The sequence below is a fragment of the Aulostomus chinensis genome, chromosome 24 (assembly GCF_037954235.1).
Source record: "Aulostomus chinensis isolate RoL2024-O1b breed Wild chromosome 24, RoL_Achi_v1.0, whole genome shotgun sequence".
In the NCBI taxonomy this organism is placed as follows: domain Eukaryota; kingdom Metazoa; phylum Chordata; class Actinopteri; order Syngnathiformes; family Aulostomidae; genus Aulostomus; species Aulostomus chinensis.
Genome location: NC_141343.1, coordinates 3453321 through 3514268, shown reverse-complemented (window position 1 = coordinate 3514268; position 60948 = coordinate 3453321). Strand labels below are relative to the sequence as shown.

The 60948-nt window shown below is 46.2% G+C and overlaps 6 protein-coding genes and 1 long non-coding RNA gene across 13 annotated transcripts in view; 4 read left to right on the top strand and 3 right to left on the bottom strand.

Annotated features, from left to right (window-relative positions):
• The first annotated feature begins 1040 nt into the window (after positions 1-1040).
• grpel1 (GrpE-like 1, mitochondrial) lies at positions 1041-4270 on the top strand. The gene is made up of 4 exons (XM_086197566.1): positions 1041-1195; positions 2424-2574; positions 2894-2975; positions 3429-4270. The coding sequence occupies exons 1-4, from the start codon at positions 1128-1130 to the stop codon at positions 3773-3775; spliced, it is 648 nt and encodes a 215-aa protein (XP_086053692.1). The 5' UTR covers positions 1041-1127; the 3' UTR covers positions 3776-4270.
• Positions 4271-4702: 432 nt separating this feature from the next.
• Positions 4703-8963, bottom strand: tada2b (transcriptional adaptor 2B). The gene is made up of 2 exons (XM_086197562.1): positions 8416-8963; positions 4703-7973 (listed from the first exon to the last, which is right to left on the bottom strand). The coding sequence occupies exons 1-2, from the start codon at positions 8683-8685 to the stop codon at positions 6759-6761; spliced, it is 1485 nt and encodes a 494-aa protein (XP_086053688.1). The 5' UTR covers positions 8686-8963; the 3' UTR covers positions 4703-6758.
• On the top strand, positions 8770-10853 carry cfap184 (cilia and flagella associated protein 184). Its single transcript, XM_086197565.1, has 3 exons — positions 8770-9490; positions 9714-10061; positions 10142-10853. The coding sequence occupies exons 1-3, from the start codon at positions 8924-8926 to the stop codon at positions 10433-10435; spliced, it is 1209 nt and encodes a 402-aa protein (XP_086053691.1). The 5' UTR covers positions 8770-8923; the 3' UTR covers positions 10436-10853.
• A 284-nt stretch (positions 10854-11137) lies between these two features.
• LOC147238405 (uncharacterized) lies at positions 11138-13062 on the top strand. Of its 2 annotated transcripts, none has more exons than XR_015111825.1 (3): positions 11138-11308; positions 12231-12333; positions 12546-13062. It is a non-coding gene; the product is annotated as an uncharacterized LOC147238405 (long non-coding RNA). The 2 variants fall into 2 exon arrangements; XR_015111824.1 differs by lacking the exon at positions 11138-11308 and adding an exon at positions 11362-11914.
• Positions 13063-16791: 3729 nt separating this feature from the next.
• Positions 16792-34439, bottom strand: tmem102 (transmembrane protein 102). Of its 4 annotated transcripts, none has more exons than XM_086197684.1 (6): positions 33925-34439; positions 32532-32743; positions 22101-22439; positions 20223-20416; positions 19834-20046; positions 16792-19662 (listed from the first exon to the last, which is right to left on the bottom strand). In XM_086197684.1, exons 2-6 carry the CDS (start codon positions 32731-32733, stop codon positions 19063-19065), a joined length of 1548 nt encoding a protein of 515 aa, XP_086053810.1. In that variant the 5' UTR covers positions 32734-32743; positions 33925-34439; the 3' UTR covers positions 16792-19062. The 4 variants fall into 4 exon arrangements, with proteins under 4 accessions (XP_086053810.1, XP_086053809.1, XP_086053811.1 ...); XM_086197683.1 differs by having other exon boundaries at positions 33982-34439; XM_086197685.1 differs by having other exon boundaries at positions 34000-34439.
• Positions 34440-43557: 9118 nt separating this feature from the next.
• Positions 43558-46193, bottom strand: tmem256 (transmembrane protein 256). The gene is made up of 4 exons (XM_086197259.1): positions 46003-46193; positions 45352-45389; positions 44852-44932; positions 43558-44254 (listed from the first exon to the last, which is right to left on the bottom strand). The coding sequence occupies exons 1-4, from the start codon at positions 46082-46084 to the stop codon at positions 44111-44113; spliced, it is 345 nt and encodes a 114-aa protein (XP_086053385.1). The 5' UTR covers positions 46085-46193; the 3' UTR covers positions 43558-44110.
• A 12383-nt stretch (positions 46194-58576) lies between these two features.
• The window catches only part of nlgn2a (neuroligin 2a), a 182304-nt gene continuing 179932 nt past the window's right edge, over positions 58577-60948 (top strand). For 2 of the 3 annotated variants that reach the window (XM_086196887.1, XM_086196885.1), the window contains exon 1: positions 58577-59487. The gene's annotated coding sequence lies outside the window, so the exon portion shown is untranslated. The remainder of the gene's footprint in view (positions 59488-60948) is intronic. The other variant, XM_086196886.1, reaches the window with a different exon arrangement.

Here is a 60948-nt window from a genome sequence, read left to right as displayed (position 1 = left end):
TTTCCTTAATTATTTCTATATCTCTTTTTATGCCAAGAACCATATATATATATATATATATATATATACCAAAGGGAGTTGCACGCAAATTTCGTTGTATGCTAAACAATGACAAAGGCTTTTGATTCGATAAACGTCCCATGATCCCTTGCAGCAGCAACTTTAAAAGTGATTCACCACTCAGCTATTCACCAGAATAAAATCACCTTCGGTTGCATCAGGGAAGGAGAATCACTCATATTTGACCCTCCATCCTCCATCTGTGAAAACAGAAATTCACGTTCTGTTCTTGTATTTAAAAATCGATGACTGAAATAGTAATTAAACAACAACAAAAAAGGTCAGTCTAAAACATATTTCAAAAGATAAAAGCTGAACTGTTTCCTCTGGAGAGTTTCATCACTACAGATTGCAGTTTCTCCTGAAGGGACACATTGATAGGGACGTTACCAGCCTCTCTGGGACTAAACATTGACTGTATGAACACTAATTAAACACACATTTAATAAACCAGTTGGAAAGGAGGATGGCTGCTTCGCTCCAGCACGCTGACGGATTACATCATCGCTGAGGCCTGAGGTGTAAATGTTCAAGGTGGTGAAATTTCCTCAAACTTCCAAAATCTCCTAAATACAAAAAGCACTTTAAAATCCCTAAAAGGATTAATAAAATAATCAAACATTAATTTATTAAAAATCAATTCATGATAGATTTAAAATTGATGTGGCTAATTGTCACTTTATTTCTTCTTTTATTTGGTCATTAGTGAGAGCGTCGATATCTTATTTATAGACGAGTTGTGGACATTAATATTCTATAAATTTGATTGTTTTTTTCTTACCCGTCCTCCTGACTCCTCCCATCCATGACGTCTCCCGTTGGGGTCAAGTGAAAGTGAACCGGAAGTAGGAGGCGCTCATCGAACGCACCTTTCAACTTCAACCTTTACTCATTCAAACTATGGCGTGACGTCACACCACTTCCTAAATCTGATTCGCCGAAAGGAAGCGCGGGGCTCCTCCTCCTGACTCCTGATTGGCTGGCTGTGCCTGTGCCGCCATCATGCTTGTCTGTCCCGTCAGCGTGAGCTACAAGGAGGGTTTTAACTGCTCAGTTTACCGTAAAAAATGGCGACTTGGTGCGTCCGAGGCGTGAGGCAGAGCTACTCCATCATCGCTCTAACAGCGTTAAAAAGGTACCAGCTTATTTTTATAAGTTGTATACATTTGAATGTGTGTGCCAGAGACGGTCAGGCTCATGTAGATGTACCTGCTAGCATGTTCGTGCTAGAAAGTACTCGCATGATGACATAACGTGACATGCTGGGTGACTCTGGTAATATTTTTATTTATTTCAATTCATTTGACTTGCCTTCAGTGGACTCCCTTTGTCGTTTCTTAATGTTGAATCATTAATTTCCTGCGGTTGCACTGTAACGTAGGTATGGCACAAAATTGTAGGACTTTCTTCAGGGTTTCCTTGGAGGACGGGAGGCAAAGCATGATGGGTATTCTTACACCTTCCTCCTGATATCCATCTCTGGAATCTCTTGTAGTTATTTAAAAAAAAAAAAAAGTGCTAGCTTGCTTGCCTCGTAGGGAGTCTCAGCGCCCCCTCCTTTCACGAAAGACGCGATTCTTCAATTCGAAATTTTCCCCCGACATTTACTCTTCACCCTTGCCGGTGTTTTCTTCAATGACGGTCATTTTTATTGTGCTTGCGCCCCGTAATTTCTCATCAACCAACTACAGTTATTCAATTACGGGTTTTTAATTGCTCCTCAGCGCCCCTCTGGCTCGGAGTATGTACTGCAGCCTTATGACGTTTGTTACAGTTACGTATCCGTCCAAATCACGAAAACGTCATCATTGAGATGAGGTACTTTTAGATTTTTCTTTTTTCAGTTTATGTTTCTGTTTTCAAAGAAGCTGTTTGACCAGGTAACATAGCCATGCATTACACCCTCCAAACCAGAGGGGTGGCGCTGTGGAGCAACCGGAAATTGAACAGAGGAAACTGGTTAAGTATAAAGTTCACAAGCTAGTTTAAGACAGAAACTAGAGGCACAGGCGAGATTAAACCCCCTCTTTATTGAAAAAAAAAAAACAGTATTCAAAGAAACAGAGATGGTAGGCGCTAATATAAACCCGGTTATTATGAGATTGGTACGTGTGTGCTGCTGTTAGCAGTCACACATTACTGGCCTGCTATGAGGACACCATGCATGACCAGGACTGGAAAGCGACACAAAATATGCTGTTGTAAGTCAATAAAACGTAGTAACTAGAACTCAGAGAGGTTAGGCTCTGGCCACTGTGACTGGATTCACATCGTCTTTATTCCTATTTAAATGCATCAGTCAAGCGAGTAGAGTGCCACCATCGCTTGACAACTTACCTGACTGATATGCCTTCGCCGCCCAGGACATCCCCGCGACTGTTGTGTACAGCCACCCAGCAGAAGAAGAATGGAGACCGGTCGGAGGAAGAGGCTGAGAAACCAGAGCAGGGTGCAGCAGAGGAGAAGAGCCCGAATGAGAAAAGTCAACTGGAGGAGCAGCTGAAGGACATGACGGTGACACACGCGCGCGCCTCCAGCCACTTACGCCTGCAACACGATACCAACTTTTTTTATATACATTTGTGATTCTGATGTCACCTGAAACATTTTAGACATCATCTCCTATCTTTAAAAAGTTGTCTTGGTAAACGGGAGTTCTGTCGGTTCTACTGATGCTCTTAGATCCTTGTGACTAAGTTCTACACTAGTACTGATAATTCAAACTCATGGTTGGCAGAAACCACCTGGAACAGACTTTGGAACTGGTTCTAGACATTGGAACTGGTTCTCATTGGCTTCACTGGATAACTTTTTTTGATATTGTTGTGTTCAGGAAAAGTACAAGCGGGCCCTGGCAGACACGGAGAACCTGAGGCGGAGGAGTCAGAGGATGATTGAGGATGCTAAAACATACGGTAGGGATGTTTCCATCTCTTCTCTCAAGGTACAAACTGCCTGTTCCACTGAAGAAGCAGCAGGCTGCTAACATGGATGCTAGTACTGATTTAAAAACAGGAATCCAGGACAAACATTGCTGCAGTTACATTTTTGACCTGAAGAGGTCACAGCGAGGCGGCGTGAGTTCGTACGACCATTTTTAAACAGTTTTGCTGTTGGTTTGTGGGTGTTATTTGTATTTTCACAGATTGAATACACGGCAAAGATTTTTTGAGACTACATTGTGTTGCTAGGCAGTTGATTTTAATGTTTTATCCCAACATTTATCACTTTCATTATAGTTTAAATTTAAAAAGCCTTCTTACTTTGTGTGCCTGGACTCACAAATGTCCAGCTCGCAGGAGGTAGAGACGACTGGGACGGTGAATACTGGCTCATGCTTCTATTATCTGTTGTGCTGGCGTGACCAGGGATCCAGGGCTTCTGTAAGGACCTGCTGGAGGTGGCGGACATCTTGGAGAAGGCTACAGAGAGCGTACCGAAGGAGGAAGTGACAAGTCAGAACCCTCACCTGAAGAACCTGTACGACGGCCTGGTGATGACCGAGGTCCAGATCCAGAAGGTCTTTACCAAGCACGGTCTCGTTAAGCTCAACCCGGACGGTCAGAAATTTGACCCCTACGAGCACGAGGCCCTCTTTCACGCCCCTGTGGAGGGCAAGGAGCCTGGGACTGTTGCCGTAGTAACTAAAGTGGGCTACAAGCTTCATGGTCGCACCCTCAGGCCGGCGTTGGTGGGTGTGGCTAAAGCGCCTTAGAAATGTTGCAAGCGGGATGTGTGTACTTGGCGAGGTGCGATGGATGACCTCAGGGACAGCAGACTGGCGGAGGCACCAGCGCGCACGAGGTGCCTGACAGAGACCAGAGACTCATTCATGTACCTGGACACCACAGCCGCAGTTTGTCTGGCACAAGTAGAAATTCCATCTTTCATCTGTCGTTCGCGTCCGGTCAGAATTAGTTGTGTTTGATAATCCCTTCATGCTCCTCAGAGTCATTCATCCTCCCTGGAAAATGGCGTTTTGATGACTCGGAGGTCAGCGAGCGACCAGGGACCCCCATCAGCAGACGTCCCTCGAGGCATTCGCAGCATTCCAGAATTTTAAAGCCCTGATAATGTTCAGGTCACTAAATCACGATGTGTTTGGCTGTAGAGTCATGTGATCTCATATGTGACATTCTCTGTAAACCAGTAGAGCGACTGTACGTGGTTATTTATCCAGACAGCATCAGAATAAACTGCTCCACTTTGACCTTCGGCTCGTCTTTTAAAGGGATACTCTGACGCCCTCTAGAGGTGCCGTTCAGTTCAGGCGGTTCTGTTTGGTTCACCACCACAACTTTAGCCAGGGCAGGAGAAATGGCAGAAGCTCCACTGTTCTGTCCTGGTTCCTCAGAAGCTCCACTGTTCTGTCCCGGTTCCTCAGAAGCTCCACTGTTCTGTCCTGGTTCCTCAGAAGCTCCACTGTTCTGTCCTGGTTCCTCAGAAGCTCCACTGTTCTGTCCTGGTTCCTCAGAAGCTCCACTGTTCTGTCCTGGTTCCTCAGAAGCTCCTCATGAAGAACTTCCAAAAAGAGTTCTCCAACTTGAGGTTATGAGCTGGAAGTTCACTTGAAGTCCACATGAAGAGACAAATTCATTGTAACTCCACGATATATTCAGTAATTTGTGACCTCACACATCAAAGTATTCAGTCCAACTCCCAACAGAATCAAGACGAGGTACTTCAACGTTTACTGCAAACTGCACTCCTGCAGCACTGCTGTACAGGTAAGCGGAGGTAGAAATGAAGTATATAATCTATGAATATGGAGCAGAGGCAAGAATGGAGTAACGGCTACTTGTACTGCAGTTGGTGTCCTGTAATACCATCATGAAACAAATTACACTGAGATTTTACATCGCGTTGCTGTTTTTATCTTAAACACATTCGTCCTGTCCTCTTGAATCAAATGTTTTTCTGCTTAAAACCTCTCGGCGGAGCGTGAGACGAAGAGCCATGAAGAAAGCTCAAAATCGAAGTTGACTCTTCCACAACAGCAGTAACTTTACTTGAAGCCAAAAAAATATTTTTAAAAAAACCTGCCCTGTAGACTTTAGAGTACTCTGTTATGAAGTATTCTCACAACAGCAGGACGGTCGTGTGTCCTCAACAATACTCACAACTTCAGAAAACACTTCTGTGCAAAACAAATATTTTTATTACAAAAGTTATAAAGTTTTCATGACACAAAATACTGTACACTTCAGACGCGGACTCGCCTGACAAAACGTATTTACACAAGGTGACAAAGTAAGAAAAATACTCTTAGAAAATCTTTCATCTCACAGGGGAAGAAAACAGAGCCCAGGACCATAAGAGCTTCGAGCAGGTGAAGCCTGAGCGACGCAGGCGGGGCAGCTCGGGTCTGACCGGTGGTTTGATGATGTCAGGTACTGGTTGGTACTGGTATCAGGGTTCCATTTTGAAACATCAATATTGGATAGAATATTAAAGCTAGCAGGGATGAAAACCTACGCGGTTTGACGCAACAGAAATATGGATTTTTCTCAGTCCGTCTGCATCCATTCCCAAACTTTCTGGACTCGATTTTTTTCAAATTTTCCAGGTGTAGCTGTCTCATACCGACTCTTGACATGTATGTAAAGAGATACCTCAGTAAAGGTCAAAGGTCACGCTGATTCGGGAAAGGAGGCTTGCCATGTGAGTCAGAAATCACCTTGAGACGAAAAGGTCTTTTTAGGAAGCAGCCGAAGAGAGAGAATCTCTCAGGAATCTCCTTATTTGGTAAAGACAACGCTGGAACTGGGTTTTAGCGTCCGCGTGTTTACGGCTCCTTCCCTTAAAATGCACTTCCTGTAACGCGTTTTAAAGCTTATTCTGGGTTTTTTTTTTTTTGGTCAAAAACTAAAAGAAAATTCGAGCGACGCCGCTTTCACGTACAATACTGATCGATGGATATTTTAGAGTTACAAAAAATGTTGGTAATTTCTTTTTTTAACCAAAATTCACTGAATATTTTATGATCATTTAAATTTGGCCAGAGATGTTTTACAATTTAGGAAAAAAAAAAAAACCAAACGTTCAAATGTGTGATAACTGGTTGAAGTTGACAATAATCCCGCCTACTGAGCAGCACTGTTGCTTCATCTGCTGAAACGTTTCAAGCCCATGAGTCTCGCTCATCGGAGCCCAACTATTTCACCGTCACGTATGAACTCACGCGCTCCAGAACCGAAACAATAAAGCAATCGAAAACCGATGGTTTGCAGCTCAAGCTGGTTGTCCAGGAAACCTTTGCGACTTTCCACCGTGGTTTGCTGCGGAAACATGAGGACCTGAAGTGAAGCAGCTCCTTCTCCCTGGAAAGCTGCAGTCAGCCAGGACACCAACGCCCAAAAGCTTCAGGAAAACGAGTTCTGCTGGGGTTCTAATTTGGCATGAAAATGGCTTCTGTTGTGTTTGGATCTTCAGTATTACTTCAGTGAGTCTGTTACACCACCGCTCTGGAACTGCAGTACTTGCTAGTATTGCAGTATCACTGTAGTATTTTCACCTCTGTTCATTTCCAAATGAGAAAAATAGTTCTGTTCTTCGCCCTGGTATGAAAAATATAGTTTAATCCAGTGGGGCATCATTTTCTGTTTTTCTTTTTTGCAATCTACATATTCACATGGTCTCTTTTTAAAAAAATGGCGTTGAGTCTGATGCAGAGGGCTGAGTGACCTCAAGGTCTTCAGCTACGCCGCATCTCTGGATATCCATCCGCTCTCTGTGAGGAAGGTGAGGATGCGCTTCTTCAGCACCTTGTCCAGGTAGCTGGGCAGGCGGCTCTTGGCGGGGATGCCCTGCCTCTTCTGCAGGTGATCTTTGATGATGATGGTTTTGACCGTCAGGTAGCGAGCCGGGCTGAGGTTCAGGGAGTTGCACAGCACCTTCTCCCTGTCCGACAGCAGCTCAAAGCCCGTCAGGTTCTCGATGGCGGCAAATTCACCTTCTTTCCCCTCTTCCTTGATCACGCATCCCACCCCCAACCCTCCCGCCATGCTCCCCCCTCCGCCGCCTCCTCCTCCCACGCCAATCCCGGAGCCGAGCCCGCCTCCTCCTCCACTGCCTCGTTTAGAAATCACCATGTTTTTGTTCTCCTTGCGTTTCTCGCGTTTGTGGCGTGCGGCTTCATACTCGGCGGACTCGTCCAGCCGGGTGATGCCGTTGCGGCGGTACCGCTGCAGCTCCCGTACTTTGGCCCTCAGCACGCGCTCTTTATGCATGTTCTCAAAGAAGTCCTCGAACTCTCGATGGGCCATGAACTGGCAGAGCCCCCGCAGCCGCACTCGCTGCTCCTTCTCTTCCTTGGTGATCTTTCTTTTGGGTGTACTGGTGACAGGACCCGACCCGGCTGCTGTCGTGGAACCAGATCCGATCACGCCGACACTGGCTCCTGTCCCACCCGCCCCGGCGGCGGCACCCCCCACTCCCAGCGCTTTCTCCTTCTCCTTGTCTCTGGTCTCTTTCTTGTCCCGGCCCAGGAACACAGGAACCAGATTGTAGTCTCGGGCGATGTTCTTCCGTCGCTGGCGTTCTCGCAGCTTGCGCACGTACATGTCCACGTGGGTGCGTTTCATCTCAATCTCAACGTCCTCGTCGTCGTAGTTGACCGACAGCCCGCTGATGAGCTTCTCCGCGTCCTGATCATATTCTATCTCGTAGTCGTCACGCAGAGGCATGTAGCCCAGCTGCTGCTGCTCCGCCAGGCTGATGTCCAGGGGGGGGAGCGGCGTGGTGAGGCTGGGCGACAGGGGGCCCCCGTTCGGGCAGGTGTGGTCAGTCACGCGGTTTGGGATGCTGTCAGGGATGCAGGCCTTCCCCAGGTTGCCATGGATATACATGGTGACGTAGTGTTCCATGACTTCCTGAGGAGTTCGGGATGCTCCGACGTGAGCTGCCATGTCCTCCTGACAGACAGCAACCAGAGAAAGTTGTTACTACGGCAACAGGGATCAACTTCGACATATACGGATCAGAACAATGACAACATTTATCAACGAACCGCATGTACGAACACACAGGCAAACGAGTACTCTGGTACTTCTACATCAAGTTTACTTCATCTGAAGTAATAAGACCTCAAAACACAAATACTCAAGTCAAGTACAGATACACACCACTACACCTGAGTAGTACTGAAATACACAGAAGAGCTCATTGATTAGACCTGATCGATGTTAATGCCTGAATGTTTAAGTAGCAAACATTACCGCCAGTGACGCCACAGTAACGTCAATGCTACCTCGTGGACAAACTTTCACAGTTTATAGGCACTTGAAGTAGTAGAAGTACTCGTGTATCATGTACCAGAGAGGGGAGTTGACTTTAGGAACTTATAAAGTGATCTACCCAGTTTCCAAATCCATACTGTTCGATGGCATCGAGCAACGATTGCTCTTCCCTGCTGGTCCATCCTCCGTCTGCTTCAGGACCCCAGAGGGAGAACCGACCGCCGTCGACCTGCTGGTAACCGTGCCATCTCCGGTGATTACCGATCTCCGCCCCCGCCGAGAAGCACTCGGGACACAGCTCGATATCCGGGCAGTCGGTGCAGCGGAGCCTCAGGTTGGTGACGTCTGCTAGACAGTTAACGCAGTACTTCTTCCCCAGGTCGGCCATGTTGCTGCGCTCTCGCTCCTTGTTGTGGAGGGGGAGGGAGCCCGCGCATGCGCACTAGCAGATCCGCGGCGCGAGCCTGGAGCGTTCTGCTCGTTAATATTAATGAGGAGAGGTTGGGACACCCGCGATTGGCTCCTGGGTTCTGTTTCCAGGGCAACCGAGACAAAACGAACACATTCATTACCGGGGAAGCGCAGGACGCGGTCCTCTATCGGCTAGTTTCAAACTCCACGTTAACATGGATGCAGAGGGTTTGGAGGATGAGGTGGAGAATGACACCGAGAGGGGGGCGTTAGCTGGGCCCCCTGGAGAGGAGGACCCAGCTGCTCCGGCTGCTGCAACTACAGAAGAAGAAGGTGGAGAAAGTGTGAGGAAGACCTCCGAGGAAGAGGTAGCAGGAGACAGCGGTGAGCCCCCTGGTGTCCACACCTCCGCTAGTGACCCAGGATTGAGTCAACAACCAAAGTCAGAGGAGGGAACCAGTGATGGTGACGGACCTCCCACACTGGAGAGCACCAGGACCTCAGTGGAGGCCCCCGACCAGCCTCTGCACCTCCTCCACAGCCTACACCAGCAGAGGGATGGAGCCAGCCGGCGCAGCAGCCTGCTGCAGGCCGCGCTGGCCGACTACTTCAGTAGGAGAGCCAGAGATGACGCCCAGGTGGACGGGGAGGTGACGCCCGGCGTGTATGAAGAGCAGCTGAGGAGCCTCGCCGCGGTGAAGGAGCAGCAGACCAGAGACTGGGAGAGAGTCCAGCAGCAGGTGGAGCAGCTGAGGCTGCGGCACCAGGAGAAGCTGGACCTGGTTGGTTTGCGGCCGAGAGCTTTGATCAGGAGTCTGTCATCGCTCTTCATACCGGACTGAGCGGCTGACCGATGTATCGGCCCTGATCAGATTGATCACATCCGTGTACACATGTCTCTTTATGTGCATTACTAGTAATTTTGCAGGAATGCACTTTACTCTGAATGAAAAGTTCTCGTGTTTATTTTACATTTTACTCAAAGTTTCTTCCCTCCTTCATCAGGTGGAACGGGAATGGCGTGCGTTCGTGGATCTGAAGCGGGACACGGCTACGTCCGTGCTCAGCCGCCACCTGGGGAAACAAGCAGCGCAGGCCAGAGTGGAATCAACCCTGGCGTCAGAGCAACTTCAGCACGACCAGCTGATAAGGCTTCGCCTCCAGCACATCAGGCTGAGGACGAGGATTGACAGGTTGGAGGCGGAGCTCCGCGATGTGGAGGAGAGAACCAGGGACCCACTAAAGCTCCAGTTTGAGCAGCTGTGGGCCGAGAAGCTCGAGCAGAAGAAACTCGCCCAAAAGCAAAGCGAGGAGTCGTTAAAACTGGAGAAGAAGATCAGCAGCAGCTTGGAGGCAGGTTCACACACACACACACACACACACACACACACAGGCATGCTGTGTTCAACTGACAAACTGGATTGTGTTGCCAGATCCTGTCAAACACAAAGGAGAAGCTTCACTGGACCCAAAAGGAGGTCCAGACCAAGCGAGAGCAACTGGCGGTGCTGGAGGCCGCGGCGGCCCAGAGGAGGGACCTCCTGACCGGGACTAAGCAGGCCTGCACCCTTCTGCACAGGGACAACCTGAGGCTGAAGGAGCGCAGTGGACTGCTGGGGAACAGGGTTCTGCTGCGGGACTTTGAGAACACTGTGGATGCCTCTCAACAACTGGAAGAGCAACTGGAGAACCTTAAAAGCAGGAGGAGAGAAATCGCCTTGAATTAAGCTGGAACGTCATCAGACGGCATCTGTGCTTTGACTCTCCCATCACGTGGCCCCGCAGTGCCACCTGCTGGACTTAGACATGAACTACACCTTGATTTAATCCCTTTCCGTCACTGGAGCTCCAACTTTTACTATCGTATCGTATTTCCACCCTCATATTTCGTCTTCTTGTTTCTTTTCTTCCACATGTCTTCCTTCCAGCTGGCTGCAGATGTTTGCCAGCTGATCTAAAGCCAGTAGTTTTATCACTCTCCCTCCATTTTAAAAAAAAAAAACTATCTAAATCATGCGTGCAGGAAAACGCTGATCACGCAGTGGATGAGCAATCTGCCGTCCACACGACCAAAATAATACTGAGGATATCCTGATGAGATGTTGATGAATAAAACCTGATGACTTTTTTGTATCAAAATAAAGAGAGAGCAGTGAAATGAAACACTGGTGATTGTTCATTGTCACATTTTTTATCACCCCTATACAATCGTGAAGGTGTCGCGTCCGGCTTGGAGCGTCTTGTCTGTGCCGAAGCAGGACGAGCCACAGGACTTTCCACCGAGTTCCACAAACTTCCCTGAGAACCGACCGCCAGGAGCTGGAAAGAGGACATTTCAAATACTCACTTTAGAACATGTGACAAGAGAGTTGTAGACGATTGGCTGCTTTGTCGTCACGCCACTCTCACGTCTGTCTTTACCATCTGGAGCTAGCAGCTAGCTTAGCTTAGCATATAAAGAACAGGAGCGCAGGACTTGATCTCTCTGCTACTGCTGTTTGAATGGACTTCACCGTGTACTTCTGCAGTTTTACTCACTGATGTTTGGTCACCAGTTCTTTTGTGTGTGTGTGTGTTTTCTTAAAGACTTGAAAAAAAAGGTGATTATTTAAAGAAGGCATACCGAAACATCTCAGAATATACGAGGCACAACCAGAGAATTTTTTTTTTTGAAATGAAATGAAATTCAGCATCGTCATTGACGCTGGCATTTAAATCAAACCAACAGTTCAAGTGCCGCTTTCACCCCAAGTTTCATCACAACGATCATTAAGAGAACCTGAACGGGCGGCACTGAGCTGGTCTGCTACAATTATTTCTAAAATCGTTGAAAGGGAAGGCAAATTTGAAACGGGTCTGTGGTGGTTCGGGGGTCCAGGTTTGTTTACCAGTTACAGATTCAGACTGAAACATTTGTGATCTCTCATCGGAACCAGAAGCGTCCACGTTCAGACCGAGAGTGACAACTGAGTCCAGTGTCACCCTTCCAGTGTGTGGAGCCCCCGACATGTTGGGAGAAATTAAAGGATTCAGTGGCAAGTAAAAGCACATCTTGATAAAAGAAGGTCAGCATCACTAAGTTCTCCCAAAAGTGTGATGTCAGTCGAAAAAATACTGAAGTGATAGCTCAGAGGTCTAGATCCATCCGCGAGGGCCTCGGCCGGGAGGCACAGGTGATGAAGGAGCGGAGGAAGCGGCGGCGGCAGGTAGGAAAGAGAGCCGACTGATAACTGGCGTGACCGCCGTCTGGCCGAGCTCGGATGAGCCGTTTTAGGACTGCGAAAAGACGGAACCGTTCACCTCCGTCACTGGGGGCTCGTACACAGGGATAAGGCATCATTTGGATATTTAAGCTGCTTTAATGTGCTACTTCACCCAAAAAGTACTTGCCATCGCCGCTCAGGGCTCTCAGAGACGCCTTGAACCGCCTCCATCACGTCTTAATGCCGGAGGAGCCAGCAGCAAATATTCGACCTGTTTCATTGACCTCCGTAAATTCTGTCCGTCTCTTTTTCTCTCCAGGTTCCGTTTCCTGGAGGGTCTCGACTGACATGAAAGAGGAAGTCCACCTTCGATGGGACAGGTTCTGACTCCAGATGCTCTGTGGACCCAGAAGAGGGACCTGGTAACGCCTGAAAACTGGTGCAATGTCTTTTTCCTGCTCGGTCTGTCCACCGCGGGTCAAACTGCTGTCCTGTCAGTCAGAGATGATTCATGTTGTCTTGTAGTGTGGATGTGGACCCATGGCAGTCTCATTTCTATCAGGATTCAACATCCACGTCTGTCACCACGTTCAGGTTTCTTGTCCATGATCTCTTCTATTTCCTCTCTTGTCAGGAAGCTACCTGGAGGATGAACTGGGGTTTTTAATGGCGCGCCTGCAGGAGGTCTCAGGGCAGCTCAGTTCTGCCCTACGTCACACCCCCACACACTGGCCCCCACCTCTGTCATCACCCTAGCAACTGGGATGGAGCCGATGGCCTCCAGCACCTGGAGAACCTTCTTCCCGTACAAACCGTTCAGTCCTGCTGGCTACCATCACCTGCAGTGAAACGTACGGACGGCGGTGCCTGGTACCAGCTAACGCGAGCGAGGGCCGTCATCGCAACAGTGCCAACGCTGCATGAGTGAGAAGGAGAGAGGGGTTGATGCGGGCGCTGGGAGACGATGGGCAGGGAATGGTCATCACTGGAAACCCACCAGCTCAAGGACGCAAGGGGTCAGGGGTGACTCCAAACGCCCCATGAATGTTGGACGCCACCTGATGTCACCACACAGCACTGATGCACCGAATCAGGTGGAACACAACTTTGTATAGGTTAGGATTTTGTTGTGAAGGCAATTTGTAAGTTTTGGTGAGAGGCAATTTAAATAAACTTTGATTAGAATCGAAACGTGTTTTTATATGATCCTCAAATACATTGTTGTTGTTGCTTCGTTGCGCTAGCCTAAGTGTGATCATCCCTGCCAATTCCTTATCTTCTTGACTAATTACCTGTCAAACTAACTACCTAATTGCATTTTTTGGCCAAAGTTTAAAAGACCAAACCAAGTGGGCGTCATAGATCATTGGAAAACTTTCTGGTCTGATTGGGAGGGACGGCATTCATCCCACGCTGGACGGAGCTGCTCTCATTTCTAGAAAAGGGCCCAGTTTATTATAGAACCAGAACCCTGACAACCCTGAGTTCAGACCTGGAGGCGGAGCTGCTGTCTGACGCGCTTCTCTGCGCGTCCACTAGGGGGCAGTTACCCACCCACAACCCCATAGAGACCGTGTCTGACCACGTCAGTTTATTCACTCCAATTCTATTAGAAGAGGAGTGAGTCAGAAAAACCTGATCAAAGTTAACTCAACCACTAAATTAACTCAACAGAATATCAGAGTTAGATGAGGACGATTGAATATCAGACCTCTGAGGCTGAAAACTGAACCGGTGAATGAAGTGATACCCGACAGCTGTGTTGCCCTGCTGAGTCTCACTGAAGCCTGGCTGGTGACGATGAGGATGCTCGTCTGAATGAATCCACTCCTCCAGTCACAGGAGCGCTCGCATTCCTCCAGGCTCTGGCCCAGGAGGTGGCGCTGCTGCCATTGTTGACACCAGTTTAGTAATAAATCCCAAACCAGAAGAAGTTTCCATTCCTCTGAGAGCCTGATTTCAGATTCAGATTCAGATTCAGATGACTTTATTTAGCCCCGAGGGGCAATTAAAGTACGGTACAACTGAGCAGCATGACATTAAAAAACAATAGAAAAAAAAGGGACATGACAGTGGGAATAAATAAGAGAATAAAACTAAGATTAAAGATAAAATACAATAAATATACTACATACAGTATGTACACAATGTAGAATGAAGAGTAAGGTGACTGGAGTGAGTGACTAAAGTGCAGACAATGTAAACAGTGTAACACAGTGTAACAGTTTGATTCTCAGTATGTCTCCTCTGATTAATGATTGAGGACCGTCCTCCTGGTCCTGACTCTGGATTCTGATCTGACTCCTCAGAGTTTCTATCAGTTTAGTTCTAAATCAGATCAAGTCATGATTGGAGGAGACTTCAGTATTCATGAGGATGTTGATAACCACAGTCTGGTGCTGCATTTCTCTCTCTCTTCTAGACTCAACTGGTGTCCATCAGTCTGTCCATGAACCCCCTCACTGTCACAACCACACCCTCCACCTCCTCCTAACATGTGGAACTGAAGCTCAACATCTGGTTGTGTTTCCACAGAAGGTGCTTCTGTCTGACCATCACTTGCGACCAATTACCAAATCTTCCTTTTCTCTCCAACATTCTGGAGAAAGCAGTTGCTAAACGGCTCTTGGCAACTTGGCAAAGGCTTCAGGACACTCCTCGTCGAAGTAACTTCTCCAGCTCCAAGTACAACGTTTACAGTACAAGGAGTAGTCGAACTACAAGGAGGAAAGGTAGTTTTTAAAATATTTTCCCTCAATATTTCTCCCATCATTTGGCGCTGCAGTGCCCTCTGCTGGACTAGACATGAGCTACACCTTGATTCATTCCCTTTTGGAGGGCCACCATTTACAACAACAAAAAAAGGGAATTGACGGTTTCAAAAAAGAAATCCTTACCTTAAACATCGTAACATCTGATGAAACACGAACACACTCAAAGATTTGAAATGTGATTTATTCCATGCTAAAGCTTTACATTTGATCGATATAAACCCCCAAAACAACAGTAATAAATACAGCAAATCAGAGAAAATAATTAGCACTTTGAGTGAAGTAACAAAAGACAAGTTCAGTTATTCATACTAAGGAGTTCCACGTCTGCTCTCTTCTTTTTTCTTTTTTACAGTGAGACTGTAGGGAACTGATTGATACAGTCATTGTGTTTCAGCGAATACGACCAAAACGGGAAAAAAAAAAAAAAAATCATCACAACCAAATAAGTCAGTTAGCGTGGGCTGATGTTAGCGTTAGCTGTCAGTGTGCTCTGTGCTTTGCGTCGTCATCTCTGGGCAGCAGATGGTGATCACCTCCTCACAACGCCAAAGATGTTCAAGAGTGACAGATGATACGAACGTGCGTGTGTGCATGCGCGTGGGGGGGGGGGGTGCGATTGCATCACCTGGCGCTCTCATTTATTTGGCTACTGCAGAAGCCGAGGTTTGAGGGCGGGGCCAAAGGGTTGTGGGACAACACAGCGAGACGCACGTGCAGCTTTTCCCCCGTCCTTGGTTTCACCATCTTTTGTGGGGGGGTTTTGTGCACGCGTCCAGCTCACAAACTCAAGATGGCTCAGTCCTCATCCTCCTATGTGACATCATCAGAGATTAAAGTCACCAGATAAAAGTAAGACCACTCAGAGGTTCTGTTCGGTCACATGACCCGGGATGTTATCGATACGTCATACTCGCCACGTTTTAAAAAATACATTAGTATTCGTTTATACATTTCCACTCATTGTTGTTTATGATAAAGTGACAATGAAAAAAAATGCAACTTCCATATTCACTGTTTTTTCAGTACCAACAAAACGAAAATATCATATAAACTCGTTTCCACTCAGATAAAAACCAGCGTTAGTTGTGAACTAGTGACAAAAACAAATTAACAAACAAACAAATATTGTGCATCCTTACACACGACCCTTGACCCTCAGACGACAGGCACAACGCTACCAGCACAGTAAAGAGAGACGATCGCCATGTGCGGTCAGAGAGAAAAACCAGTGATTGCTTCCAGTGTCAGGTAATCTCAGACTCGGCCCGTTAAGGTACAAAGTGAGACATTTTCATACACACCCTGCTTCCTCTGCGCAGGAGTCAACATTCTGGGTGCCAGCTCAAAAAAACAAACAAAAAACAACACACACACACACACATGCAAACTTTGGTTTTCCTCAGATTTCAGTTCATACAATCTCTCTTTCTCTCTCTCTCTCACTCACACACACACACACAAGCAGTACAGACAGACGCTATAAAAACCACTCAGTAGTAAGCACGTGAAGTTCAATCAATATGCAGAAATATTGTGTAACATGAGACTTTAGTGTTCGTGCACCTGATAAAAGACCAGCAGGACCGACAACAATCACCGCGCTCTGCGTTTGTAAACGTGACCGTAACCAATCGTGTGCTTGTAAGCGTTTTGTACCCTGCAGCAGCGTCCTGACACTTGGTGAACCACATCTAACCGGCGGACCAGCGATTTACCGATTCAGCCTCTGAAGATCGTTGGCGAAAGGACACGCAAGCCTCGCTGAACTGAGCTGGAGGAGTGAATGAACGCTTGCGTGTGCGAGACTCGCCGCTGTCTGACTAGTAATCAGATGGAGTGGCGTTGAGTTTGCTAACAGGTACGATGAGGGGAGAGTACCACAAGTTGAAGGTTTTAAGAGCTAAAGATGCTGCCGCTGTGCTTGGGTAGTGAGTTAGAAGAAAAAGAATATCAAAGTGAAATGAGAGAGAAAGAAGAGAGAAAGAAGGCGGCAGCAACAGTCCCAGAGAGAGGAAGCTGCCCAGGCCCTGCAAGGCGCATCTTCCCATTTTAACTCACTTCAAACGACCAAAGGAGACCCCCCATCCCCCTCCCCTCCTCGCTCCATCCCTTCATCCCCCTGTGGATAACTTGTCTGGTGAGAGACGATAGAGCCCGGCGGCTGTCACCCCCCCCCTCTGAGGGGGTAATTCAATGGGCCAGCATCTGGGTGTGTGTCTGCATGTTACACACACACTCTCACACAGAGCTCGTTAAAAGACGACCAACGAAGCAGGCGAGATAGAGGACGATCGTCAGGACCGGTCTGCAAAGGTGCGACCGCGGTACCGGTTCCTGCAGGGACACTTTCAGAGTAAAGTACCTCGATGATGTCGACGACAGTCCATAAAGCTGCACTGCGTGACTCCGATCGATCACTGACGTTCTTGATTCCTCGTTAAGATTTTACAAAAACAAACCAAACAAACTCCAGAGAACCTAAGTTCTTGCTCTGGTTGGAGAAAAACAAGTTTTGAGAAGTTCATAGATGTTGGAAGTAAACTTACATCATTGTTCACTTCCAGTAAACAACTGAATTCTCTTCAAGTAGAACAAAACCTCCACCGGCTCGTTTTATAAGTCCTCCCACATCTGTGAGGAGGAGGAGGGGCAAAAACTCCCTGGAACTTGGAGGAGGAGGAGCTCGTTCTGTGTTAGAGCTGCTTTTTGTTCTACGATGGTCTGGAAAGAGTGCCCCCTATGTCTAAATTTAATTCCTCATTTTCAGAACGCTTGGTGAGACAGTCTGGCTCTTAAAACGCTCTTTTTTTAGGAACTATTACTAGATTTTTAAACTAAGACTTAAGGGTATTGATGTAAAATGTCCATTGTTGTGTTCCATCCAACCAGCACTCCAGCCAACAGAGATATTGAATCTTCAATCTCAAATCTTGCGCCGCTATTTGAGGGGGTGGAGCCAGATTATATTTGGCGCCCTGGTAACAGGGGGGAAAAAAAGCGACATCAGCAGTTTAGAACATGTGCCCTCAGATCTGCAACCTATCAGACATTATAGTAGTTTGTTAGGAAGCCAGTTCATTTTTCTCAGTACAACACGAACCACTTAAGACAACTATATTAGTACCAGGTCCTTGTTGTAAATCGACGACAAGAATGTGCACGCAACAACAGTTTGGGTTTTTTTTTGAGTTGCAGGTTGATCATAGCTGCTGTTAGCTGCTATACAGTATGCGCGCTAGCCAGTCACAGTAGCTCACAAGCCTCGGTGGACTTGATCGGTGCAGCAGCGGCTAGTTTGTTTCTTAATTCAACCGCTAATGCCAAGCTAGCGACCTTCCTGAAAGTTTCGTGCAGATTCTTCTTCTCTGGCTCGTGACTCCTATCTCATTCCTGCCGGCAAACCTTCTTTTCTGGAGCCACGTGTAGAAAACAGGATAGCACAGCTCGTAATAGCGTCTGAACTGTGGTAGCTGTTTGATGCACGATGGCACATTCCACTTTGAGAACTATCAGATCAGGATAGCGTGTTTCAACTAAGGGTTGCTCTTTGGTACATTCCATGACCCCACATAAACGCCGCAGATAGAAGCTTAAATACCTTCATAGGGACTCATTTCTATGTCTAAGTACTATGAATACCTGAGAACGATTAAAAACAAAGAGAAAAAATGCCATGAAATGATATGCGGAATTGAAAAAAAACAACAACAAAAAAGCAGTTGAAAGAGAAACTGTTAAAGACTGTGCAGCTCTCCTCACGTTACATTCAGTTTCATCAGCCACACCTTTGTTTTTCCTCTAATTCCAACCACTCTGATCAGGGCCAAACATTTTTGGACAAAGGAGAGAAGTGCAGCAATCAAGGAGCTTTTCTCCATCTGTCTGAAGAAGAAAATGTATGAAAAGGCTCATCGACACACACGTGTACACACACACACACACACACACACACACACACACACTCTGTGTTCACATCTTCACTTGTTCAACATTACCACAGCAATCCCTCGTCTTTGTAGCACCAGCTGATAAGTCTGGTTCCGACCAGCTCGTTAGGAGCTGACCTTCTCTGTGGTGACAGCTTGGTGGCGTCTCGTCCGTCACGCGACACCCGTCAGTGCAGATGTCGCTGGTCAGTAGTAGCACGTGTTTTTTGGTTTGAACAGTCAATCAAGCAGCAAAGCTCTGTTGCATTGTTAGCGTCCGGGCTTCGGATGGTGAACACGGATGTTCAGTTTCACGCCTGCAGGGTTTTCAAGAGAAACATCTGCCTGGTTTCAGTCTGTAAATCCTCTGAGGTCACAGCTCAGAGAGCTTCCAGCGTTGTTTATTCGATGATCCAAACACACATCCCCAAACTTCCTGCGCATGTGTGCATCAGTAGAATTTGTCATCGATGCGGAAGTGTGGCCGGGTGACGTCGTCTGGGTTGAGGAAGACTGATATTGATTTCCCAGGGTTCTCGGTGACCAGCTGCTGCAGCCGCTGCGCCAGCTTGTCTTCTGAAGGCGAGATGATGCCGTTGGCTGGGTGGTGCCCAGGGGAGCTGTGGCCATTGGTGCTAGTTGCTAGCTCTTTCTTCAGCTGCCCCGCCTGCTGGGCCTGGTCCAGAGCTGCCCGAAGGTGCTCGCTGGGATCTGAACGAACGTGGGCAAGTTTTCTAGCAACAAGAAGGGCCTGGCTGTCAGTCAGGTGCTCTAACATGTTGCACTGGGGCAGGAAGTAGTTTGGGCAGTTTTTACCCAAGATGCAATGAGCCAGGTCATCCAGTAGACCTAAGAGGAGGCGGCCAGGGGTGTCGGTATCAGGGCAAGACAAGTAGACGGCTGGAAGTCGGTCACAGGCCCAGAAGAGCAGAGTACGCAGGTGGTAGAGGCTGATGCCGGCACGAGGACGTGCCAGGATTCGTGACAGCACAGCCTTGGCTGCTTGGAAGGCCTGGGCCATGGGGAACGGGATGCACTTTTTCAATTGAACCTGATAAGAGAGGGACAATTGATAAAACTGGAAGAGGATTTAAGAGATGCAGGAAACCTGAGCAGAAATCATTTATAGTGAGATATACGGGGCATGTGGAAAAAAAGAGAAAAAAGGGCAAAGAATCTCAAGTCAGACGCTCAATACTGGCAACGATGGGCAGCTCCTCACCTCACTGCGGGAGAAGGCCAGCCTCCACTCCCGGTCCGGCCGGCCCACTAGAGGGGAGCAGCAGGGTAGCAGGTAGAAGCCAGATATGGCCTCCTCTTCAGTGATTTTACCGTCCCAGAAGTGGTTTGCAGTCAGCCAGCCCTGAGCGACAGCAGGCCAGCCCCGGAAGGACACCACAGGCAGCAGGTCGTACAGCACCCGGCTGGAGCCCGCCTGCAGGGACCCCAGCAGGACAGCAGAGGAACGTCACCGTCTCAATCCTGAACATTCTTCTACAAAATACGGCTGCAGGGGACTTCTTTCATCTTAACATTTAATTACATTTGCTGTGAAATAACCACACTCAAATGTTGTGAAGAACTTTCTGGGGTTACTGGCTAAATCTGTACCTGGAGAATGATGGTTGTGAGCGGCCCGTTCCTCTCCAGCCGCTCAGGGGTGGGGATGCCTCTCTGGGGGCTTCTCCTCAGCTCCTCCACAGCCTCGCTCACCACCCCCCAGAACCACTCTGTCACTAGGCTGGGAGAGAAGTAGCATCCATCTAAAGACTGAGGAGAGCCCAGGGACGGGACGGAGCCTCTAGCTGGTCAGGAAAGGACGAGAGGAGGAGGCTGAATGCTGGTTCACATGGTGCAGGTTACACAGACCCTAAATATTCTGACAAGCAGGGCCAACATCCGGTTCTTGCTCAGACGGCCAGGTCCAGTCTTGAATATTTACCTCAGTTACAGCTGCTTAACTCTGCTGGGTGCAGTAATGTATGTTTGTAGACTGTGTATTTATACACACTTGAATAACCCAAAAATCTAGGTACTATCAATTCATTGTCCCAAAGTTCAAACATTCCAAATAAAACCTATTCACCAGTTGTCAAATTTGTACTTTTTGGCTGGACTTGGAGGGCGGCGGCCCTGGAATCCTTACTGACAGACTTCCATCGATGTGAGCTGAAGGAGGCGCTAATGAGCTGGGAGCAGACATCGCTGACATCCTGTTGAGTCAGAGGATGGGGGGCGAGCTGATCGTTGCTCTTCCTGGCATTTGTGCACCACAGCTGATGTGTTTAACCACTGCACACATTTCAGGATGATGTGGCGACGTGGATAATTTCTTGGCGGTCTTGCCTGATGCTGTCGTTGAGGGGGACGTGACCACCGACCACCAGAACTTGCCCGGCAACAGGAGATGTTGTCTGAGACATGAGCTCCAACGCACTCTCGTCAGCCATGGTGACAGATACTGATGAACCATTTTGCATATGCATCACAGCCCTCAGGTTGCCAGCTGAAGATGATGTGACAGAAGTGAGTCGGCTGGCGTGGCGTAGCTGCAGCCTTCAGGAATCACCCCAGTCAGCTTATTCCCACTCATCTGAACTTCCCTTTTTAGAAGGAAATGCTTCCTAAAATCAGTATAAAACGCTTCTCGACTGACTTTACTAAACTTCATGTTCATCTGACGAAGGTCAAATTTTGAGATCAGTAACTGAATATGGTAGCAGCCGTAGATCGGGCGCTGCTCTTCTTCTAGGCCTTGAACTTCTGGGCTTGTCCTTCTGTAAACACCATCACTAGAAGACTGATCCATCAAGCAATCGTCTGGAGCTTCGGTACTCCTGCAGTTTGATTTGGGGCAGAGGGAGAGTTGAACTTTGGTGCTTGTGGTAAGCAGGTACAGGAACTGGGTGACCAAAACGACGACTTAAAAAGAAAGAATTTAAATCTGATTTGAATGCATGATACCTAATCCTCCTTTTTAACCTTTTAGCAACTTGTGGTGGGATACACTGACATCAACACGAATTCAGCAGCATAAAATCCTGTGGGAAATGCTACGTTACATTCAGATAATGTGAAAAGGTGTTTCCTGCGTTGCAGAAAATTAAAAAAGATTCATATCAATAAATGTCATTACTTTTCTTATCTCGCAAGTTTCACAGTTGCGAGCATGAGCCAGATTCAACTTCAGATTGTGAAGTTCTACCCAGAAATGTTTGGCGTTTATGTGTGTATGGATACATAAAGTATGACTGAATAAATCTTTCGGTCTTCATTTCCAGGCACAGGGTTCCTCATTGCACCAGTCTGAGGTGTTAAAGAAACAATAACTGCAGCTCACGGGGAAAATTGCGTCGATTATCTGCTAATCAGCAAAGATTTCCTCCTCCTGTATGTCTATCACTCCTACTCTCTCTTTCTACACCATTACTGTATTGTGAGTCCCTCTTTATTCTGAACATCAATTTTCTCCTCATCATTCTTAATTACCCATTTCTTCCTCCTCCTCCTCCTCTTCCTCAGGAGGAAGTCCGTTCTCCTCCTGGCAGCAGATGTTCCAGCGGGAAAGGATGCTGGAGTCACAGAGGCGAAGGCTGAGCCATGAGTGGCATGGCGGGGAGTGTCTCATATCCAGGGTGACAGGTTGGTTGCGGTCATGGAGTTTCAGGGCTGGCACCAACAGGGTGAAGTCCAGGTCAAAGTCAGCCCCTTTGGCGTAGTCGCCTAGTTCCTCGGGGTTAAGGTCCAACACACCTTCACGGGCACCACCTGACAGCAACAGGTATTCGTTTGCCACTGGGAGGCGCTGGTCCACCTTCTGGACAAGGCCTGGAGGTTTGCGTGGAAAACAATAAACACTCAACAAAATTCATATTTGTACATAGAGAGCAGCACTGTTAGGAGCAGCAATGAGCCGAAACAAGTGCCTTTCGTATTTGGATGCACCTCGGTCCACGCACAAACACTCTGGAGAGGAGCAGCAGGTCTGTGGAGCACTACAAAGTTGTTTTTAAAGGTATGACATATATTTCTGAGTCTGGGCTGAAGTTTTACACACACAAGAACAAACACACTGAATTAACAGATCCCTCAGTGACCACTGAGCCAGACAAATCACCACAGTGGCCTCGGCCAAGCCGAGCGCCCGACACGCTTCCTGCAGACAATCACGGCATGATTGGCAGAGAGGAAGCTGCATTTATGAATCAACAGCTGGACGAAATAATGCTGGCTTATTAGAACTTGTGTGGAAGTTCTGTAATTGGATTGGTTGACGAGTTAATTCACAGACCCAAGGATACAGTTATACCGCTTGAAGTATTAATGTTGAGGCACAAAATTATGTGTAGTCGCTTAATCATCCTATAATTATCATATTCTTATTATATTTTAGACAAGGGTGCACTATAATTTTCCTCAGTCCTAAAAAGAGGCCTCATCATTCGACTGTTTTATGAGAAAAGCTGGAACCTTCAAATCCCTTTATGGCTACTTAGCAGTCTTGTAAACTACCCAGGCACTGCGCCCATGGGATCCACAGTGCTGGAGTCAAGTAAATTATGTTTTGCCAGCTTTAAAAGAGCCATGGAGAAATGCTTGATCCGACAGCCAAACATCTGCCGGTCCGGAGCTAATTGCTAGCTACGAAAGGTCAAAGGTAAAACTCTGACACTTAAAACTTTTCACGCCCTCGCAGCGAAGGGATTGTGTGAGCATGACTGTTTTTTGTTTTTTTTTCTTCTACGGTGCAGTTAAGTGGCAGCAGAAAACTGAAGCCGAGGCGCCAGACCAAGCCAGCAGGTCACGGTCGGGGAACCAAAGCTCCCAGTACGAATCCTAACTTACAATTACATGGGTATACAACCTTGGTGGCAGGCTGCCATGTGATACTCTCATGTAGCCAGGATTCGATTTGGGCCGGAACAAGCAGGAAAGCGCTCTGACACGTCCAGAGACTTAAGCAAATATTGCACTTGGCCGTTTGTGAATTTGATGAAATTACAAAATACCACATTATTGTCAAGGGCACTGGGAATTTTCAGATGCATTCCAGGACCTTTTCTCTAACCGGCTAGAGCAGCTTCTTCTCTAGATGCGTGCACACAAATTAATAAGTAGAGGAGCCAAAAGCAAAACGACATCTAAAAGGGAAACACCTTTGAAGCCGCTTGTCCTTAAATGACACGTCACTTGGTTTTGGAAGTTTAATGAAAGAAATTCAAGGTGGTTTGATCTTCACCCATCAGTTCGGAGTCCTTATCAAGTAAATCAGATAATCCATACGTGGTAGAAAATACACTGAAAACATCCTGAGGTCTAAAATGAGAGTGAGCTCAACAACAGAGGGAGTTCACAGTCAAATGTGTTAGCGAATCTCTGGTGCTTTGCTTTGAAGGGGAGCAAATGAAAGTGCCTGATCTGATGCATGGGGGAGGGGAGGGGGGGGGGGGGCACTTGAAAAGAGGAAGAAAAAAGTATGCAACAGCTACTACTTGATTTTTATTCTGCAGCAGAATCAGCTCATCTTCAAGCTCCACTCATCAACTGACAAGACGAGATCAACTCAGTTTGTGGGTGAGGCTCAGATCTGTGGAACCCCCCTGTGGCATCGCAGGACGTCTCCGGCAGCACATTCTGAAATCTTCTGTTCGCTAATATACGATGAGTGAGTCAGTATATATCCAAAAAGAAGGGGAAAAAAAAACAAAAAAACGTATCGCTGACTAACCTGTTTGTGACGGTCAGGTCACATAAGAAGATCCTAACTGATGATTTTCCAGGTAAAAACGTCTACAGCTCAAATCACTGCAGCACTCCAGATGCTGCGCGTATCACACAGAGGTCTGAACTTGACACAGAAAGCCCTGATGCTCAATGATTCGCAACAGTTTGAACTTTATGGACATTTTGGATTGTTGGGCTGTTGATGTTCCACTGCATCGTCACCGTATTTGCAAATGTGCCTGCTGAGAAAATGCATGAAACATCAACGCAGATGTTTAGGTCACTTGTTCCCCTTGAAACAAATTTACAAATTTGAGTCATCACATCAAAATCTTTACGACCTAGAACAATATAACCTTAACTATCAGAGTACTAGGTGAGGAGAAACAAAGAAAAGTAGTCAATTCACATATTGCAGTACTTTTTGGGGGTGATACTTTAAATCGCTGTGCTGATTCCTGAATAAATATTTAATTCATTTGCTAAGCGACAGACACTGTCAGCAGAGGTGGCAGCAGTTACTGACTTTATCCAGCAGATGGCGAAATGCAGTTGTGTAATCCATGTTCCCCGCCATGACTCCAGCTATGAAGCTGCTGGGGGGGGGGGGGGGGGGGTGTTATTGACGTGTGTCATCCTAAGGAAACTACCATGTTCTGCATGTGGACGAGAGAACGCGCCTCCTCAATACATCACCTTGGTTACGGCAAAAATATGACCTCATGAACATGAAATAAGAGCTGTCAGTCATAGACGTGTCATGAAATGATCATCCACCTGGGAATGCTTGCTCCTCCTCCTGTCAATCACATTCATCACACCTCGTCATTGTAAGAACTGATGGAGTTACTTACACCTGACGGGTATGCTAGTCCACAGACACAGTGACATCGTATCAGCGTTTTTTCCAGTTTCAACATCTGCTGGCTGCAGCGGCGCCAACGTCTCTGATCATTTTACAGCAGGTTATAGAATAGGAGATGAACAAATAAATGACAGACAGGAACAATAAAAGCGTCCCCATTGTCAATAATTACACACGAGGCTTCACTGATGATTTAAACCTCCCACACGCTGCAGCGGGAGGCTGCTGAGGTCTTTGCAAATGTGTTCAAACATGCAGAAACGTCCCTGCGGGAGCAAATTTTGTTGGACTTTAAGAGCAAAACTAAAAAATGTCCTTTTAAATTCTTCAAAAGGAAATAACAGTCCAGGCTTACCCAGTTTGTTTGAGACTGAAGTGTTGTGTTCTGGTTTTGGTTTGATTCCTAAAGGAATCCCCCATTCGAAAGAAAGAAAAAATCGTGGATTTGCAATTGTGAATACACAAGAAAGATGTAAAACCCAAACAATGCTTGTTGGCACTGTGTAGTCAAACTAGCCAAACAAAGCTTCAGACGCAGGCTGACATACCTGAAGTGCTGAGAAGATTGTTGAGGTGAACAGCTGAGGGGCGCAACACTTTTTTGGCGTGGTACTGTTGCTTTCCCATGCTAAAGGAGCTAACATGGCTAAGCGTTTCTGAGAATTCCAAAAGATCTTTTCATCGGGGCCATGGAAGTGAAACGGACTCTTCCAAAGCACCTTCTGTGGGCGCTGAGCTAAAGGGCTAGAAGATAAAGGTCACTCCGTCGCTCCCACTCTCACCGACAGTCATGACCCAAAGAACAAGATCGGTCATCCGTGTGGGACTCGCAGGGAGCCGCTGCTCCTTCGTGTAAAAGGGAGATAAATGAGGTGGTTTGGCTATCTAGTTAGTATTGAGAGAGAGAGAGAGAGAGAGAGAGAGAGAGAGAGAGAGAGAGAGAGATCAAAGAGAAGAAGAGAGGGGAAAAGACAGTGCAGTTATAAACTGATCAGGCGCCAGCCAAAGGGGAACAAGTTTAGAGCTGTATGACTGTTTTTCTTTTTTGCTTTTGTGATAAAATGGGTCAAATAAGCATGGAGGAGGAATAGAGCAAAGGAAAAGAGAAGCAGCAGCATTTTATCTCTCGCGCAAAGCCCTCAATTAGACAGAGAGAGAGACAGACAGAGAGAGAGAGAGAGAGAGAGAGAGCAAGCAGTGGAAAAACTGTATCAATTAGCGAGCCTTCTCCAATCTCCACATTGTGTTCCAGTGAGGATCCTCAAATTTTCCACAGTCAATCTACTTTTTAATCCAAAGTGTCAAATTGACCTTCAAATGCTGCTTTGCTGGGCCTCCGCCAGCAAGTTCTCTCTCACACTCAGACACTCACATGCGCGCGCGCGCACACACACACGCACGCACACACACACACACACACACACACAGTGAGAGAATAGAGCTGGAATGGAGGTCTAGGCTGGTTTCACGGCCACAGATTAAACCTAATCCTATAAGAAATGTCTTTGAATGTAGATTTCCATTAGAGGGAAGTTTTTCACTGAGAAATATTTTCAGACTAGAGCCAATTCCATGTCGCTGAAATGATTGCTTGATGGCCATACGCTGCTCCGTCAGCCTCAGCCTCAGCTCACCCAGGAACCTGCACAACACGCCAACCACTTCCTTGCTTGATATTAACCAGAACACCCAGCACGAGCTGCAGCTCTGGAGATGTCCTGACCCAGTCGTCCAGCCACAATCTCACTTTGGTCCAAGTCGCTCGGCCTTCCAACACATCAGCTTTAAGAACAAAATGTCCTCTTGCTGCCTGATGCATCTCGCCTGCTGACTGCTGCCTTTGTACTGAGGTAATCAACGTTCTTCACCCACCTGTCAGTGGCTATGATGTTATGGCTCACCTGGGCTCAGTGTACTTTCCTGAAAATGAAGCCGTTGTACTGAATAAACACCTACAGAAAATGCAAATGTGTTCTCCTCCAGGGTCGATTCAGCTACGCAAGCTCAAAAAAAAAAAAAGAAGAAAATTAGAAGGTAAAGTCACACTTCTCAGAAATCCCCCCACCAGCGGAACAGCGGCATCATGGGAAAGAGGTATTCTCTCAACACAGCCGAAGCGAAAATATTCTACCACACACACCTCTTTCTCCCCCCCATAAACTCCGACGATAGCTCTGTCAATCCCTCTGGAAAATGAGGTTCCTCTAGATCAGAAGCCACAAGGCCTAAATATAGTTATGATCATAAATAAAACATCTGGGACGTAACTGAGGTTTAGGCTGTTTCATAGAGCCAATAGAGCGTGTACTTGGAGGTAAAACAATAAATATTTCACAGGTGGGATTAATTACAGGTGACGACAAGGAGCACAACAGGTGAGCACCTCCAGGCATAGAATTACATACATCCTTATGAGCCACAATATAAAAATTCTATGAGGTAGAATGTAACTTAATCCCACACGCACCCTCCGGAGCGAGGGCGTCAACAACATGTTCTCATTTCTTTCTTGTTTCACTTCAGCGTTTTCAAAAAGCAAAATACAGATTTGATTATCTGACAAATTCAATAAGATGATCAAATCAAATTGTTGGCAGCGGTTAGCAGCAGCAACAGCGCCTCTTTGCTCCACTATTCTGTACATTTTATTACACACAAAAAACCCTTTGCTTTATTCTAAACTTAAAATCTGCTTTGTCCCCTCTTCCTAGTCACCACCAGTGGGCGCTATGTGTTTATGCTACGCAAAAACAAAAGCTGTACAGTGGATGAGCTGTAAGTTCACTCTGGACAGCGGCACGGCCTCCTCTAGACGACAGCGTGAACTCGGGTGATTTGACGTAAAGTCAACTGCGGTTTGCGTTCATGGTGCTGATGCACCAGCGTTCAGGAACGAAAGCTGGCGTGTGCCAGAAAGGTGCCAAAGAAAATGAACGGCCATCATTTATGGAGTCCAAAGACACTGCTTGGCACTGGTGTGTCTGCGCTGATGGAAACAGAATACAAACAAAGCCTGAATATTCAAATACAAATATTTCACTCATCTACTGTTCGCCATGGATCGAGCCTGGCTGCCAGATGGACACAAGCTCTTTAATCAAAAATGGCAGGAACAGAAATCGCCTCAGCCAGAGCAGCCATGTAGGCCTCTAAATCCAAGCCAGCACCAACAACTACAACTCAGAGAACAGGAGTGGGATTAGCATCCAGCTATGTCCCTGTTAATGAGCTGGGGTGGACTGGAGAGACGCAGTGGCAGTCCAGCAGGCCAGCCTCTGGGCGCGAGCTTGGCAACGAGAGCTGCATCCCCAAGCAGGACGAAGTCACCGCTTTCATGGTTAAAATATGAATCAAGATCCCCCGAAATAAAATATGCATCTCAATTACATGATGATAAATGCTCCCAATAGTTCCGCCTGGTGCAGTTTACAGAGGAAAACTTTTTAGATTTAATCTCAAGTCTTATTTTGATCTCTTCAGCTTCAGCTAATCTATGTGGGAGTCACAGCATCAAATGCCTTGACTTTATACTTTTACAACACTTTACATACTGGACACTGTTTACAGCTCATTGCTGGATACACTGCAAAGCTCAGATCATTCAAATATTACCTTTTTAATGCCTTAAAGTATATTAACATTTGATGTCTTTGTGTATTTTTTTTTACATCTTGGCAGGGTTTTATTTTTATTCTTTAACTTAATGAGTCTGTTGTGCAACTCAACATGGTTCAAATATACCATTCAAATATTCATTGTTTGACTTTGACACTGCCCAACGCATTAACGACTGATTTCAAAACTGAGAGGAAGGAGCGTTCAGATATCTGACGGCTGGTCAGAGTCCTCTAGAAATGCTAGTTTGAATATTTCCTCTTTGGAAAGTGTGATGCTGCTGAGGGTGACTGAACAAAGCCTGTTTGTCGTGTGTGTGGGGGGGGGGGGGGGGGGTTTGTAAGGCAGAAAAACTGATAGTGTGCGTCTTGGTTTTTGCAGGAGGGGAACTGTAATGAAAAGGAGGGAAAGAGGGGGCGCCCTTCTGTGCTAAGTTCATCCACCAGGCTGCACAAGCACAAAACTGATGAAGGAATTCAGCTCCTGCTTGCACGTTTAGATGTATTTTTATGACCTGGTATTCCTGCAGACCTTTAACTCATTTTTACGTCGCAAAAATTGTAAGACGAGTTATCACAACAGGTTATTTTTGCTGCCTTAAAAAAAAAAAAAGATATCAAAATCTAAGCTGCGGTGACTTTTTAAACTTATCTCAAAAGTATCTACATCCACTGTTACCGCTGAAAACATGAACTCTGAACTGAACTCTCCAAAACTGGAGGACGGATTTTTAAGATCTGAAACGTTACATTTGGGGATACGGCGAAGCTACAGCGCAAGATCATCTGCTTCACCAGCACTGTGCAGCTATTTCTGCCTTCATCAGACTTTTGTTAAATAAAATAAAATACAGTAACCCCCACCACACTCGTCTGAAGGCAAACTCTTGTTTACTCAAACGCAGGGTAAATAAGAACCTCTACTGGGATCTGTCAGGCGGTGGAGAAATTCACTGGGTGCACTTAGCGTGTGAGCCTGTGTGTGTGTGTGTGTGTGTGTGTGTGTGTGTCTTTAATCTCTTTTCTCTTTCCTTTTCCTCCCTGACAGTGCGCAGGGCCCAGTGGGGATCCCACTGCAGATAAAACTTTAAAAAAAAAACCCTGGCAAAATCCAGCCACAGCCACCAAGTATGGAGCCTCAGCATCCACGCACCAACACACACGCCAGCGCAGACATGCCTCCAACATGCTTTAACAAGGCCCCTCCATCGAAGGGCTGCCTCCTCTTTTCCAGCACCGGCTTTCATCCTCAGCAGAGGCTGGTGAGGCATGGAGCTGTTAATGCAGCTAACGCCGTGTTCTTATCTTTATACTCCTCGAATCCAACATTCCACCATTTTTTTTTTATTTTGGTGTCTCTTCCTGTTTCACAGAGCCAGAGCTGTCACAGCAGGTGGTGAGGCACGGCGTATGAAAATACCGGCAAGGCGTTGGTGATTATGCCAAGGAAAGCAGCCTCAAAGCTCAAAAAGTTTACCAGGAGATTCTCAACCGAGAGGATAGCAGGAGAGAACAACGTGGAGGTATGAAGACTGAATGGAGGGAGAAAAAAAAGCATATACACAAAAAGGAAAAAATACCCAAAAACTAGTTTTACAGTTCATGCAGACGGTGAGTTGAAATATGTGACTTCTCCCTGGGTGAGGTGGCCTTTTTGATGAAGATATTTTGAAGTCGATGTGAGTTGTCAACTAACCCAATATTACACTGTTGATAATCTGGGACACACAGAGCTGAACCGAAACTTCACACCTCCCCTAATAAACAGGCGCGACACAGAGGGTGAAGGGGGGGGGGGGGCGCACACAAGAAACAAAGAGAGATGAACACCACACTGGAAAAACACGCTTGTTCATCCGTCTATCGTTGCAGTTACAAGTGACAGAAGGATAATGGCGGTGGGAGCGGGGGTGCCACCGACCAGCAACCAAAAATGTCACTTCGACATCCCAAACTGCCAGTAAGAGTTGCTTCGTGCTAATGTTAGCATGTCCTGCAGTAATGCAGCTTATGCAAGACAGAAACAGACTACTAACACATGAATCATAGCCTGAATGTGCTCATGTCATTTAGAATCTGATTTGCATTTGAAAGCCTCCCAAAGGTTTAAATTGTCACCTATTACAAGCATCTCATTTTGGCTCCTAAAGAGGATGGAATAGGAGATCATAGTATCTGACACATCGCTGGGATGCAGACGGAGGCTAACTGAGTGTCTCACACAAGCTGTGACAGAACCCGAGTCATGAAGCGAGTCTGTTACGAGGGAGACACGTCACATCCAATTTCAAAGATATTTTCTGGCCATTTTCTTTTTTGCCATTTCTGAAATTCAGTTCGTGGAGTGCAGACGGAGAAATAAAGGAACAAATGTCTAATTCATGTTGCTTTGAGTTGTTTGTGCAGCGTCTCAGTCTGACTGAAAAAAGAATCGCTGAGGGATTTTATATCAAATAAAAACTATGACAGAGTGAGATAAAAAGCTCGGTGCTTCCAGAGACAGCAGGGCTGGACAGTGTCTAAATTTTCCAGCAAGTACATCTGCCATGTGTAAATTACTGCTGCGCCAACATGAAGGGAATCAAATTTTGTTGTGTTTGTTTACTAGCAAGTGCCTGTGTTTTACGAGGGCAATGGCAGGACGGGAGGCCGGCAGCGTACAGTAACAGCGACAAACTCCATCCAACTACAACCTGAGCTCAATCCAAACTCTCCGAGAGGCAGAATTATTTCAAATCTTTACGTCAGCTTTGGAGGAAATGAAGGGCAGATAACGGGAGGGTGGCGCTTGTGTGTGTTTGAGTGGGAGCAGCCGAGCGAGGCGCAGAAAACAGGACATCAGCAGTTTGTTTAATACAAAAATTAAACAAATGTACGTCACACTGAGATCTAGCGATACAGAATGTGACCTCAGCTCCTCCTTGGCCTCCATGGCTGCCGCTGGATCTTGAAAATTACTCTGATTCGCTGGTGAATCTTTACAACCTTAGAGAATAAACGGTATGAAGAGGAACTTCTCTGACTTTTAGGAGTCTATGCACAATTATTGAACATCTTTTATCAGGATTCGTCAATCTTAATCTGAACGGCTCCAACCATTGTTGACACAGCCTCAAGGTCAGAAGTCGTGGTGGGGGACAAAGTTTGGTTACTAATTTGTACCTTTTGGTAACCAAACTTTGTCCCCCACCACGACTTCTTACTTTGTACCTTTTGGTAACAAATTTGTACGTTTACAAGAGCAGCAATGCTTAAGTGATCCCTAATGCCTCACTGAAAGATGTATAAATACATATACACGCACAGGTAAGTGTATACACACACTGTAAAATTATATAAATACAAAATTCAAGATTTTTTTTTAATTTTGTTGACAAGTGCAGTCGTGTTTCTAGGGAACTTCCTGTTTCTCTTTATAAATCTGAAGACACCTTCCAGTTGAACAGTCACAGAAACCATCTTCTCCATGTTTGTAGGAACTGAATCGTCATTAATGAGGCAGGGAATCACACACTTCCGTGTATTGAACGCCTAGTTGTACTTCTGAAGTTATTTTAGTGAAAGTACTGCAAAAGAATCAGCAACTTATGAATACACACAGACAATAACAGTACCTTAACATCTAATATATTACATTTTGGAGGTAACTTGGCTAAGACTGCTCAGGACATTAAACTGCATATCATCTTGAGTTTGATTGCGTTATATCAGACATACCTAGCATGTTGAAGATGAAATCCTTGGCGGTGTGGACCTCTAAGGCCGTTTGGTCTCCGAACTCTCCCTGCTCCAGTATTACCAGCTCAGATACTTGTGCTGACAGCTGCTCCAAGGTGGCTCCAGACCGGAAGTCCACCTCAGACAGCTTCTTAGTGGGGGCTGGGGAGCGCGGCGCCACCGCACTCATCAGGGTCTCCATCTCAACAAGCCTGTGGGGAACAAGCAATGACAAAAAAATAAAAGGGTCAGGTGACTGATATGGTCAAGACTTTAGTTTCAATGCCAGCGATGCAGCTAAAACAGGTCCCTTAAAAACTGCAATATGTTAACGTTAGTCTGCAGCAGCAAGGAGCCAAAGGGGGTGGGGGGGTGGTTTTGATCTGTTTTAGGAACGTCTTACAGTGAGTATTTATGAGTGTATAATGCGGGCCTTGTTCTCAAACGCCTTGTGCAATCACGAGACGGTGGGAGGCTTCCGGGTGAAACTAGCACATCAGGGAACAACGCAAGTTCAGCAGCAGCAGAGGAAGAAAACTGTAAACCCAATTCCTTGTGCTGACTGCACATTTAAAGAGCAAAAGTGCTCTTACTTTTTGGTAAATTGACCAGAGAAGTTTTTCCAATAGTAGCACATATTTGCATCATTGCTTTTGGCTACATTAGAGTCAATTTGCTATACTTAGTCTAAATGGTCATTATTCATCAGGAGCTGAGTTTATGAGGCTTGTCATTCTAGAATGGGCAAAATATACTACTTGAACCCTTATCTAGCATAGCAGCAAGCTAAAGGAGTCAAAGACACTTGAGTTACTGTTGTATCAGTGAATGGGTTAAACTCTATACCTTGTAAATAGGAGATCCATTCGTTGACATGTAATTATATATCACACAGTTCCTTCAAAAGTAACAGGCCAAAAGTTGCAAACAAAACCTCCTGCGCGTGGAATGACAACATGTCCAAAGTAGGTCAATTAGCGAGCGAGCGCTCTAATTCTAGCGGCTAAGCTAATAGCAGAGCAAATTAGCCAACTTGCTCTCTGCTACTTTATTTAAGTTAGCTAATTAAATAATTAGTAAAAAGGTACAAATAAGCCTGCCCGAGACTGAAACGGCTCCAACGTTTGTACAGCACACACAGACTAATTTGACTCCCAGTGTTTAAAGGTCGGTGCCTCGCCCGGCCAGCTAATTTCTTTTATTAGCCAATATAATCCAACTAGCTTTATCAAATTAGCATGCTAGCTGGTTTGACAAGTGGGGACAGCGAAGACAAGTCCTGCACACACGTCTGCGCAGACACACACACACATTCCCAGTATACAAAACAAACAAATACACACACAAACACACCCATCCATGCAAGCACATAGCTCAGGTGCCGTTAGCTTACGGATCAGATCATTAGCTATGTGGCTAAAGCTGTCAAACACCGCTGCCAGCAACACACCCTTCAACACGGTGCTACCGGGGAGTTTCTCCGCTATCTTGAACGTTCACTGCTATTTTGATTCTTGTGCTTCAATCCGCCGTCTTCAGCTGTCATTTCCAACAGGTCCCAGGCGCCACCTTCCCCCTGGCAACACCGTCCCACAAATCACGGTCCTACTAAGAGAATCCGGGGATTAGTAGTAAGTGTAGCACGCACGCCCCACGTTGCAGAAACACTGAGGGATTTGTGCGACCAGGTTTGTGATTAAAATTGTGTCCTTGCAGAGGAGATGAGGCTGGTGTGAGGCGTGATATTAGCGAGGCAGAGCCATTCCTCTGCACAGCTCGTGTTCCTGGTGCATGGAAGCAGAGTAGCGGGGGTCTACCCTGGAGGGAGTGGTTGTAGTGGTCCTGCTGGGACTGTTGGTCCCTGTGTGGCTGACACGCACAGGTTTCACACCTCGACCACTTCTCCGGAGCTCTTCCTCCATCACAAAACTCTCTTCACAAAAACACTGGCAACAATTCCCACCCAGGAAACGTCACTCAGTACACAATGACCCCCCCCCCCCCACTAACAATAGGATTATATAAATGATAAATAAATAACTTATTCTGATTTTTTTTTTTTAGATAAACCCACATTTCTCAACAGAACAATTTTTTTCTCATTTCGGTGGCTGCAACAATGCAGCAATGTTTTCGGCTCTGAAAATAATTGACGGTAGTTTAATTTAGAGAATACAAGATTATGTCATGTAGAAGAAGACATTTAGATCAGGAACCTCATAAATCACCTCGGAGTGATGCTCATATGTAAGGACGTGCATGCTCTTACTAGTGTTTTTGGAAAGAAGTCGTGTCTTTAGAGAAGCAGCATCTGCTAATCCTTCGTCCCTGTTCATTACTATATTTGGTATATTATTTCATATTAGTAGCATATTGTGTGGTGAACAGACACACAATATCAGGTTTTTTTCTGATATCTCAAATTCTTTTACAACGGATTTAGCTGATTGCCGATACTCACAGATGCCAATACTATCCGTATTAAAGAAAAGTTTCCATTCTAGAAAACACGTGAACAATGTGAAGGTTAAAAATAGTTTTCATTTATTTCCAAAACTTTTGAAAGGATTCATTATGGACACTGTTTCCTCACAGACAGAAGACAAGCAGAGACACGAGAGCAAAACCAACATCAACGTCAACCATATCCGACCGATGCCGGTGTTTCAAAAATGACCAGTATTTGCAGATACCGACGATGCGCTGATGTTATCATGTATCCATAGCGTGGTGGTGTACTTTCCTCCCAATAAACGTATTTTAATAAACAGGAAGAACACTAAATTGCCTCCAAAATATTTTTAAACAAAGTTTTGTTTAGTTTTTTTTTTTTTAAATCATATTCTTTCCGAACTAAGATTTAATTTTCTATAGCGAGAGTTTATTTTGGAATTTTGGAAGAAAAAAAAAATCTAGCTGGAAGTAAACCTATTGATATGTCTATGTTTAGTCCACAGTCGATGCTCAATAGAAATGCTAATGTGAATCCCTTTGATACGGTGGGATGTGTGAGAAAACCCCATTAATTATAATAAGTAATTCATTTTCTGCATCCCTGCTAAACATCCAAGAATCAATATTTTCTGGACGAATCTTTCAGAAGTATGTATCTCGCCCTACAGTTTCAGATTTAATTTATGCTACAGAACAGATGATCCATCTGATTAAAATTGAACATTTATCAAGATAATGAGGGCCCAAACAGCAATTAATGAGCAGGTTGAAGGAGTCACAGCGCCCGTCTGCCAAATGGGAGATAACTTTGGCATTCAGCGCAGAAAATGAGACACATAAAACCAGAGTCCTTGCTGCTCTCAGCGCTTCGCCACTTTCATTTCTGACCACACAGGAAATCCTCACCAGGTGTCCTGACACGCCTTCAGGTGTCATCCTTACCCGACAACTGACGACATCATAAAACTAGTTCCCTCTGTGACTCCGATCACGCAGCAATTACCAGCATGTGCTGATGGTGTGTTGGATCAAGTGATGTGTTTGCAGGGGTAGGAAACGTTCACGGATGCCCAGAGGGTGTCTGATTGATTGATCTTGATATTTGCTGAGAAAAGTCCACAAATTAATCTGTGTTTACTCTAAATGTGACAGTGGGGCTGGAAATAGACTTCAATTCAAGCTCTCTTTAAGGGTCTTCACTGGCTGTGAGGAGACCTGCATGAGTCTCACATGGTTTGCTTCAGGGCTGCAACTTTTGGAAACATCCACCCATTTTCTTCCGTTTATCCTGTTAAGAGTTGTGTGTGTGTGTGTGTGGGGGGGGGGGGGGTGGAGTCTATCCCAGCAGCCTTCAGGTGAGAGGCAGGGTTCCCCCTGGACAGGTCACCAGTCCATGGCAGGGCCAACACATATAGACAGACAACCATTGGCTCTCACAGCCACACCTACGGTCAATTTAGAGTCTGGATTAACCTGGTCCCTCTTGATGTCTTTGGACTGTGGAGGAAGCTGGAGTACCAGAGAGAACCCAGCAGGAACAGGGAGAACATGGAGACTCACACAGAAAGACCCCGTGCTCCAGCTGGGGCTCCACCCTCAACCTTCTTGATGGGGGGCCACAGTGAGGACCACTGCTCCACCGGGCCGCCTTTAGAAAACATATAATTGCAATTATTTTCACTTAAATTGTGACATGATTTTCGATATTAGAAGTAATTTCCATCATTATTATTTTCATTGGAAAAAAAAGCCAATTTAAATGATTGTGCTGTCATTTTGTGCGAATCTATCACACAAAAATGTTGTCATATGGAGGTTGAAGAGGAAGTGTAGCCTCTGCAGCGCATCAATATTCGATCAAAAATGGCATTTTGACACACAGAGATACGACACCACTCTGGTAGGCGGAGAAAAGATATAAAGACATATGACGAGCAAAGACGCTGCCTGGGGAGAGCATGAGAACAGGTGCAACTTGTCTGGATGTTAAACCAAATTTCGAAACTCCAATTTGGGGTGCAAACTTGTTGTTCCTGTGTGTATCTGTGTGTGTGTGTGTGTGTGTGTGTGTGTGTGTGTGTGTGTGTGTGTGTGTGACTATGGGTTTACAGTTTTGAAATCTCTCGTGATGAAATATAACATCAGATCCGGCCAAGCAGCAGACTCGCACAGCTTAGTGATGATGTCAGCATGCTCAGGTCTGGAGCAGGCGACGGTTGCGCTTCAGCACGGTTCCAGGGTGGTCTTTGATACGATCCCCACTACCACTATTCACCATCCCCCAGCTCTGAACTCTGTGACACATGGCTGCGGCTGATGGAGGCTACGGTGCGGTAACGAAGGCGGCTCCCCAGATGCCGTCTCTGTGGCCCCTCTGATGCGCGGCCGTCACACTGGGCTGCAGATCGAGGTGAAATGATTGGGAATAAAGCTGTGAAAAAGAGGCCGCGATGATGGGCCCTTGGTGCTCAATGAAGTGAGGGAATAATCTATCTGAGAGTGTGATAGGGCTGACCGTCATTTAAGTAGCTTGAAAAGGTCAGCGGTGGGACTGGGACGTAGGAGTGCTGGAGATGGGCATTACAGTTATTCTGCTTCAGTGTGCGAGCCGCCGCGACCTGATTGATGTCTCCGACTGAGGATTTGGCTCTGCTGTGGTGTGTGTTATAAAGCTTGCACTTTAATGTATCATCCGTGTGTGTCTGGGCGAATATTTGTCTGTCCCCTGGTCCGAGTGATTGAATGGGAGGAAGCTTGGGGTAATCATGTAAGATGGCCTTGGAGGAGAGACTCATTCTGGGTCCGCAGGACAAAATCTGGGGAGGCACCGTCAAACTGTCGGCCCTTATAAGTTCTCCAACACCTTACTCATCCATGACTGATGACAGTGACTCTCCTCCTCTTGGGCCACTCGGATCCTTTTTTTTTCCCCATGCAGAGGAAACTGATGTCACGAAGAAAGATTTGTGACTAAATGATACAAGTGGAAACAGAAAGAAGAGGAAGGTTTGTGAAGTGCAGGAGAAATCCCTGGAGGTACAATTAATAATATCTACTTTTAGTATCTCTGCTTCCTCTTGACGCTCCTAACACTACAGACAGACGCAAAAAACCCGGACGGCTTCCCCCTGCGGGTTTGCTTCTCCGGGGTAGAGCTCCCCACTTTGTGGTCTACGCATGAATCAGCAATATATAATCTACATGATACCATGTGGTAAAATAGGTGAGTTTGTGTTTTAATTTCTATGACCACCCTCATTACTGCTGATCAGTGCTAATGGGTGAGTTCTAAGGAGGAAGCTAAACCCTTTGACCTTTGCTAAGCAGAAGAAATAGAGTGCAACGCCGTTGAGGGCCAAAAGAAAAATTTCTGCCTCAGGAGGTAAAAATGAGAAGCAAAACTGAAGGATCCCGGTGGAGACGCCTGATGCAGCCTGCAAGAAACCTGCATCAACACCCAGATCGACACAAGGGTCTCTTAAGGGTCGTGGGGGGGCAGGAGCCTATCTCAGCAGCTCCGGGCGAGAGGCGGGGTTCACCCTGGACAGGTTGCCAGTCCATCGCAGGTACACATAGAGACAGACAACCATTCACACTCACACTCACGGTCAATTTAGAGTATCCAATTAGTCTCGTCCCAGAGAGACCCCACACCGGCACAGGGAGAACATGCAGACTAAACACAGAAACTCGAACCTTCTTGCTGTGAGGCGACAGTGGTAACCACTGCACCACCCATCCATCTGTCCATCCATCCATTTTCTACCTCTTATCCTGTTGAGGGTTGCAGGGCGGGGGGGTGGGGGGTGGAGCCTATCCCAGCAGCCTTCAGGTGAGAGGTGGGGTTCCCCCTGGACGGGTCACCAGTCCATGGCAGGACCAACACATAGAGACAGACAACCATTGGCTCTGTGAGGCGACAGTGCTGACCACTGCACCAACGTGGTACCCTGTTGACACCCAGATGTGGATGAATCTCAGTCCACATATCCTGACAGCCATCAGCCTTTCTCAGTACATAAATGGTAAATGGACTCAATTTTATATCGCGCTTTTCTACTTTAGCGGCACTCAAAGCGCTTCACAGTGTCGTCTCATTCACCCGTTCACCCACACACTCACACACTGATGGTGGAGGCTACCATGCAAGGCACCAACCTACTCATCAGGAGCAATTACGGGTTCAGTATCTTGCTCAAGGACACTTCGACATGGTCACCGGGGTCGAGGATCGAACCAGCGACCCTTCGGTTGCTAGACGGCCACTCCACCCCTGAGCCATGCCGCTCCGATACATAAATGAATAAATAGCGGCTTGACTGGGGGAAAAAAAAGGTTCTCACACACATACACAATCCCCAAAAAGAAAATGAGAAGTGACAAACATGGCAAAGTCTTCTGGCTGTAATTGTAATCAAAAGGTTCAGATCTTAAAAGATCCAGTTCTGGTCATTAGATGTAAAGGAATCAGCATTAAATTTACACACCTTAAATGCCACAAAGCACCCGCGTTAGGTGCTGAAACAAGGTGAACTACCAGGGAAGTAACGGGAGGTTCGAGATGAGAATCCAGACCATCGTTCCCCTTTATCTGACTTTCCATTTGTTACTCTCTCATGTGCAGACAAGCTCAAAGTGGTCTGCCAAAAGAGAATATCTAGATCCAGTTAATGGATTTCAACACATTCTGTGCTGGCAGCAACAGGATCCACACCTCTGAATGCCAGCTCCAGAGGGGAGGAATAAACAGCCCTAAAATAAGACTGCGGTGTGAAATGGTTGCTCACATCTCATCAGAGAAGCATATGATTTTCCTCAGTATTCAACACGTAGCTGGAAAGGTCCTGCTCCGGCTGTGCGTGCAGAACAACTGTCAGTCAGGTGTCTCCCTTGGTCCTTCAGGAGTGAGTCGGCGGCGTGTGGCAGGTCGTCGGGGCTGGTCCTGGAGCAGCAGAATGCTTCCCAATGGCTACTTAATTCTAATGAGGCTTTTATGAGTAGTGATCAAGAGCTCGTTGGCAACATGTTCAGTCAATAGCGTCTCCCATTCTAAAAGGAGCCTCGGCTTACATGCCGAGCCCAGCAAATTGACCCAAAGATTTATACAGCTATTTTCTAAAGGTCCCTACTCCTACAGTCAGGAAGGAATTAATGTTTCAATAGAGTTCACTTTCAATTTGAACACAGAGTGGTTGGAACGTGGCCCTGGCTCAGGGAAGGCTGTGGGTAATGAACTTCTTTGTGTTCTGCCACTTAACGGATCAAATGCCGGAGGCTGTGGGGACATTCAGCCCCGCAGGACAGACGATTTCCCTCAGATCCACAGTTTATAGAAAGTTTCGTTTAGGTTACTGGTTAATCTGTCGGGGAACGTACAGGAAATAAATCCTCATGATGGTTAATTTGCATCTGCAGGAAAAAACACCAAGCCATTAATATAATTATGCACAATGCATCACCCACACAGTCCATACATTAGTGGGTCTGAACATAAGAGGGCTTGAATCAGCCATCATGAGTTTCAAATGTCTCTAATTCCATTTATCTGCTGCTCTGACTGAAAGTGCTTGTCATCCAAAAACTGTTTTCCTCAAATTTGACCGAGCAGTCACCTCTGCAGAGACTCTCCACCGCCGGTGACACTGATATAATTGGCCTTTTATTGAGTGTGAGAATCAAAGCGTGCCGGCGCTTGAGAACTAGAAGAACTAGAACAGATAAATTAAAAGTAAGAACAAGTTCTAAAACTAAACTTAGACCACATGAGGTGTTGAGAGGCTGTGTTAGCCCTGGAGGATGAGAACGTAGGGATTTGTAGGTGTCTGTTGCTCTGTGATGAACACGTTGACTGCGATACTGCAGTTTTTCTCATAGATCTAAACCACTGTTATGAACTTAGAGACATGCATGCTTGATCACATGACTCTTACAATGTCTTTTGATCACCAAGATCGTCAGACGGCGGTCCACGGTGGCTGCAGGCTCCTGATTGCTGCCTTTGTGTCTTTCAGACTCGACTCCTCTGACATCCTGCCGTCTGGTCCACCATGTGGCGTGATGGGTGCTGCCAGAATACTCCCGGTTTGAGCTGCGCTTCGTTAGCTCCTCGTTCACGTCAGGTTAAAGTGCTTCTGACGAACCCGTAAATGGCTTTGCTACTGGATCTCTCCAGCCCAATCAAACCTTCTATCCCAGCTATCCCCCCTCCATCCACCCCCAAGACGCCAGTCCTCTACGTGTCCCCAGAGCCAAAGCCGAGTCTTGGTGCTGCAGGGTCTTTCTGTCTGGATGAACCTCCCTGCACATCTCAGCCAGTCGGACTCTGAAGGCTCTCGAATCTCGCATGTTCACCTTGACATTTGGTGTCAGTTCCATCTTGAAACTGCCACCATTATCATTCTGGGGTTGTTTTATATCTCTTAACTCCAGGAATTGCTAAGAATACTGAAACAGTGATTATAACACAAGCTCATAGTAACGCTGCACTTCTCTTTGTCCGTGCATCCCGGAACGCTGATCCTCCCCTGTTGCTCTTTATTTGCCCCCTGTAACATGGATTTTTTCTAAGGAAGTTTTTCCTCACCAGGATCGAGCATCTCAGGACACGAGGGTGTTGCAGCTTGTACAGACTGTAAAGCTCCTCAAGGCAAAATACAGGTTTGCGATTTTGGGATTCATAAATACAATTGACTGATTAAATGCAAAACTGAAAAATGGAAAAGAAACTGCACGGATCTGGAGGGCACGATTAAAAAAGGGTAAAGTTCAAGTGAAGTAAAGAAGGATGACACATTGATGTTAAGTAGCCTCACATTTAAAAGCTGCAAATGAGCTGCAAATTTACCTCAGTGATTTAAAGCACTCGTACTCGTTCTCCAGGACTCTTTAACCTTGATTTTAGAACATTAGAAGAATTCAATTACTGATGTGAGAACGATAGAACAACGTTGGCAGGACAGCCAGCAGCTCATCTCAGAAAGTCGGATTTGTCGTCTCATAAATACTACAGTGAAATTAGAGAAGTTTCTTGCGGTTTTGGGGTTGTATTAGGTAGGTCACCGGAGGAAGCCACAGTCCCCACCTGCCTGAAAGCCACCACCATCATCCCCGTCCCAAAGAGCTCAGCGGTCACATGCTTAAATGATTATCGGCCGTTGCTCTAACACCGATAATCATGAAATGCTTTGAGAGACTGGTGATGAGACACATCAAGGCCTTCATCCCTGCTGACCTGGACCAGTACCGGTTCGCCTACGAGACCAACAGGTGCACTGATGCTGCCGTCTCACCCCTGCTCCATACTGCCCTCAATCACCCGGAGACCCCCGACACCTACATGAGGATACTGTTTGTTGGTGCTTTCAACACCATCAACCCAAGCAAGGTGGTCGACAAACTGCTGTGGCTCAGCCTGGATTACCACCTCTGTAGTTGGATGAAGGACTTCCTCTCCCACAGAACTCAGCACGTGAGACTGGGAGACGTCACGTCATCCACCACCATCCTCAACACCGGCACCCCCACGGCTGTGTTCTTAGCCCCCTCCTCTACTCACTCTCCACCCACGACTGCACTCCCATTCACTCAACGACACAGCCATAGTGGGGGTGATCACCAACGGCAATGAGGCAGCCTACAGAGAGGAGGTCCAGGCCCCACATCCTGGTGTCGGAACAATGACCTGCTCCTCAGCACCAGCAAGACAAAGGAGCTGATCATTGACTTCAGGGAACGCAGGGACCCATCACACGCCAGTCTGATGATCGATGGAGAAGTGGTGGAACAGGTGGAGCGTTTCAGATACCTTGGTGTCCATCTCTCCAAGGACCTGACGTGGGAAGTGAACACCAGGGAGCAGGTGAAGAAGGCCTAGCAGAGACTCTTCTTCCTGCAGACCCTCAGGAAAACTGGCCCACCACAGAAACTCCTCACAAATTTCTACCAGTGCACCATAGAGAGAGTCCTGAGCTATGGATGCACTGTGTGGTTCTCCAGCGGCACCTCAGAGGAGAGGAAAGACCTGCAGCGGATCATCAAGACGGCCCAAAAAAAATCATCGGCACCCCTCTCACACCCCTGGATCAGATCTACTCCGCCAGGTTGGACAACAGAGCTGGAAAAACCAGGTCTGACTGGACACACCCAGGACAAGGTCTTTTTGACCCCCCGTCCCTCTGGCAGGCTCAGGGTCATGAGGGAACGGACAGAAAGACTGAGAAACAGCTTCTTCCCAGGGCTGTGGAAGCGCTGAGGACAGCCTGAACTGGACTGCTGCTGCACCTTCCATCCTGCACTTTACCAGTGACGGACATTCAATTCACAAGCCTGCAACATCACTGGGCTCATTGCACTCTCCTTTATTCTTTTCTATCCTGTTATTTGTTTTCTGTTCTTTTTTATCTATTCATGCTGCTGTGTAGCGGACTGTCCAACTAAATTTCATTGTGCAGAAATGTCCAATGACAATAAAGAAACCTTGTATTTGATGAGGTACAAATGAAGTAGCTGAAGCGTTGGGCACATACTTGAAGTAACATCACCATGACAAACAACTGCAACAAGTGTGTGAGGGAAAATGTTGGAGTTTATTTGTACCCTTAATCTTTACTGTCTTTTATTTTACACACAGCTGCAATGATGAATCGATTTCAATCATTGCTTTGGCAATAAATACAACCACTAGCTCGTTGCAGAAACTTTCTCTGCTTCTATTTCATAAAGCAAACGAGCATCTGAGGACGCCACACACATTCCGACGACAGTTTCCATCATTTCCTGGTGTTTAACAGACCAAAAAAGTTGAATTATCAATCGAAAAAAATCATCTACAGATTTCCTTAAAAGCAGAAAAAAAGAATATATAGGTTTAATACATGACACAGCAACTGGCGTCTTCATTTAAACACTCAGACAACGATGGCAGAAACGTGATAACCCTGTATCCGTTATCTCCAACGGACACCCAATGTGGCCCCCCCCCCCCCCCCCCCCCACACACACACACAAACCCGGAGGGCGGAGGCACCATGTGACGCTTCACAACACAACACTCGCATCTGACAGGCGCTCCGCCTCCTCCGTTAGCAGTCTCTCGCACAGCAGGATCGTGAAGAAGACCCTGCAGCTCAGAGAATTATGGCGAGCCAGCCAACGATCATAGCTACGCCTCCCATGGGAGCCACCTTACGGAGACCGGGGTCCCCCGTCAGGGCCTGGTGGTAGAGAGAGCCGCAGAACATCCCCATACCAGCAATCAGGAGGGTTCCAGCCTGCAGACAGAGGTAACACGTGAGGTTCCCCACGGAGAACTTGAATCAAGTTTAGCGTCCTGGACGAAGCATTGATAACAAGGGAGAGAAATTGCAAGGAGCAAAAACGCAGTCTCAAAAAACAAAACAAAACAAAACAAAACAAAAACCAGGTTTTATTCACAATCTCACAGAGAATTACTACACTACCCACAATCCTACAGTGTACCAGCATGTCTCTGCTGCGTTGTTACCATGGAGATGCCTACTGAGAGAGTCACTATCAGTATTTTGGAGTTTTTGTTGGAGAGGAACCTGACACTGCCGTTTTTGACAGGAAATGTTTCATACTATGATATCACACACAGATTTGACTGACATCAGTTAGCTAGCGACAACAAAACGGGGCAGCTGGTCCCAAAGATGCTGTTATTTTGAACAACATTGGGTGAGAAATACAGTTTGTTCACGGTTCCCTTGAGATAATCTGAGTTTTACTTTGCGTCAGATTTCATGGGCTTGCTGGTCCAAAAATCTTCCCTTAAAAAATTCGCTGGAACATCAATGGACTGAACCAGAGTGGTTCTGAAGGTTTGGTGACCGGGCTCCTGTACTCACAACGGCAGGTTTGCTGGAGTGGGCGGCGCCCAGCAGGGCCAGGCTGTGGTAGAAATGGTACTTGTTGGCTGTTTCAAAGAGCTGCAGAGGTAGACGGACAGAAGAGGAGCTTTGAAACTAATTCTCCTGCTGAAAAACAGGAGGGTGAATGTCCAGGTAACTTCATCGACTTATTCAGGTGGTGGGAGGCCTTTCATAATGTAGCTGATGAACAGAAACGAGCTTATATTCACCTGAATACTGAAATCAAAAAAACAAAACAATAAAACTGAGGAGAATGAAACAGTCAAAACTAGGATTGAAACAGATTTGGGATCAGAACAGCTGCAGGTCACTATAGCAACGATTTTACAGTGTAAAAATGATCTCACTACTACATAAATAATTACTTACATATAAATGGGAATGACTCTGGTTGAATGGAGGATTGAATATTAACTATAACAAAATCTTTGCAACAAAAACCACTGGAGTTGTTAGATGTACACATGAGGACGTACCACTCTCTGGTAGTCATCGGGGTCCGAGTTTTTGAAGCCTTAAGTGAAACACAGGGAAGAGTAAAAAATACTTGTGTCAAGTTACTCTGATATGCAGTACACAGAGAAGAAGACGTGATGATCATTCCGGCACGGCGGTGAAATGATTTAAAACCAAAGTCTCAACTTTGTGATCACTTGTAATAAAAAACACACTTTCATTTTTAAAGGGCTCGTCGTTACTTTGGTGAAAGTAACGCAAAACTATTGTAATCAGTATCTTTTTCTCTACACAGACAGTAATATTGTACTATAAAGAATTACTATGAAATGGAAGTAACTAGTCCTGCATACTCTATTACATTAGGGAAGGATTTGCCACCACGCTGGCCGTGGCTATGGGTAGCAGCGGATCACCTTCATGATGTAACTGTTTGTTTATATCAGAAAACGTTTGATTCTTCAATTATTTTGAACGCCGATAATACAGTAAAACAGCACACATTAGTGCAGTGTGTTTCCTCTTCTCCTACAGCTGTGTCTCTTTTCTCCGTACAGAAGTCAATCTTAAATTTGTCTTTTTCAGGACGGAGGCTGGTATCGTACGCGCTAGCACGGCTCTGTGTCAAATGTCCGGGGACGGCTGGAGTATTTAGGCTGGCAAACACCTACCATGGGCGCCGTACGCCCCGGCAGCCACCGCCGAGGCTCCTGATAACGCTGCTAACCTTCGCACAACAACAGACGCGGCCATGTTTATCGTTCGGCCTTAATCACGTGACACGATGTTGCATTCAAGCATAGACGCATTCAAACCCCGAAACAGAGGATATGGATTCTTCTTCTGCTTCTCCTTCTTCTTCTTCTTCTTCTTGTCTGATCTTATTGGTGCATCAGTACCAGCAGGTATATCCCGCCACCTACTGTACCGGAGTGGACAACATCGCTATTTGTTCCACATTTTTATGAAATATAACACATGTATAATCTTTCTCTCTGAATCACATTTACTACCTCTTATAATTTTTTTTTCAGGAATATTATACACATCCTATTTCTTTTAAATCCACTTAAAGAGTTGATTGAAATCCAGTGTGTCCAAATTTTAATCCAGTCCTGTCTTTTGCGCACAACTGATTTCTCTGCGATACAACAGCACCTTCTTAGGTTCCTATGTTGACTTTTTTCACTCAAAATGATCCCAGATTTATTTCCTCCCCATGTAAAAGGTGCAATGGACGACAATTTTAAGGCACAAAAGCAAAGTCTGAATTTCAACCTAAAATTCGACATCAGCTTTTCTTGAGGAGAAAATGAGAATGCACATACACTCTGTAGCTTTATATTGTGAATAATCATCTATCGCTGGCCTAATGACGTCCCCTAGAGACCTTGAAAGCAGCACCACCGCAGGGAGATAAAACTACGTTCACAACCGCTGCCCCGCGGGGGCTTGAACCAAGATGGCCACCGCCTGGATTCAGTTTCAGCCCTCAGGCAGATTCACCCTCACACGAGACTTCACCAGTCACTGTAGGGCATGAATATATGAGCGTAGCTGCAGATAAAACGGCAAAATGAATGTAAGAATAGAAAAAAAAGCACCTTTTTCTATCAGTTATATTACATCTGGAGTCTGCACGCAATTCTCAGAGGACAAAGAAGACCAAAACCTATTTATTAAACTCAATTGTACAAATGTAAAAATAAAATCAAACACATCTATTTTGTATATCTGCTTGGTTTCATACCTCGCATCTGAAATGCATTATTCATGAAAGGGCTGAATTATACTATTGTGCTTCCTTCGTATGAATAATTAATCTGGCCTTTTTTTTTTTTTTTGAGCATCACCATCTGCACCAAACTGTCACAAAACAGTCCCAGTGAAATGATAATCAGCTCTGAAGAGGGTTAGCGTGCAGCACTTTGCCATTTTGGAGGAACTGCCGTGTTTCTCTGTCTTCTCTGTCTGATCACTTCTTTGGTTGAGCAGGAGGAGGGTGTGACGGAGGCCACGGCTTCGGAAAAACTGCTCCTCTGTCAGGTAGTGTGGGATCTTTCTGGTTTGCAAGTATTTTCAGGCCAGTAGCATTTAAGACGGGAAGTGGAGGAATGGAATGATGCTGGAATTCCCCTTGAGTCACGCAGCAGATGGTGTCCCTGCTCAGGAGCTCCGCCCCAAATTCTAAATCACAGCATTTTGGTTTTTTTTATTTCTTTGGTCAAGGGAACTGATGATGATGCGAACCTCCATCCTTGATTTTATTACGAAGGTGAGACGCTGAAGGACTCGACTCAAAGACAAAAGATCTAAGAGTCCGGGGTCTGGACTCAGATGATCCTTCAGCACAGGACGCGGTACAGAATCAGGAGAGCAGAAATGGGAAGCGTCAGGTCAATGTCGGGAGAGCTCCCAGGGAAGGAGGGAGGGAAGACCATGAGATGCAGGTGCGACACCCGAGGGCGGGGCCAGGTACTCACACAGGTGGGCAGGAAGTGGAGACCTTGTGGAGGCCTTCAACATACTAATGCGTCCTAAATCACTTCTCTTCAAACTGAAAAAACCCATGACCCACCGCCCTGCGTTGCTGCGTGTGCCTCCAATGAAAACAAAGCTAAGTCGGTTTCTATTGGCACTGTCTCCATGGTAACGGCTGTGGGGCCACCTTTTGTAAGCAGCGTCAAGAGGCTCTGGTTACTTTTGGTTGAGGATTGATGGTTAATTCGGGGGCTGGTGTGAGTGTTGATGCCTGCGATGAAATCTATGTGGCGTGTTTTTCAGCGCTGTTAGCTTGTATGCACCGCAATGCTCACTAACTCCCCACCTGACCCCCCCAAAGGGGGGGGGGGGGGTCGAGTAGTCATTTTCATTGCAGCCCACAGCAGAAGGGACAGCAAGGACAAGGATGGAGCGTCGATCTACATCTTGTTTTCGCTGACAAGCAGCAAATTATCTCTCTGAGTCTCAGCAGCTGTGTGCCGTGAGCGTCCCCCTTAAGAACCAACATCCATCTTCCTTCAGCCGGCGCGCCCGCCTGTCCTCATCTCTCCGGTGGCTGCTTCAGTGTCCACCGTGCTGCAGTGTTTGTTTAGATGTGTCTGAACGCCGCCGCTCCTGTCTCGTCATAGTCAAGGAAACCATCAGAAAGCAAGTGAACGCCTCACAAATAGAATCTGGTAGCCTGTCTCGCAACCCACGCATTTACATGACAATTGCGGTTGCCTGACACTTTCCTTTGGCCTTGTGCAACCTTTTATTTCTTTGACAATAGCAACAAAAAGGAGCTTTCATCCAGAAAAAAAAAGCTTGTTGCTGCCTCGGAATCCGTTTTTTTTTTTCACATAATAAAAAAAGTGTATGCACACCTGGAATCTGACTTTTCTCTCACTTTAATGAACTGCCGTGGGTTGTTTTGAAAATCCAATTTTCCTACTCTTGTTAGCTGTATGGTGAGGTATATCTGGTGGCGATGCTCCTTTGCTCTGCAAAGAATTTTAATGCAAGGCAAACAAAGTAGAGGCAGCAGGCGTTGTCAACATCAGAACTTTACTTTGGTAACAAGGCAGCAAGACAAAACAGGTATTATTTAAAGGAATAAGCGACATTCCAAATGAAAGTTGAATCGCGAGTCATCAGAAGTGAAACATGTCAAGCATTGGCTGTCTGAGATTTTTTGTGACAGAGTGAAAATATAGCAGGGCAACAAAATTGAAGACAGGACTGCTTCATCCTGCGAGCAATGAAAAGTCCTTTGAGTGTCAAAAGCTTCGCCTGCTGGGTGGCACGCTCCCTTCCTGATAACAAGATTTAGAACGTTTCTGAGACTCTCCATTAACCTTGATGTGTTTTGACGGTTGCAGCCCCTCACTGTCTCCAGCTCACTTTGAGAAGCCGCTACCACAGCCAATTATCTATCTGTTTGGGCGCTTTCATGTGTCTGAGATGTTTAGTCACAAATGCACGTATTTTGGCCCCGGTGTCGCAGCTTTTCATGCTCCGGCTCTGTCACTCGCCCATGTCATTACATCCCTTTCAGCAAAAAGGAAAGAATCGTGGAGGAAGAGAGGGAAGCATGCTGAGAAAGACAGAAGAGACAGGCCTGTCGAGTGACATTTTGTCCAAGTGTCCAGGCTATTGTGTGCTCGGGGAGACAACACCAGTCATTGCTGTTGCACTGCTTGGCAGAGAGGCACACGCACGCATAGACACACACACAACACACACACACACACACACACACACACACACACACACACACACACACACACACACACACACACACGTTTAGCTTGTTTTTCCTCCAACATGGAAAAATACTGTTCTGTGGATGTTTTGAGCAAAATACTTCTCCCCCTGCCGACTGTACGGCAGCTTTGAAGGGTCCAGCATCTCCGACCAATGACATCAGGAAGATATTCACACTCTCCAAGAGTCCAGCGAACAGACACGCTCTTATTTACGTCAGCATTTATGCACACGAAAGAAAACACACTCAAGAAAGCCTGAAATCCTACATGCACACACACAAGTTGTGGTTACAGCAGGCTCCCCACGTTGAGCGAGCATAATTAGCACGCTCGTTAAGCTCATCTGCATCTCTCTTCAAAGGAGATCGATGCAAATGGATAGGATTTAGCCGCTGGCAGCAATTAGGCCCCCCCAAAAAAATATCGTTGCAGGAGAAACTTGGTTACAGAGAGGCAAAGTCAATTTCATCAAAGTGAAGAAATATATATTTTTTGTTTCTGCAAAATAGAAAACAATCCAACAGCAGATGCTTTCATTTACTCTCCTGTCAAATCAAGCCTGGTGTGATCAGATAACGACCAACCCTCCTGGTTAGCATCCTGAGCTTTCCTTGGTGAAATACCACACCGGCGCCGATTCCTCCCACTCTGCTTTTTCACTCACAGTGAGAACCAGTTGAAGATTGCTCAGTGTCAAATTGACTTACATCACCAAAAAAAAAAAAAAAAGGCTGACCCATGAGCTGTTAGTTTGTTTTTATTTATGTTTTAATAATTACTGTGTAGCTCTATCACAAAAAGAGCATCACTGCTCAGAGCCTTGGCAGAATCTCAGTCTCCTAACCCCCAACTGCTCTGACTGTTACACCTGGACTACCCTGCAAGTGCTGTTGCTCCTTTTAAAGGGTTAATAAATGGTTGTTAAACTCATTGTTATTTCTCCGTTTTTATGCATCCAGGTGAATAAGAATATCGCAGTGTAGAATACATTCATCCTGTCACATCGTGACTCTGCGCGGATGCAGAATTAGGTTATTTGTGATAGTTAATTAATGGTTTATGAAGTATTTATAATGCACTTCCTATTGCTCCTGGATTAATCCTTCATGAGGGGGAGCTTATTTTAAATATCGCTCTTATTTCTTTACTTCAGCCTCAATCTGCTTGCCCTTGCTCTCTGCTGCACTTGTTTAACATATCATTTAAATGTATTTTACTCTTTCGTTCATTTATCATAATTTCACCGTAACCTCTCTTTGAAGCCGCGCATTCACGGTTTTCTCAGTATTGTTTGTTTTTGACATGTTTCAGTGCTCTTTTCGCTGGCTGTAAAGCACTTTGAGCTGCATTTGGGGTTTTTATTTTGTCTGCAGATATTTTGTCTAAGGAAGAGTTTAACATTCCACTCATGGAATCTCTTTGTATCCCTGATCTACAACCACTGTAAAAAAAAAAAACAAAAAAAACAACTAATTAATAAATAAAAACAACCCACAAATGATCAAGGCAACAATGATGCAACTAAAAAGTTCAGATTAGAGTTTGTTTGCCCAGTTTTTATATTATTCACAAAGAGATTCCGGCTTCGATGCTGTGACCTCAGTCTACGCACAGTTTATGTTGCTGAATCACGTTGCAGTTCTTGCACGTTCTCATTTATGTCGCTGAAACTTTAATGAATGCACAATAAATCAACTCAAAAATAAATGAAATAAAAGAACAGACAGCCGAAGAGATGAAACCTGCTGTCGCTATTCAGGCGTCCCACTCGATGGAAAATGCAAAACGCTCTGACGTTTCCTGTTGAACGCCCTTTCTGAAGCGAAGGAACTCTTCTTCTCCATCTGCACCCTCTAAGTAATCCCCTTCATCAATAATCTGCTTTAACAAACATGACTCTGCCTTGTACGAACCGCATCCACTATTATTTTCCATTTCTGTTGTTCCAGATTCAGCTGCAGCTGCAACGAGCTCCCACAGGGACCATTAAATCACCTAATCTAATAAAAGTGAAAGGATCAAATCCTCTACATCTGGAGCGATGATGCTGCCGATGATGGAGTTGTTGAGACGCCGTCTTAGAGGAGCCACTTTCCTCTCTCATTAATCTGATTTAGGTCCTTATGTTGTCCTGCTGCAATGGAAACAAAAGAATTGGGAAGAGTGGATGACTTCATATACCAAAAACAATTACAGCCAACAAAATGTCAGACTGGGACGAACCTGCCCAATAGACTGTAAATGATGTCATTAAGCACATAGCAAACATTAGCGCCTGCCAGCCGGACTCGCCGTGGTTGGTCCTGACCAAAGAGAGAGAGAGAGAGACGGTGTTTTGGGGCCGACCGAATCTGACTGATGTTGTAATTGCAACATCGGAGGAAATACGAGTTTTTACATCATTGTTCTCTTTTTCATTGCAAAACCCATTACAATGATAAAAGGGATTTTGCGGGTATCAGACAAGTTGTAGACCGGACATCTCTACAGCACCACAATATTGATTTCAGAATGGTAATTTGGCACAAAATCAACCAAATATTGCACCTTACTTCCGCCATATTGTAACTGAGATGAAGTTTTGATGGTGCAGCGATGAGTAACATTTAGAAATCCATTCTGAGCCTTAAGGGGAGCCAGTGGAGGGAGGCAGGGACAGCGAGACCGGGTGGGACCAGGCAGATTGGCCGAGTGTTGGGAGGAAGCTAATGAGAATATTGTGCTTTAGCTATTAGTGGGGGAAAAAAGCAACATAATGCATTCAGCTAATCCATCCAGTGCTGAGGTCTGGCAGCAGACAGCAGCCATATTTCACCAGCAAACTCCAAAATCACTCCCGCTACTCACCTGAATGGAAGACACCCAAATGTTTTCTGGCTTTAAGGTTTGCTTAAGTGTTGCGTAGCCGACTGCACATGCTCATTAGCGCTCCCCGCAGGCTGGTAGGCTTTACACTGGGATTTCATCAGACATAAAAATAGCTTTTGTTTTGGCTTGTTTACAAGCTGCCTGTCACTGGTTTTTCTGACAGTGCTGGATGTCAGGTTTGCAGTTGCACCGAACAAAGGATGTAATTTTAAAAAAGAACAACAATAGTAATAATAATGACAATAGTGAGCTTTTCTTTTAAGAGCGTTATTCAAAAATAGTCATCATGGCAGCTTGTCAGCTTAGGAGAAATCAAAAATATCAAATGTCCTCACAACAATAGAAGCCAGCAAGTGAGCAAATCTGTTTCTATGATTTAGCATTTCTTCATTTATTACTACGCCACAAACATCGTTCTTGAGTCAGTCTGGTTAAAGTGATCAACCTCTATAGTTCATATGAGCTGCGATAGTGTGTGTGTGTGTGTGTGTGTGCATGTGTGTGTGTGTGTGTGAGCGCGTGTGTGTGTGTGAGCGTGTGTGAGAAGCTGAAGGTTCCCTCATGCTTATATGAAATAAGCACATTTCCCCCTCATGTGACTTTACTGTTTCCCAACTATGAATAATACATTGGCCACACACACACACACACACACACACACACACACACACACACACACACATACACACACACACACACACACACACACACACACACACACACACACACCAGCACAGACATATGAAGCTAATAATTTTAGCAGTGACTACATGTGCATATATGTCCACAAGTTTCACAGCCATAGGGAAGTCATGAAAAATGCAGAGTCATGATGTGCAGCTCTCTTTCCTGGGTTCCGGTCATGGTGGACATGTGGTGCTGCAATTAACACTGGCCGATTCATGGATGCGGAGGCTTTGCCAGCGCTCAGATGGGTGCAATTAAAAGCAGATGCCACTCCAGTTAATGGGGTGTGTTTGTGTAAATGTGTGTGGTTGGGTGATGCTGACTTATATAGACAGAGATGAGGGGAGTGTGTGTGTGTGCGTGTGTGTGTGTGTGTGTGTGTGGGGGGGGGGGGGTTGGCATACTATGGGAGCCAATACAAGTGGAGCTTGCTCAGCACTAATCTGGCGAGCACCCTGCTGCTACAGATCAGAGAAGAGGGATATGGTCCCCGACCCCAAGGGCCCGGAGGCTTGCTGAGGATATGAAAATAGGAAGGAGGGGTGTGGGGGGGGGGGTAGTCTGGCAGTGATACCTTCAAACTGTGTGAGGCAGACGCGTTGTGAGCCAGCCTGGGATGAATGAACGCCTCCCCCCCCCCCTCCCCCCAGCAGGTCTGAGACCACAGGTGAGAGGGCAGGATAAGCAAGTAACCGTGGAATAAGGAGAGGACGTGGTGGAGGTCTGGAACGAGCCAGCTGAGACGGATTAGCTCACCGATGCACGGAGGAGGAGAAGTGAACGTCTCTATGGAAACACGAGCAATTCCTTCTTTGTTAGCAGCGTGTTTAATCATGAGAGCAACAGGTTAGTTTTCCTTTCGTTCCCTGAATTGTGAGTACCGAGAACTGTATCTCAATGTATCATTGGGCTGAAACGACACTAAATTAATTCTCTTTAAAGTGAATATGGGAAATGTTTCAGGAAACGTCATTTGACAGCATAAAGACAAATTTCCCACTGTGGACAATAAAGTTGTTTCATTTCATAAATCGAGCCAAATAAGAGCATTAATTTGAGTGTTGAGTTTATGGTCACTCGATTTTCGTCGAAATGAATATTCACTCTCCGCTGAGCTTCAGTTTGACTTGAAAACGTAGAATGAGACACAGGTGGGGCAGCACGGTGGTGCAGTGGTCAGCACTGTGGCCTCACAGCAAGAAGGTTCCAGGTTCAAGTCCCGGTTCGGGCGCGGGATCTTTCTGTGTGGAGTCTCCATGTTCTCCCTGTTCCTGCTGGGTTCTCTCTGGTACTCCAGCTTCCTCCACAGTCCAAAGACATCAAGAGGGGACGAGGCTGATTGATACTCTAAATTGACTGTAGGTGTGACTGTGAGTGTGAATGGTTGTTCGTCTCTGTATGTTGGCCCTGCGATGGACTGGTGACCTGTCCAGGGTGAACCCCGCCTCTCGCCCATAGATGCTGGGATAGGCTCCACCCCCCTGACCCTTACTAGTAAGGAATAAGCGGAAGACGACAGTGGTGGTGGTGGAGACACAGGTGCAACACATCGGGGGGGAGCCAGGTCATGTAGGGGGGAGGAGCACCAGAGCAGGAAGTGGAGGATCTCAAATGAGTCAAAAACAGGGGAGAACCAAAATAAAAGCATGGGACAGGAAACATGAGGAATGATCCAAAAACAAAGAACGTGATTTATGCAAGTATGTGCTGTATATGGTCTTTTATGTGTATTTATATATACGTGTTGCAGTAACATTCAAAGGATCAACGCAGCATTTTTCTTTGTTAAAAAAACTCCATGACCCAGGACCTGTAACATCTCTGATTGGTCCACAGCATCAGCTGATGCAGCTTGGTGGTTTTGGTCGTGAAAACAGAGAGAAGACATTGCAAAATAAAAATACAATAAAATGGATTGTTAAGGATTTATTGGTCGACTCCATTCAAAAAATAGAACTGTAATTAAAAAAGAGAGATGCATTCACACCTTGCACAGACGGCGACTGTAATAACGCGACTGAAATCATAAACATGTTATATTGCTGTGCTAGTGTCTAAAAGTAAAATAGTGGCGCTCCCTCCAAATTTACGGTTAAATAGGGATGCCTGAATGGAAAATAAATACCACAATACAACAAACTGGAGAAGGAGACCAAAGCTGGGGGTGACATTACCAAACTTCATGCAACACAACATCACAAGTAGGAGCACTGACAGTCTGATCGTGCTGGAGCCAAACGAAGGGGAGGAACCCAGGAAGTAGAGCTGTCTGCGGTTACCACGGGATACAAGTGACGCTTCGCCACGTAACAACTCCCGCTGTCCTCTGAAACAGAGACATCCGTGAGCACATTCCCAGAAATAGAAAACATTGTTTGTTTTCAGTCCCTCGCCTGACTCATCCAGCACAATTTTCTTTAGATGCTTTTGAATTCAGCCCATGCAAACAAACACTGTACTCCAGCGCGGGGTGCTAAGTGAGCGTGCATGTGAGAGACAGAACACAGCGCCAGGGGGCAAACAGTTGGACAGGAGGAAGGCACTCGCTACCCACCCTGAGGGCAGATGCCTCGTGGTGGGTAGAGAGGTAAAGTGAGAGATGAGTGGAAGAGAAAAAGAGAATAAATGTGAAGCTACGTGGAAGTCAGGAAGGATTAGCTGTGAAATAGTTGGAGGTGGGAGGGGGTGGGGAAGGGAAAATCAGCGGCAAGGAGCGTGACGTAGAAGAGGGTGGAAGACGAGCGTGTGAGATGAGGTTTTGAGGTTTTAAGAGTGCAACTCTGAAACGAAGACTGCTGGGAAGGAAAAAGGAGGACATTTTATACAGCATAGAGCGTCTCTCAAGCAAAAAACAGCCACTGCCACTATTTGTTGCGAAGTTGCTTTGAATATTTGCTCTCATCTTCCAGGAGGTTTTGATTGACATCTGATTGACCACAGACGATGCTGCACTCTCAGAATACGCCGACTGAAAAAAGAAAGAGGAGAGTCAGTGTTTCAGCCACATATGGAGAGACAGTCTGATGAATGTAAACCAACAATATATTGTTGGGGTTTTTTTTTTGATCAATGGATCTCTTTTGAGTTATTTTTCCTGTGCGTGAACTTCAAACCAGAGAGCAAACGATTTATCTCCCCCCCCAAAAAAACCCCACCAGAGTGCGTGTGACATGGACAGACTGATTGTATAAATGAGCAATTGAAACAGTTCATGTTGCGAAATGAATTAAGTGGAGAGAAAATGGGCTTTCTGCATATTCTGGCTGCCTTTGACTGAAAGGTTAATGGTGTTATGAGATTGCAATGACATATAATTGCAAATGCCTCAGAGTAAACAAATTATTTTATTGGAATATTGCAAAATGAAGCCGTTGTGTAAGCCGCTGTTAATAGAAAATATGCTTCACGAGTACACATCTGATAGTGGCTTACTGCTGTGTGTGTGCATGTGAATGTGTGTTGCAATTTAGTGCGTGACCATACACGCACATGTGTGTTCTCCCATGTGGATGTTTTGTGGAAACTGCTTCATGTGACTACTTTTCTTCTTTGAAAGCCTTTTTGTAGAGGGAGAGGGAAAAGGTGGACGGCTCAGGACCCCAAGGCTACATCAAAGGACCTTTGGGCCACATCAAAGGACCCCGGGGCCACATCAAAGGACTGGGGTCATTTCTTTGTACAAGTGTGAACAGTGAACACATCCCACATCGCTTTAAGATATGAGTTCATACATGAACACTGCAGAGGAATTCTCTGTGGACCAGCATCCTCACAGAGGCGAGCTGACCTCAAATGCAACACCACAGCTGCATAGTGTGTGTGTGTGTGTGTGAATGTGTGTTGTTTTCATTTAAAGGAAACTGTGTGTCAGTTCATGTGTTTGTGTGACAAACCACATTCTATTAAAAAAAAAATCAACCAACATAACAGTGTGTGCGTGTGTGTGTGTGTGCGTGCGTGTGTGTGTGCGTGTGCGTGTGTGTGTGTGTCAGAGTGGGCTCAGCTGTCAGGTCCCCCTGTTGGGCCATTACCTTTGATGCTTGGCAAGAGTCTATCAAGTGTTGGACATCTACACCCACCCTGCAAATGCATCCCATGCGCACACGCGCGCAAACACACACACACTCACACTCACACACACACACTCACACACACACTCACACACACACACACACACACACACTCACACTCACACACACTCACACTCACACTCACACACACACACTCACACACACACACACACACTCACTCACACACACACACACACACACACACACACACACACACACACACACACACCCCATCTACCAGCTCACCTTGGCTTGACAGGATCTCACTGAGGGAATGGACATCCAGCATGTAAGACAATTTGTCTTAATAGCCAGGATCTCTCTCTCTCTCTCTCTTGCTTTTTCTCTCTCTCCCTCTCTCTCTCTCTCTCGCTCTCTCTCTCTCCTTGTCTGTGTCTGTCCCTCAGGTCGCTGGAGTTGCCTGAAGGGTAAAAAGCAGGACAGGCTGTCAGGATCTTTCTGCAGGTGGACGACGGCTTCGATCTTCACGCCAACGGAGATGTGACCTGCAGCTTCCCCACCTGTGGCTATTATTATTATTATTATTATTATTATTATTATTATTATTATTATTATTATTTTATGCAGACTGTAAAGTTTGATCTGGTGGCCTGAGAGGTCTCTCTCAGATAGGAGAGCTCTTAATTGACCCGCAGGTACTTTGTTGAGAAACGAGCAGAGATTACGCAAAAACAAAAATCACATTGTTTTTAAAATCCGTCCCGTGGGCATCCATCAAACGTGACAGCCGTGGATACACGACTCTGCGGCGAGGACAGAGGCGGAGGCAGATGTTGGGCTGCGTTACGACCCGGGTAATAAGACAGACGTGTAGCTGCATCCTGCTGCATCCAGAGGAGCAGGTGGGCACCACGCAGCCATCTGCAGTGATGAGATCAGGGACTCCACCATGCTGGATGTTATATAGTTATTATCCCTTAAAGTAAAAACATAAAATAAATAAATGTGCAAGCTGGTGATGTCAGACGCTGACTGTATAATACGCCAGGGGGGACTTGTAGCGCTGATGAGAGAGCGCAGATCATCATCTTATTGTGTGTTTTATCATTTCAATCTCCTGTGCCAGCTGTGGTTCCTAGAGGTGGAGAAGAGGAAGGAGGTGGTGGGGGAGGAGGAGGAGGAGGAGGGGCGGGGAGGGCTCGTATGCCTTTAACGTCCTCTGACGTCACGCTGATGCATTCTGATTTCCAGCTGAAAAAAAGAAAAGATAAAAAAAAGAAGAAACTCCTCATCACTAAATGTTGCATGGCTCCAGAAGACATAGAGCGCGACCGCACGACGCCCCTCCGCGGATTAATATTTTGTCACCGTTGCGTGAACTTGCGACAGAAACCGAGGGAAATAAGACGCGAAACCATCATAATGAGGTCAGAGGGAAGCGTTGCCAGGGCGACCGGCTTGCTAGGGAGGACACTGCGGCGCGTGTCACACAGCGGGGACGCGCATGCGTGCGTGCGCCGGAGCTAGTTTTTTTTTTTTTTTTTTTTTTCAGACGGTCGCGGCGGTCCACGAAGCAGCAACGGGAGAGGCAGCATCCTCCGGCGGAACTACCGGAGGACGGCGCGGTGTGTGTCCGCCGTGAAGCAGCCCGGCTGAGACTCGAACCGGCAGCTGTATTTGAGGGGATTTACGGAGGATTTACCGGTATCAGCGACCACCGGCCGTCACAGGTGACACTTCCCGGCTGTCAAACCCGCAGACACGTCCTGAGGTTGTTGGGTTTTTCTTTTTCTTTTTTTTTGTGGTGGTGGTTATTTCGTCTATTCAGGGCCTCGTAAAAACAGGAACTGTCAGACAGAAATGAGTGAATTTATGGGCCCGCCGGATGGAGACCGAGCCGCTGTAGGTCGAATGGCGGGGAGCCGTCGTACTACATCCCGCTGAATGCGGCGTCTGTTGCAGCAGAGCCACTTTATTTTTGGTTTCCAGTCATAAAGTCCCACCTGCTGGCCCGGTTCGATCCAGGGAAGGAGTGCTGCCAGCGGGCATTTTTGTCTTTTTATATTTTATTATAACTTTTTAAAAAAAAAATTATTTTGCCTATTTCTTGTTTTTAGAAGCAGTCACTCTTTTAAAGATTTTTTTAAAACAATTTTATTTATTGATTTATTTATTTATTTTTTGCTTGCTTGACTGCCCGGGGGAGGTTTTAGGAAGAGGACACGGAGGAGAGAGTGACAGAATCTCAGGAAACAAGAAAAAGAAAAGCATCGGAGGGAACCTGGCGGTCCAGCAAGAGCCGTGGATCCCAAATTAACAGGTCGGATTTGCTGCAGAATTCATGCACTTCATCAGAGCAACACACACGTGCCATTCGAATATATATGTGTTTTAAAAAGAAATATTAAATAGGTGTTTTTAAAAATGGCATTAATCCGTTTTTGGTAATGACGTATTTGTCTTAATTTACCATTTTAAGTGTGCATTTGACATTTGTCTTTGACACCTATGCAGAGTGTGTGTGTGTGTGTGTGTGTGTGTGTCTGTGTGTGTGTGTGTGTGTGTGTGTGTGTAGAGGAAATGGGTGGTTTTGACTGAGACATGGAATTTCTTGTTGAATATTTAATATCTTTCAATTCCTTAAAATATATACATTTTTGTTGCTGTGTTGCAAACACAACAACAAAAACAACAAGAACAAGAAGAACAGCAACAACACCCCGGGAAACAGCAGTAGCAGCAGGAACGTGCCCAGCAGCTTGTGGGGACTGAACGTTGCCCTCCGTTGCAGTTTTGCGTAGTATTTGGAGATGTTGTGTGTATTTGCTGTATAGCGACAGGGAAGCTGCATCCTCTGCTCCACAAACGAGGGGCACCCAGCGAAGCTCCTGCCTACGGTGCAATGAGGCAAACAGAGGCTCCCATTCACACGCTTGCCCTCCTAGAATCCTGAAGGGAGACTGCATCTGGGGCTTCGCGCCTATACCTTTATTTCATTGTGTATTTTTTGTGGAACAAGAAAAAGTGAAATGATGTTTGCAAGTTTCAAATGTACAGAATGAGACACACGCACACACACACACACACACACACAGGTCCTCCTTCATCGTCTCTCTCCGCCGATTCCTTAAAGTCGGATGACCCAGGAAACACCAGGGCCATGAGAACATGTCCTCCGAAACACTCTCTTCCACACAAACAGATACACATGCACGGCACAAAGAATGGGGCACATTTATATGCTGCGGCTGCTGTTGTGGGGCATTCGCATCAGCAGGGTCTGCTAGATGATAGAATTCAGCAGGGACAAGAAGACCTCTGTTCTTATCTGCGACGACGAGAAGGGAAAGGCAGCTCTGGTCAACTCAGCTCTGCTCGTCTCAGCCGCTCGCCTTTGTTTAGGCTGCTCGTCTGCCCTATATAGCAGATAGGGACATGACATCCCCTCTGTGGGGAGACGGCGGTTTAATAGAGGCGTGGGGATGTTGTAGCGCCGGATGTTTTTTAATCTCGACGACGGCGGTTAGCTGGAAACCCACGAGGTGTTAACGAGGGGAGCGAGGTGATGTGGATTGATTTCAGGTGCGTTTTCCTCAGGTAAAATAATGACACCCAGAGCTCTTCTCCTGCAGTGCTACACAACTCTTAACTCAGTTGCTGACTTGCTCTGAGCCTTATTGTTGTCATCTTTATGTGTGTGTGTATGTGTGTGTGTGAGGCTTACATGCAGAGTCGTTCATTTATCTGTGTGTGTGTCTGAATCAAAAACAGCGCTGATATT

Coding starts and splice junctions, on each gene's coding strand:
- grpel1 (XM_086197566.1), top strand. CDS start 1,128: ATGGCGACTTGGTGCGTCCGAGGCGTGAGGCAGAGCTACTCCATCATC. Junction 2,575..2,893: donor AGCAGCTGAAGGACATGACG/GTGACACACGCG, acceptor TGTTGTGTTCAG/GAAAAGTACAAGCGGGCCCT. Junction 2,976..3,428: donor TGAGGATGCTAAAACATACG/GTAGGGATGTTT, acceptor TGGCGTGACCAG/GGATCCAGGGCTTCTGTAAG.
- tada2b (XM_086197562.1), bottom strand. CDS start 8,685: ATGGCCGACCTGGGGAAGAAGTACTGCGTTAACTGTCTAGCAGACGTC. Junction 7,974..8,415: donor AGTATGGATTTGGAAACTGG/GTAGATCACTTT, acceptor GCTGTCTGTCAG/GAGGACATGGCAGCTCACGT.
- cfap184 (XM_086197565.1), top strand. CDS start 8,924: ATGGATGCAGAGGGTTTGGAGGATGAGGTGGAGAATGACACCGAGAGG. Junction 9,491..9,713: donor ACCAGGAGAAGCTGGACCTG/GTTGGTTTGCGG, acceptor CTCCTTCATCAG/GTGGAACGGGAATGGCGTGC. Junction 10,062..10,141: donor AGATCAGCAGCAGCTTGGAG/GCAGGTTCACAC, acceptor TTGTGTTGCCAG/ATCCTGTCAAACACAAAGGA.
- tmem102 (XM_086197682.1), bottom strand. CDS start 33,397: ATGGATCTCCTATTTACAAG. Junction 32,744..33,377: donor ATGGATCTCCTATTTACAAG/GTATAGAGTTTA, acceptor TGTTCCCCACAG/GCTTGTTGAGATGGAGACCC. Junction 20,047..20,222: donor TCACAACCATCATTCTCCAG/GTACAGATTTAG, acceptor GGGTCCCTGCAG/GCGGGCTCCAGCCGGGTGCT.
- tmem256 (XM_086197259.1), bottom strand. CDS start 46,084: ATGGCCGCGTCTGTTGTTGTGCGAAGGTTAGCAGCGTTATCAGGAGCC. Junction 45,390..46,002: donor CGGGGCGTACGGCGCCCATG/GTAGGTGTTTGC, acceptor GTTTCACTTAAG/GCTTCAAAAACTCGGACCCC. Junction 44,255..44,851: donor ACTCCAGCAAACCTGCCGTT/GTGAGTACAGGA, acceptor CTCTGTCTGCAG/GCTGGAACCCTCCTGATTGC.